The sequence below is a fragment of the Chaetodon trifascialis genome, chromosome 2 (assembly GCF_039877785.1).
Source record: "Chaetodon trifascialis isolate fChaTrf1 chromosome 2, fChaTrf1.hap1, whole genome shotgun sequence".
NCBI classification, from domain to species: Eukaryota; Metazoa; Chordata; class Actinopteri; order Chaetodontiformes; family Chaetodontidae; genus Chaetodon; species Chaetodon trifascialis.
In genome coordinates, this window is record NC_092057.1 from 1,200,673 (window position 1) to 1,266,167 (window position 65,495).

General features: G+C 42.5%; 4 protein-coding genes across 4 annotated transcripts; all 4 read right to left on the reverse strand.

Annotated features, from left to right (window-relative positions):
- Positions 1–3,304: 3,304 nt before the first annotated feature.
- LOC139349169 (beta-1,3-galactosyltransferase 2-like) lies at positions 3,305–6,782 on the reverse strand. The gene is made up of 2 exons (XM_070989732.1): positions 6,758–6,782; positions 3,305–4,182 (listed from the first exon to the last, which is right to left on the reverse strand). Exons 1-2 carry the CDS (start codon positions 6,780–6,782, stop codon positions 3,305–3,307), a joined length of 903 nt encoding a protein of 300 aa, XP_070845833.1.
- Positions 6,783–11,315: 4,533 nt separating this feature from the next.
- Positions 11,316–12,377, reverse strand: LOC139348467 (beta-1,3-galactosyltransferase 5-like). The gene has a single exon (XM_070988630.1). It carries the CDS (start codon positions 12,375–12,377, stop codon positions 11,316–11,318), a length of 1,062 nt encoding a protein of 353 aa, XP_070844731.1.
- An 8,530-nt stretch (positions 12,378–20,907) lies between these two features.
- LOC139348684 (beta-1,3-galactosyltransferase 5-like) lies at positions 20,908–25,099 on the reverse strand. Its single transcript, XM_070988965.1, has 3 exons — positions 25,056–25,099; positions 21,967–22,246; positions 20,908–21,807 (listed from the first exon to the last, which is right to left on the reverse strand). The coding sequence occupies exons 1-3, from the start codon at positions 25,097–25,099 to the stop codon at positions 20,908–20,910; spliced, it is 1,224 nt and encodes a 407-aa protein (XP_070845066.1).
- Positions 25,100–33,167: 8,068 nt separating this feature from the next.
- Positions 33,168–60,382, reverse strand: LOC139349779 (zinc finger protein GLIS2-like). The gene is made up of 7 exons (XM_070990771.1): positions 59,909–60,382; positions 44,303–44,491; positions 43,141–43,334; positions 40,475–40,660; positions 39,651–39,784; positions 38,542–38,660; positions 33,168–36,280 (listed from the first exon to the last, which is right to left on the reverse strand). The coding sequence occupies exons 2-7, from the start codon at positions 44,466–44,468 to the stop codon at positions 35,601–35,603; spliced, it is 1,479 nt and encodes a 492-aa protein (XP_070846872.1). The 5' UTR covers positions 44,469–44,491; positions 59,909–60,382; the 3' UTR covers positions 33,168–35,600.
- Between the last annotated feature and the right edge of the window lie 5,113 nt (positions 60,383–65,495).

A 65,495-nucleotide genomic window follows, 5' to 3' on the forward strand; every position in this document is an offset into this window, starting at 1 on the left:
CTTGATGCAAATTCACCAAATGAAGGATGGAAAACAGGCTCTTTTAGGTTTGATTCAGACAGTTTACAGTATAATCTAGCAGAAATTGATTGTTGTATTCAAAAGTTGTGAACTCCGTCTCTTTTTACCCAACACACGTCTTACAGAGTACATTTCCTTTAACTGTGGAAGGATCCTGCATTGCCTCGCACTTAAACTATTCTAAAAAAATGAAATAAAACATCATTTCATAGACGTAGTGTAAAAACTGTAACACAAATTAAAAACAGCACTTTAAATCATGAACAATGTGCCTTTAGATGAAGTGGTGCGTCACAAACTATGTGTCTGCGATAAAGTCTCTCCACAAAGTTATGACATATCATCCATCCACAAAGATAAGTATGAACGTGACATGTATCACCTGCCCTTCTGCACACAATGAACTGTAATAACTGCTGCTCCTGAAACAGATAAGAACATTATTGATGCCAACAAAAACAAAAAAAGACAAGAAGAAAAGGATGCCTCAAGGACCAAATAGAGACATGTGTAGCCCAGATGGGGAAAAGACAGATTAGATGAGACCGGTGATAAAAGAAGAAAGAGAATACTTATTTTCTTCATTTTATTTGTTTCCATCAGCAAAGTGTTAAATGTCCCATTGCAGTTGAATGCACCGCTCACTTCACCCCCATGTGGGGGTGTACCTAGCCTCAGCAGCCAATCAGAGTCTACGCAGGTCACGCTCAGCCTGCCGGCTCGGAGGTGTGCAGGCGCGTTGTTCCTCCGTTTTTCTAATCTCAGCCAGTGAAGGCAGCTGCTGCTAAGAGAACAGAAACACAGAAAGAGGACGAGAAAAGGGAAAGCCAACACTCTGATGCTATTTTTCTGTTGTTTCTCTGTGCAGTAAAGAAAGCAGTGGTCATGAAAGTGAAGTGAATAATGGCGCAGTATTTCTGAACATGTGTGTATATGGTGTCTGTTATTTCATGCTGATGTACAGTATATGTTAAAGGGGAAGTTGTTTTGTTTCCTGTTGCCAATTTAAAGATGAATAATTTGATAAATCATATGATGAGTCAAATAATATTTTACTTTGTAAAATGCACATTGTTGAAGGAACTTAATTCATTTCAACAGTGAGTTTGATGTAAACTAGAGGGTCATTTTTGGTGCAGTCCCTCTCTCTCATGAATAGGCCTATAGTGTAAGAGCAGAGCACACTTCTTTGATACCTCTAAAACAAACTCAGTATTTACTGCTCTTTTAGTTGCACGTGGTTTTGATATGGTTATATGTGATATTTTGAATGTTAATGGTTACTTATCATGAGTATTACTGAGTTACTGTTAAGATGAACAGAGAAATAAGTGAGCACTTGAATGTTTAGTTCTCATATTGGATGCACTTGAAAATTGAATGTTGTACAACTAAAAACTGAAGATTTGAGATTTGATAAGATTAATATTTGAGGCTTGATGTCTTTTTTTTTTTTTTACATTTAAACCTTGAGGGATGCATCTGAGAGTAGAGAGTAAATTATATGACCTTGTTTATAGGTCAGGTTTTTGAGAGGACGGGAAAATCCGAGGACCAGGGCGAGATTCCGGTCGTGACAGATGGCGAGCCAACCACTTTGAGGAAGAATCACCACAAAGGAGTTACCCACGTACACGCTCACACACATACATTCACACCACGCTTCCCTGGACCTTTAAAATCAGGTGCACCTACAGCAACAACTCTTAGACTACATTCCCACCAAACGCCTCAAATCGCGCCTCAAATGAAATCGCGTCGCGCCAGACGCTCCAGTTTTGACGCTGGTACAAAAACCCCTTGCGGCGTCATCGCGTCGCGCGACAAGCCCGCCCAACAACAACATTTCTTCCGCCATTTCATTCTCTCGTCGACCACGTCCGTACGTCAGCACGTCGATGACGATCTCAACGCTGATAGGCTGTCGCGGCGCGTCTTCACGCGAATCCGCCGCAAAAGTTCAATAATTTCAACTCGAGCGATGAAGCGATGGTGCGACGATGAGAGCGATTTTCGCGGCCAACGCGTCCATCGCGCGATGGCCGCGAACATTAACCTTGTTCATATCCCTGCACTGTCTACAGTCCATGTGCATCTTGATTCCTAACATCTCAGACACTCACTTCTCCACCTGTCAATGTTCAGAAAACTGGATTAGGTTCCACAAGCCTGATCCAAGCTATGGTCTTTACATGTGCAACGCATAATACTTCAGAAATCTGAACATAACCAGGACCCAAGGATATCATCTCCTTTTCATGGGTTCCTAAATATTAAGACTCAGGAAATAAATCTGAATCAGTCCTTCAAAGGAGAATTCAGGCCATCTTCTCCACCTCATGACTCATTACGGGTGATATTTATTCTACTTATCATTGGATCTTGTATGAAAAGATTGGGTGGCCATCTCTAACACTGAGACTTGACAAACATTGGTTTCTATTTACAAAGTGGCAACTTGCCATCGTACACCACTTCCTTATTAAACTGCTCCCATGGTCATTGTTTGGCCTGTTCAAGTCATTGGCTTATGCTTAAGTCCTGAGTGTGAACGCTAAGCCAAAGCCATGAACACAAACTGCTTTGTCGTTGAATTGTTTTCTTATTAATTATTACTCACTCTGTTTAAAATGAGGACATACCCTCAGTGACTCTTCAAGATTTAAACAAAGGCTGAATAATCGATTGAATGATTTCAAGGATTCCTGGATCCCACATTGCACAACTTGACTGTTCTGGTCCTGGAAAAAAAACTTCACTAAAATTCATCAAGTGCAGTAAAACGTGCATTTTCTATGAATATTTAGAGACTTTTTGTTAAATAGTCTGTCTTCTTTAATTGTTTACATTTTGAAAACTTACAATCATCTGACACCTTTCTCCGTGCGTTTGTTGCATTACATTCAAACAGCCTTTCCTCTTTAAGTTGGCCCACTGCAGATTTCGTGCAGCACCCTGCAGTTAGTGTATGAGGGCATCCCAGTGTGTGAGGCATGCATGTCTGCCTTTGTAAACTTACAGTAGCAAAAAACATAAATTACCTGTTTGTCAAAACGTGGCTCTACAACACCATTAGCCAACCCAAAGGTACCTTTAATTCCACTCCTTCACATTTTCATGTCACTTCACATATCAGGACCAATAATCATTCCCTTCACATTTTTTTGCTGACAATCCTGAAGAGCTCATATTTTTTAAAAATGCCATCTTTTTTGACATTTATATAGTGCATTTATTGAGAAACCTAGTATTAGTATTATTGAGCAAACTAGTAATCCCAATCCTAACAGGGTTGTCCAGGCTTTTTCAAGTCTGTCCAGTATTTCACCAGCTCTTCTGCAGACCCAAGAATGTAGGTGATGACCTTGGAGAATTCACAGCGATTGTATTTTGTGATATAGGCCTTGAACTGAGAGGGATTTGGCGGTGATGTGGGTGCAAGTCCCAGCTTTTCCATGCACATTCCAATGTAAGCATCCTCAATGTTAAAGGGTTTGATTGATTTTGAGACCTCCACAAATTTACCTGGAAGATCATTGGAGAAGATATATCCCATGCCCAGGGTGTAGGTCGGGTATGTGTTTCTTGGGTACATCTCCACAGGGACGTACCATTTGGAATTCTTTGAACGCAGCACTGGCGCGTTCCACATAAGCATCCCTGTCAGGTATTCCTTCTTGGGGATGCCTGGCTTCTGTAGCATGATCACTAAGTTGTCAATGTTCAGGAACATGTCCGAGTCAACCTTCATGCCGTAGGCTGCTGTAGGACAGCGTGTGGCCAGCCACTCCATGATCACCATGGTTTTGATGGTCAGATTGAGGTACGTGTCCATGAAGTCACTCTGAATCAGGTCGTGGTGCTGCAGATTCTCCTGTTTGACTTTCTCCTGCACCTGACCAGCATCAGCTCTTCCAGAGTAGCCCAGCATGAAGAGAGTGAAGACCACCTCACCCTGAACCTTGCTGTCTTTGCCCCATGTCTGACGGATGGCGTCCCGGGCTGCTACATCATGTGGTGCCACTGGAACCATCAGGACCAGGAAAGGTTTCGTGGTCTTACATACCTCTTCATTATCCATGATAAAGTGGTAGTTGTGTGCGTAGGCTTGGTGGTATTGAATGCCAGTAGGTGGGACAGTAGGTGGGACAGTAGCTGGTACTGTGGGTCGCACAGTAGGTTGCACAGTAGGTTGTAAAGTAGGTTGTACAGTAGGTTGTACAGTAGGTCGTGCAGTAGGTTGTACAGTAGGTCGTGCAGTAGGTTGTGCAGTGGGTTGTAAAGTAGGTTGTACAGTAGGTTGTGCAGTAGGTCGTGCAGTAGGTTGTACAGTAGGTTGTGCAGTAGGTCGTGCAGTAGGTTGTACAGTAGGTTGTACAGTAGGTCGTGCAGTAGGTTGTGCAGTTGGTTGTACAGTAGGTTGTGCAATAGGTTGGTAGTGCTCTTGGAGTGGAAAGCTCCCCCACCATGGCCGAGACCTGCTGAGCAGAGTGTAACGCAAGATGAAGACCACGATACAAAGCAGGAGCAGGACCTTGAACGAGAAGCGAAACGAAGGCTTCTTCTGACGACACAACCCCTTGATGAGTTGTCTAAAAACAACATAAAAAGGGAAAGTTAAAAGTGGTGAAAACGTATCGAAGGATGTAAACAAACAGTCTAATGTTAGAATGGACTCCGTGAGGTAGAAGTAGGGTGCACTTTGTTTTTATTCTATATTTCTGTACATTTTGGCAAAATGGCACTTTAAGAGACATGTCCATCCATCCATTTTCTATGCCGTTTATCCCTCGGGGTCACGGGGGGGGCTGGAGCCTATCCCAGATGTCAACGAGCGGGAGGCGGGGTAATTGCAGGGCAACATATATACAGATATACAGCCATTCACACTCACACCTAGGGGCAATTTAGAGTCACCAATTAACCTAATGAGCATGTTTTTGGTCTGTGGGAGGAAGCCAGAGCGCCCGGAGAGAACCCAGGCATGCACGGGAAGAACATGCAAACTTCACACAGGGAACCGAACCGGCAACCTTCTTGCTGTGAGGCACGCGCACTACCTGCTGCGCCACCGTGCAGCCCCGAGGGACATGTCATTAAACTGAAATTAAATTAATCAAATCTATTTATTGACATTTTTTTGATTTAATCATTTATTTTTCATTCATGGTACTCATTCATTCAGCCCTTTTTATTCCTGTGTTTGTTTTTCTTTGTACCTGACAGTCATTAAAATACAACAATACACAAGTAGTAGCACACAGGGAAAGAGGGGACAGTGAGTAGACAGTGAGGACATATTCTCTGAATTAGAAATTCAGAAAACATCAACTCTCTCTCTGCAGAATGACTCACCCCACCTTCAAGTACAGTGAAGGGACATCTCCTATTATAAGCCAATCTTCTTGTAGAGGAGCACTGTATAATTTTTTATTTTTATTTTTTATAGTGTGCTCATGTGATGCACATTCCTAAATCAAATTACAAAAACTATCGACATACTGGGTCCAGTTATTCTAGCAAAAATAAGTATCTATAGATTTGTTGCAGAATATAATACCGATGCCATACTTCGCTTCGTGCTCTGTCGTGAGAAGCTGGAGGCCACAGGGCACATACACAATGAACAGACTGGGGGTTGTGGGGGTCAGAAGGGGCCAAAATACATTTTCTTTCTTTCCAGGGCCCTTGACAAGGTAATCTAGCTATGCATATTTCATTTATTCTTTTTTTATGATCATGGAAAGATTCACCTGTTAAGGGCCTCTGGGCAAAAAGTTGTTGTGGACACCCACTGATTCTCACGGGATTCTTTCAGTAAAAGCGTTGATATGTCTGCGTCAGAGCGCACTCGGTAAATTTGGAGGACGGGACAGGGCCTATCAAACTTCTCAGCCCAGGGGCCTAACAGTAGGTTAAGGCGGCCCTGGATATAGCGTCTCTGTAATCTATATTTTTTCACTATAAGGAGACTTATGCAGTGTGCCTGCAGGAAAGGGAAAGTAACAAGCTGGGAGAATCAGGAAGCTGGAGAGAGTGTTTCATGAAAGGTGAAATCATCAAGAGAAAGTCACGTTAAGTCAAACAGCAGACGGGTTGTGTGCGCACTCGCCGGTGAAGCGGGACTTAAATACCTTGTCACAGGCGGAGAGAGACCGTGGGGGTATCAGTTAATGTTTGTGGCTACAGGGGAATCAAGAACGTTTGCTTGGGTGTGGCCTGAAGATCGGACATCATTTATTAGTTATGTTTTCTTCTGAATTCGTCTCCAAAGTGGAATGATCTGGTGTGCGCTTCTGTGCTTAAATACGCACGCGATGAAACGGCTCTTTAAAATGATTCCGTGTTTATTAACGATGGAAAAACTCTTTTTTTCTTTGATGTTAGTGCTGAATAATGACTTATGTGTCTCTTTTTATCTACATTTCAATTCTACGCTGACATTCTGATCTATGTTGTCTCAGACAGTCCGCTCAGCTCAAGTTGATTGTCTTATTATAAGTGGTAAGGGTGTGATACTCATAACACGGGACCTCTCCAATGTCTCATCTCCAATGTTCTTAAGCTCGTCTGAGATATTTTAAAAAAGACAGACAGTGATTTGTGCATCACGCTTATCTTAAGGCCAAAACGTCAACTTTATTCACTCCACACGCTGATGGCCTGCATTCGACCGAAGGTCCATTGAAAGGGGGTCAAATGATTTTAAGTCCTTACCTTTTCAGTCCACTCCCACCTGAGCTGGTCTCTTTAATCCCCATGACTGTCGCGAGCCTTCCTGCCGGATTTCCTTAAGTATTTGCTATGTTGTGGACTTTTCTGTCTTCTGAGTCATGAATTTGATTCTGCCATCTTATTAGGCATCCTAAAAACCCAAACTTTCACACACCATGACTTCACTACTGCCCGCTGGGATGAGCTACGAGCCAGTATGTACTCCCCGAATGACAGAGGGGGGCGGCGAGGGGGCGGAGGAGTTGGGGAGGGAGGGAGAATGTGTCATATAGTTTCTCACCCTTGATCAACTTTACAGACTATCGGGAATGGAAGAGGAAACCCTGCTTTGGAATGGAAAATCTCCAAATTTATTGCATGGAGTAATGCGGTCGTTCTGGTATCACCATTTTGTTTCAACTTAAGAATATGAGTGAAAGGGCTGCCTTAAAATTCTAAGTTAAGCGAAAAAAAAAAGTTATTTTGATTAAATATTCCTTGTTGTGTAAACATCTGCGTTAGTTTGGTTGATTTAGATTTCATCATTGATTTAACTCGGGTTTGATTTAAACGGTAATTGCCTGAACTTGTAAATCTATTTCAGCTTAATTAAAATAGTCAGTTGTGTAAACCTTTTGTTTCAGTTAAGTTGACTTGGATTTATTAATTGTTTGAACTGCTTAGGGTCGTTATTTGAATTTCCAAATTTATTTTAGCTTAATTAAAAGTGTCAGGTCATTTGAATCAAATGAATGAATCTATTGAATTATTCAAGATTTCTTTGAACTTAAACGTCCATTTCCAGTTGTTTAAACTTCCAAATCCATTTCTGATTGGCCATTTAACCAAATAATCAAAATCATGCTTAGCAAAACCTAATCAAAATTATTTAAATAAAAAAAAAAGAATGATTTAACAAAATAAATATTACAGTAACCTGTAATTAATGGCTATAGCATGTTTGTTTCAAAAGAGAAATATGACAAACAACAATTAACATGCAACCAGTTAAACATTTATTGGTGCACACACTTTGTCAATACAAAAAACAAAACAAAAAAAAAAATGAGTGGCTTTAAATGTGTAACATACGCCTGTGACCATAAGACTGAAAATGCTAAAATAGCAACAAATAAACATTGCAAACAACGCACAATTGTCAAAACAAACAAACAAACAAACAAATTCAAAAAGAATGATTGTGGGGATCTTTGAATAACTACAGTATACTGTAAGGACCTCTGTTCCTTTGCAGGAATTTAGCGAGTGTCGTGGCAATAGGTCCATCTTTAGCCTTGAACATAGACTTTATAAACTGTGTGCAGTTACATCTGTATGGAAGCCCATTTCCGCCTGTTAAAGAAAGAAATGCTCCCATGGTAAGTCAGTGGAAATTCTGACCCTCACATAATTTCGACGTTTTTTTTTAACTCACAACCTTGACTTTCAAATCTCATAATTTGGACATTTTATCTCATCAATTCAACTTTTAAACTCACAAGTTTGACTTTTTTTAATCTAATAATTTCGAGTTTCTTTTCACAATTGGTCGAAATTGTTGTCAATCTTGACGCAGTACAACAAACAAACCTATCAAATTTCTTTGCGCAGACAGACAGGTACACACGTGGGCAGGCTACACACGCACGCGCTTAGAAAGACACTGACTGAAATGGAAACGATGAACGATTAACAATGAACGTGTTTTAGAATGTGTGTCTCTTCACTAACTAGTATCTGGGGAAACTGTAGGCTAAAAGTGTGCAAATGCTCAAAATAGGAAAGATTGCAGGACTCATTTTATTCAGTCAGACTTAAAACATTGAAGAGTAGCCTACAGAGTCTCTGGCCCATAGTGGGCGACAGTGCACCGCCCTCCTTAAGCCACACAAGAAAAAGAGAGAGAAAAGAGTTTATTTTGCCGGTCTAAGTCTTAATATTATTGTCCAATCAGCAGCCTGAACATCACTTTCCAACCAGAAGCAAAATCGCCCCAGGCGCTCTCATAGACTTACATGTTGAGATTTTTTTTTTTAAATTTGGACCCTACAATTCATTTCTATGGGCTCCGGGAGGGCTTGCCCCAACGTGATTTCGTCATACGCACTGATGCGTGCTCGGAAGATACACACAGCGCGCGACAAAGAAAGACACTCGCAGCGCGCGAAAAAAAGAAAGAAAAAAATGAAAGAAGACACTCACAGCGCGCGGGACTCAGGAGACTGCCTGATCGACCTGGCCCGCAACTGCATGAGTGATGAGTGAGTGTGTTATGAAATGGTGAGTTGTGTTATGTTGTACTCTCCAAATGTTGAATTGTTAATAGTTGTATTGATTGCATATTGCCAGCAAAATACTGTATGTACTGAACATGTTCTGTTAAGATTTGATTAATTACAGGTTTGACGTCTCACCAGAGCAAATAATATCATCAAGGACAGTTCCCACCCTGGCTCCACCCTGTTTGACCTGCTGCCCTCAGGAAGACGTTACAGGTGCAAAGGTCCAAAACAAACAGACTCAAGAACAGTTTCTTTCCCAAAGCCATCACCACCCTGAACTCACATATGCACTGACATCAATCCCCTGGTCTACCTCTACTGTACCACAAATGTGCAATACTCCCTATTGGAGAAATACAATATGTTATGCTGTGCATTATATTGTACTGTGTACATAACTTGCTTTTTTATTTTGCTTCTACTTTTCTATATTGTTGTGTATTTATTGTATTTATTGTACCTTTTGCACTGAAGGAGCTGCTCTGAATTTCATTATACAGGGTATAATGACAGTAAAGGCATTCTAATTCTATTTCTATTTCTATAGTAGAATTTGATTTGGTTTGATTATTGAGATGGCATCCATGGTACCTATAAATTGTAGATTGTGCTAACAGTGATTTCATGGGCAAACTAGTAGATGACTGTATCTGTTGATGCCACAGTGGAAGTGTTTTATTGTGGAACCTAATTTATTGTATTTGAGACATTTAACTTGATATAGCTTTACAGAAATGCTGTACAATATGTACAATTCATGTCTGGTGTTGCCATCTAGTGACTGAACAGGAAAACCAAATGAAACAATACAATGTAACACTGTAAAGTTAACTATCTGACTTTTATTTATTATTATTGTACTCATTGAAAGGATTCATCTTAGCCATCATCGCAACAGTTGCCCCCCCGAGAAATGGTGTTACTCATCATCTCACCAGTTTGCTTTCAGTCAACCTTTCTTTTCTTCATCTCACTGACCATGGCAGATCTCTCTATCTCAAGGTCACTTTAGGCTTTCCCTTCTGGAAAATCTGGCAGGAAGTTGACTTGTGACTTTCTGGCCCTCTTTAGTCTTTTTGAACTTGTTGATGCAGAGGTACGTGCATTGACTGAGCTCGGAACATCCAGCCACTCGCATCTTCTGCTGGAAGTTGCCCATTTTGAACTTTAAACTGAACTTCCAGCAATACCGCCCACTGGCAGACCCTGGTTCCTTCAGACAAGGATGCTTGTTGATGAGAGCTTGGGCCACATGATCATACTCATCATGTGATGGGTAGGGACTGTGAGCATATGGCAAGAAAAGGAGGCTGCTGGTGCTATAGCACTGCTAACATTAGCCACACTCAGCAAACAACGTTAGTAACGGTTTAAAATGGCCATTAATACACGCGCGCTTAATGGTTTCTTTTTACTTTGAGACTAACAGTTGACTAGACATGTTATATTTTTTTCGACTGCAGGTGTGCAGCGCACACAGGAAATGTGCACCTTTTATTCCTTCATCACTGCTCTGTCAAACAGTTCGTTCTCTGGTTTTGTGTCATCTGGATTATTGCTCAGTTATCTGGTCATCTGCGTCTAAACAGTTAATAAAAAAATTACAAGGGGCACAAAACAAGGCTGCCAGACTTATTCTCAACTTTCCCCCTTTGACGAGTACATTTGATATGCATTGCAATTTGGGCTGGCAGGTAGACAGGTAGAGAGAGAGGGCTCGGGGGATTTTCCATGCATACAAAAGTAAAGTACTCACCAATATTATTAAAAATATTACAGAGTGTACCTCTAAACTCCTTCAGAGTAATGAGTCTCTGAGTGTGAGGTAGTGAGGTGCACAACACTGAAAACCAGTCTTTGCCAGGTAAGTTTTGGCCTCAAAATCATGCAACAATCTGCACTACACGCTGTTAATTCCTCTGTAACATTTAGCCTCTAGCACTTTTTTGAAAGCAGCACTGCTTTCGTAGCCTCAGTCATTATGCTGCTTTGAAGTGAGTCACGTGGAGGTGCGCCTGCAGACCGGCGGACCAGCTGCCTCCTAACAGAATGGGCATGAATGCATAGAATAATAAAGTGGCACAACGAATGTATCCAGAAGTAACTGAGTAAAAGTATTTCTCTCAAAATTTCTCCAAGTCATTAAAAAAAAACAAAACAAGGTGCTTATAAGTTGTTTGCAAACCCATAATAAATATACTCAGTGTTCATTTATTTTAGATTTAAGTCAGATCCAGGTTGAAACAGGTCCCCCCCCTCCACCAAGAAGGCACAAGTCAGTCCCGCTAAGCTTGAAGTTCAGCATTTAGCTTCCGGCTGTCTGCTCCTCTGCCAGTAACTCGTCATCTGTGGGATGCCAGTCGTTGTCACGGCGATCACTCCTGAAAGGCTGCAGCCGCTCAGAGGATGCGAGGGGTCGACAATAAACATAGTGTTTTCCGGAGGGTCGGTGGGAGAGATGCCTAGGCGTTTTAGGCACATGCCCAGGTAGACGTCTTCAATGTACAGAGGTTTAATCTGAGGAGAGACTCCCAGGACCTTCCCAGGCAGGTCCAGGGACATGACGTAGGCCATGCCCAGCGGATATGGAGGGTACTCTGGCTCAGCAATCACCTCTCTCGGCATGTAGAACTTGTTGAAAGGGTTTCTTAAAACCGGGCTGTGCCACCACACCAAACCCGTCATGTAGTTTTGTTTGGCCGTGTTGGGATCCAGCAACAGTTTCACCAAATTCTGGACATGGAGTAACACATCTGAGTCAATCTTTATGGCATAGGAGGCCTTGACACAGTGCGCAGCCAGCCACTCCAGCATCACCATGGTCTTGATGGTCAGATTGAGGTAGCTGTCCTGGAAGTTACTCTGGATCAGGTCACGGTGCTGCAGGCTCTCCTGTTCCAGCTTCTCCTGCTGCTGCTCTGCATCAGCTCCTCCAGGCAGGCCCAGAATGAAGACAGTCTCAACCAGCTGACCCAGAACCAGTTTCTCTTTTCCCCATGTCCTCCGGATGGCGTCCCGAGCTGCCACACCACCGGGTGCAACCGGCACCATCAGGACCAGGAAAGGGGTCGTGCTCTTACATGTCGGCGTCTCATCCATGATGAATCTGTAGTTTCGGGGATAGGCCACATGATATGGCCCAGGATCCTCCCATTGTGGTTCTGCTGCTGCTGCTGCTGCTGCTGCTGCTGCTGCTGCTGCTGATGATGATGATGATGATGATGGTCCTGCTACTCTTCTGAGACCTGGAGCGTCCCAGCTCCCCGACTCCCCGTCAAAGTACAGATATACAAGGAAGACTGTCACTGCTCCCAGGATGCAGGTAAAGCTGTGTTTTAAGAGTCTCCTCCCGTCCTCCATTAAGACTACACAGGACAGAGATTCACATTATCACGTGACAGCAGCACTTTCCCCTGCAAATTCAGATAAACACACAACATAATCAGCTCACGTTTGAGAAAAAGAAGATAATTTCATGCTTTGAAAGTGAAAACAGTGTTCCTCAGTGTCAGTGCAGTGCTTATCTGTGTCATTTGAAATGCCTTCATACTAGTTCCACTACGATTTCTTAGTTTGGATATCAGCTCCAACAATGCCTTTTTCAATATGTTACTCTGAGCAATACATCATGTTTTTTTCCGCTGTACAAGAGCCTTTTTCCCCTCATCGCTGCCTGTTTTAGAACCATGTTCAAGTGTGTGATTTCTGGACTACAAAATTTATCTTCTTCCACTCAAAGAAAGTGCATATTCTCACATGTCTGGCATCATTTCAGCTGTGTAACGTGGACAGTTAATGAGAGTGTGAGCCAATCATGGCAAGCCAAGTGCATGACCGACCAGTACAAATATTCTGTCCCAGCTCAGACAATAAATTCAGCACAAAAATAGATGCAGGCCATCCATTTTCCTCGTGTCTGGTGACAAAACTCAATGTGTTTAGAAGCTTTTAGAAGAAATGCACCACCAGCTGAATAAAAGATGCTTTAAGCTTCTTAAGTGTCTGCAGACAATAAAACAATTTGATGAGGTGTATGAAAGAGACAGTTCACCCCAGAATCAACACTTTTCTGCCTCTTACATGAACTTAATTCATCTACATTGTTCAGGATCGAGTTGTTCAGGAGACTGAGCCCCTGTTTCCACTTTTCTGCTACGCAAGGCTAAGCAGCTCCTGGACATATGTGCAAGTCTTGCAAGCTTTGCCGCAGTGCCTGACTTGGTTTACCGTGAACAACATCAAGTTCTTTAATGATTCACATCCGGTGAAGCTCTGCCAGACAGTATTAGTCACTGGTTTAACAAGACCATTGTTGACAGAGCAGCATCAAATGCTCTCACTAAGCCCTGTGAGTGTCCTTCTCGAGGGCTCATCCGGGATTTGAACGTGAAACAACATGTAATCAGGCTGCGTTTTGCTTTTTGATTGCCTTTCTTTCAAACTAGGAGACAGGAGGGACCTGCTGGAGCTGTCACTCAAGCACATCCCAAACTAGATGTTTAAAAGATGTTTGTCTGCATCGCTCTGCAGTTACACCACCAAAACACTAGTGGGTGATATTGCCATGTTTCAAACAATGACATCTGAAAGTGAGCAGATGATGTTGGCCTCACAGCCAATAAAATTTGGAACAACAGTTACTTTCAATGAAGGACATTGGAGGAGGAGGTCTGTGCAACCACTGAATCCGTTGAGGCAGACGAGGGTCAATTTTCTGTGCTTGTTTGGCCACCGAGGGACAAGATAAGACTTTATGGATGCCACTCCGGGGAATTTTGTCGTTTCAGCCAGCCATAAAGAGGTCAAAAGTAAACAGGGTACAGAACAGAAAAACAGCTATGAATATGTACATCTGTACAGATTCTAAAAAAAAATAGTGAATGCCATAAAAATTGTGAATATTCTAATGAGAAAAGGAACTGATGACGTGTCGTATTGCACCTGAGAAATATAGGACTGTGTACATGCACAGTTTCTAAAAGTACTGTTGCCAATCTGGGTCATAAATAGTGTTATTGCACAGTTGAGAGAAATACACAACTTAGAAATTAAACAAGCGGGCAAGCAGGAAAAGCATTTCAGCAAACAGCTGTTTAAAACTACAACTGTTCAAAAACTACAAGCCCCACATTCCACCAGCTGCAACGTGACGACGTAGCCAGTGTCACGTGAGAGAAAGGTGAACAACACTGGAAAAAGTAGCGTATGAAGGCTTTTAAATCATACACACCCTCCTCTTCCCTCACCTCACTGATTGTTTCATTGATCTCTCCTTCTGTTCAACTGTTCCTGGATCTACAATCAGATAATCACTGCTTTGCTCACTGGAGCCGGTTTCTGATTGGCTGAGAGGCGATCAGAGGGTGGAACTATGGTCAAATAGTTCAAATAGTCAAATCATAATGTTTGGAGGTGGTCCAGCAGACTTTCCAGCTGGCTTTCTGGGCCCCCTTACACCAAAAAATCTTGGTGTAATATTTGATGACAGGCTGAAATTTGATCGCCAGGTTAGTTCGGTCGTGAAAAACATTTTTTTCCGTTTGAGGATCTTATCGAAAGTAAAGGGCCACGTAAAGACTTTGAGACTGTAATCCATGCTTTTATCAACACACGACTGGATTACTGTAACTCTCTGTATTTTGGCCTGGACCACTCTCTCTTGCACCGCCTGCAACTGGTACAAAATGCAGCTGCCCGTCTTCTCACTGGCAAACGCAAGCGTGACCACATATCCCCTGTCCTAGCTTCGCTGCACTGGCTCCCGGTTGCTTTCAGAATTGATTTTAAAATTCTATTGTTTGTTTTTAAAGCTCTCAATGGCCTAGCTCCTGAGTACCTGACTGAGCTGCTCTGTATCCACGCCCCTGCCAGAACTTTGAGATCCTCAAATCAGCTGCTACTGGCCACCCCAAAAATGAGGCTAAAAACGAAAGGTGACCGAGCCTTTGTGGCGGCAGCCCCGAGGCTCTGGAACAACCTGCCCTGGCACATCCGCTCCGCGGGATCGATTGAGGTTTTTAAAGACACAACTCTTCTCCCTGGCTTTTAATCAAGTCTAAGTGGACTCCTGGCAAAATTTTAATTTTAATTTAATTTTAATTCTATTCTATTTTATTTTATCCTCTTTTACTGCATTGTTTTTATGTTTTTACTATTGTTTTATTTATTGTAATTGCTGCATTGTTTGGATCATTTTATAGTTTATCCTTTTACCCTGTACAGCACTTTGGTCAACCCTGGTTGTGCTCTATAAATAAAGTTTGGGCTGAAATATTAGACCGATGCCTCAGCAGTGTACGAGGAATAAATAGCTTATTTTCATTTTGCATGAACAGAAGTTAGAAGAAACTAAACATGAGAACTTTCTATGTGCACTTATGATCTGTTCACTGATTTAAAACACACTATAACATTTTGAATATGTTTATTATCTGACATAATAACAATTTATTTAACACATCTTACCATGTTGTAATATCTAAATTTTGCTTTCAAAACTGTGACAATAGACGAACAAAGAAGCTGCAGTCTACACTCCACCCAGTTAATCCAGGCTCTTGGGTAAGCCGTGACTATCTGTCGTACTTGCAAACCTACATGTCTGAGCACACAGAAAACCATGATTTGATGTCAGCATGAGGACCCCTCCCAGGTATTTGTCTATACTGCCCAGACTGTATTTAAAAAGCTGTTTCAGCATTTCAGTGTTTCAAAATTTGGTTTTCAATGTGTCACTTTTTAAAAAAGGAGTATTTTAAAATATTTTAAGACCTTCAATGGTTTTCACATCAGCGCACGCGCACAGGCGCACTCACAAAGACACACCTTAGGTTTTCATCCCTTTTGGGGACATTATATAGACTTACATTAATTTCCTGGAAACTTACCATAACCAGTATTTGCCCAACCCTAAAATCTATTAATTTCCATCATGGGACCTGCATTTTGTCCCCACAAGTCCGGCGAGTCCCCGCAGTGTGACTGTGTAATCAGACGTATGTCCCCACACACACCATTAGCTGGACCCTGTGTCTCTTCAGAGACATTTGTCCCCCACAATTCTCCTGCCTGTCGGACAGACACAGTTTTTGCGCCGAACTGCAGCCAGCGGATAACCGAGTCCTCAGTCTGAGGACAAGCCGAGTCTCCGGAGACTCAGTCCTTTGATGGACTAATTAAAGTTTGGATTTTTAACCCGCGGAAGGGACGCAATCTGCTGCACTTTCACACACACACACACACACACACACACACACACACACACACACACACACACACACACACACACACACGGGAGCGCAGAGGTAACGACTTTTTCCCCCTCGTTACCTTAACTTACCTTTTACCTGTTCGCGTCCCGTTTCGAAGCGCGTGGTGTCTCCGCCGGTTTTTCTCTTCTGCAGTGAAACTCAGGGACCGTATTGAGGCGGGAAAGACCCTGGACGGACCCTACAGACCACAATCTGCTGCCATGGCAGTCCTCACCTGCAGACTGAACACCTTGATCACCAGCCCCTCACTTCCCTGTTCCCTGCCTGTGTGTGGAACCCAGTCAGCCCCCGACTTCCGGGGAAGCCCACAGAGCCATAATTACCTGAATAAATTATTCAGTTATTCTGATAATCATTTATTTATTTATCTATTTATTTTTAAGAGGAAAATGCCAGCGCTCATTGGTTGCAGCTCTTCGACTGTGAGGATTTGTCAGTTTTCTTTTTGCCGTGTGTGATAATAGACTGAATATTTTTAGGTTTTGTACTGTTAGTCATCAAAACAAGCGCTCCCAAGACGCCACCTTGGGTTTAGGACTGGGAAATAAGGCAATTTTTTATGCTGGTTACTGACATGTTCAAGCTTCCGTATTTATGTGTTTATTGTAAATGTAGCTGCACCAGAGGAATCTGCTCATACACAAACTCCATCCTTCACTCTGAGCTTAAAGCATTTAGTCACACTCAGTTTTAAAAGTCTGTCATTTCCTGAATTGAATTTGGCTCTGATTATAGCGAGATGGACTTATGCTCTTTCAGTTATTTTGTTAGAGTTTATGGGAGTTTATAATTTGCAGAGTGAGGTCCTTGAAAGCACCACTTAAAGTAAATACACATTCATTATGGTCAAGAGTCAAATTGCTGATATGTCAACTTTTTTGACCAATAAAGTTCATTCTAATTGTAATCATACATTTATAATGGGAGCCTTTATTTTTGATATATATTGAATTTGTTTGCATGTTCACTGCTCTGACTAACATACTCTCTATCTTAGTTCTTCTTAGAAAGTGTTTCAGGATGTTGAGGCTCTGAAGGATTATATTTCTTTCAGGCTGATCATTGGAGAAAATTACAATTTAGTGATTTGTCTGCCCATTAATGTAGAAAGCCCCGTTAAATTCACACTAAATCCATCAAATGATCCCAAACACATGAAATGAAACTACAGTCAGTTTTGAGAGCTGATTTTACTCCAGGCTTCAAAACAGACTGTGTTCAGTCTTGACCTCTGTCAAGATATTAGAGATATTATACAAATCCTACATGTCAAATTAAGGAACTCTGAGAAATGAAGGAGTTTAAAAACAAAAACTGAGACTCAATAGATATTTAAAAAAAATGTGTCTCCATACCAATCAATCAATTAATTAATTAATTAATTAATCAGTTTACTTAGACTTTTGCTTGCTAAAACATCATTATTAGTGATCTTAAATTCATGTTCTGACTGGCCATAAATACAACGCGGCTGTCTGTGTTAATCTGTAATCTGTTTAATCCCAAACACATTTACAGATTCGTCCAAAGATACTTGGCAAAAATAAATAGATAAAAATTGCAGCATCTCATGTTCAACAATACCCTTATTGTTTTGTTTTTTCTAAATAATGTACATATTTGGTTGAGTTTTATTTTGTGTTCATTTCTTTTTCTACGTCTCCTTCTCTGTTCTTTATTCTTGCTATTATTGCTGTCTGTACCAACACAGTTTCCCTGACATGGGATCAATAAAGTTTTGTCTTATCTTAAAAACTAAAACAGTTTTTTTTATCTGCATCACACCCAGGTGTTTGCCGAGTGTTTAAGGAATATTTAATTTATGCACTGCAGGCTTCAGAGTCCTTCACACTTGGCATACTTTATGTCCGGAGGCTTTGGGTGTCCCGAGGTTAAAATAAATAAAATAAGATGGAGACCTTGTGGATGTTCCACACTCCTCTGATGATACCACATGAAAAACAACACTGACTGAGGGTTACCCACGCTGTTTCACCTCCTGTCTGTCTGTCCGAGTGCTTGTACAGCAGCTGAGGCTCATCAGCTTATTCTCTTATTCAAAGTGAGGCTGGCCAGAAGTTTCTCCACATCAAACATAACATACATACTGAATACATGAAATCACAGTAAGCACACAAATTCAATATGGATTCCTACAGTTGGATTTTAATGTGATTTAAACAAGCAACTTGATGCAAATTCACCAAATGAAGGATGGAAAACAGGCTCTTTTAGGTTTGATTCAGACAGTTTACAGTATAATCTAGCAGAAATTGATTGTTGTATTCAAAAGTTGTGAACTCCGTCTCTTTTTACTATTATTATAAGTAAAATAATACTATACTTATACTATTTTAAAAGAATGAAATAAAACATCATTTCATAGACGTAGTGTAAAAACTGTAACACAAATTAAAAACAGCACTTTAAATCATGAACAATGTGCCTTTAGATGAAGTGGTGCGTCACAAACTATGCGTCTGCGATAAAGTCTCTCCACAAAGTTATGACATATCATCCATCCACAAAGATAAGTATGAACGTGACATGTATCACCTGCCCTTCTGCACACAATGAACTGTAATAACTGCTGCTCCTGAAACAGATAAGAACATTATTGATGCCAACAAAAACAAAAAAAGACAAGAAGAAAAGGATGCCTCAAGGACCAAATAGAGACATGCCATTGTCATGTTCTCACTCACTGTACATCTACACCGAATCCCTGCACAGTCATCACAAAGCTTCAATAATATCTTTGAAATGGTCCAGTCTGTGATGATCTTATGTTCGCTTTTAGCCTTGCACCAGAGTGAAAAGTTAACTTCCTTGTCGCTCTGCGTATTCTTCCTGAATGAGTCACTGCCGGATGCAGCTTTTAGCAAGACTTTCTTTGTTGCCAGTAATAAAAATGCCGACCCTGCCCACCCTAAATCAAGACCACAGGAAAAGTGCAAGTCCGATAAGCATTTCACCACACCCACGCAGAGCTTCGAAAGAGTGAGGGTGTAGATCGCACACAAGATGAGAGACAACAACACTTAAGGTAATAACAAAAGCACGGGCAGAGAAGCAGACCTCCATGGAGGGAAACGTTCTTCCTTCCTTGTTATTTTGGACTTGTTTTCCTTTCTGTTTGGTCGAGCTTGTAGAAATCCCCCCAAGTGCTTTTTCTTCAGTCAACTGAATTCTCCCAAGAGGGATTAATAAAATACTTCCTCTTCTTTTTCTCCACGAACAACAAGTACTGCATCTATCTCTGTAAAGATCCCGAACCTTCCCTTGAACACTTATCGGACGCCGAGTTGCACATTGATCAAACTGCTGATTTTTAATTATTATTTAATGAATTAAATCCATCTACTGAATTCTAAAGTTCAGCTTAGGCTCATATGGGTCGGCTGATTTAGTAAATCATGTATCTTGAGTGCGTTTGCATACAGATAAGTGTCCACATGGAACAGGAGAAACCTTGTACATATCCCTGCACTGTCTACAGTCCATGTGCATCTTGATTCCTAACATCTCAGACACTCATTTCTCCACCTGTCAATGTTCAGAAAACTGGATTAGGTTCCACAAGCCTGATCCAAGCTATGGTCTTTACATGTGCAACGCATAATACTTCAGAAATCTGAACATAACCAGGACCCAAGGATATCATCTCCTTTTCATGGGTTCCTAAATATTAAGACTCAGGAAATAAATCTGAATCAGTCCTTCAAAGGAGAATTCAGGCCATCTTCTCCACCTCATGACTCATTACTGGTGATATTTATTCTACTTATCATTGGATCTTGTATGAAAAGATTGGGTGGCCATCTCTAACACTGAGACTTGACAAACATTGGTTTCTATTTACAAAGTGGTAACTTGCCATCGTACACCACTTCCTTATTAAACTGCTCCCATGGTCATTGTTTGGCCTGTTCAAGTCATTGGCTTATGCTTAAGTCCTGAGTGTGAACGCTAAACACTGATCTGCTTTTAGTTTTTGTGCCGCACACACTTTGTCGTTAATAATCGATTGAATGATTTCAAGGATTCCTGGATCCCACATTGCACAACTTGACTGTTCTGGTCCTGGAAAAAAAACTTCACTAAAATTCATCAAGTGCAGTAAAACGTGCATTTTCTATGAATATTTAGAGGCTTTTTGTTAAATAGTCTGTCTTCTTTAATTGTTTACATTTTGAAAACTTACAATCATCTGACACCTTTCTCCGTGCGTTTGTTGCATTACATTCAAACAGCCTTTCCTCTTTAAGTTGGCCCACTGCAGATTTCGTGCAGCACCCTGCAGTTAGTGTATGAGGGCATCCCAGTGTGTGAGGCATGCATGTCTGCCTTTGTAAACTTACAGTAGCAAAAAACATAAATTACCTGTTTGTCAAAACGTGGCTCTACAACACCATTAGCCAACCCAAAGGCACCTTTAATTCCACTCCTTCACATTTTCATGTCACTTCACATATCAGGACCAATAATCATTCCCTTCACATTTTTTTGCTGACAATCCTGAAGAGCTCACATTTTTAAAAAATGCCATCTTTTTTGACATTTATATAGTGCATTTATTGAGAAACCTCTGTAAACACTGCAAACTAGTAATCCCAATCCTAACAGGGTTGTCCAGGCTTTTTCAAGTCTGTCCAGTATTTCACCAGCTCTTCTGCAGACCCAAGAATGTAGGTGATGACCTTGGAGAATTCACAGCGATTGTATTTTGTGATATAGGCCTTGAACTGAGAGGGATTTGGCGGTGATGTGGGTGCAAGTCCCAGCTTTTCCATGCACATTCCAATGTAAGCATCCTCAATGTTAAAGGGTTTGATTGATTTTGAGACCTCCACAAATTTACCTGGAAGATCATTGGAGAAGATATATCCCATGCCCAGGGTGTAGGTCGGGTATGTGTTTCTTGGGTACATCTCCACAGGGACGTACCATTTGGAATTCTTTGAACGCAGCACTGGCCTGTTCCACATAAGCATCCCTGTCAGGTATTCCTTCTTGGGGATGCCTGGCTTCTGTAGCATGATCACTAAGTTGTCAATGTTCAGGAACATGTCCGAGTCAACCTTCATGCCGTAGGCTGCTGTAGGACAGCGTGTGGCCAGCCACTCCATGATCACCATGGTTTTGATGGTCAGATTGAGGTACGTGTCCATGAAGTCACTCTGAATCAGGTCGTGGTGCTGCAGATTCTCCTGTTTGACTTTCTCCTGCACCTGACCAGCATCAGCTCTTCCAGAGTAGCCCAGCATGAAGAGAGTGAAGACCACCTCACCCTGAACCTTTCTGTCTTTGCCCCATGTCTGACGGATGGCGTCCCGGGCTGCTACATCATGTGGTGCCACTGGAACCATCAGGACCAGGAAAGGTTTTGTGGTCTTACATACCTCTTCATTATCCATGATAAAGTGGTAGTTGCGTGCGTAGGCTTGGTGGTACTGAATGCCAGTAGGTGGGACAGTAGGTGGGACAGTAGGTGGGACAGTAGGTGGTACTGTGGGTCGCTCAGTGGGTTGCACAGTGGGTCGCTCAGTGGGTTGCTCAGTGGGTCGCTCAGTGGTTCGCACAGTGGGTCGCTCAGTGGTTCGCGCAGTGGGTCGCTCAGTGGTTCGCACAGTGGGTCGCTCAGTGGTTCGCACAGTGGGTCGCTCAGTGGGTCGCACAGTGGGTCGCTCAGTAGGGCTTTCTTTGATTTGAAGGATTTCATTTGTTTTAACTCTGTGTGTTGGATAGGCCCAAAAACGAAGTGTTAGATTATCCTGATTGGGCTGATTGAAAAACTTCTCGTAGTGCTCTTGGAGTGGAAAGCTCTCCCACCATGGCCGAGAGCTGCTGGACAAAATGCAACACAAGATGATGACCACGATACAAAGCAGGAGCAGGACCTTAAACGAGAAGTGAAACGAAGGCTTCTGCTGACGATGCGAGCCCTCGATGAGTTGTCTAAAAACAACATAAAAAGGGAAAGTTAAAAGTGGTGAAAACGTATCGAAGGATGTAAACAAACAGTCTAATGTTAGAATGGACTCCGTGAGGTAGAAGTAGGGTGCACTTTGTTTTTATTCTATATTTCTGTACATTTTGGCAAAATGGCACTTTAAGAGTATGCCGAATTAGCGATTAGCAGTTTGTGTTTGCACTGCACCCACAGATGCACAAACATCACTCTCACTGGATTACACTTTGAGTGAAGACAACTTAAAAGCTTGATGATTGGAGTCTGGCACTCCTGATCTCAGGTAAACATTACAAGCAAAAAGAAGAAACAACCGCTTATTTTCTCGTGATAACGGTTGATTAATTCGATGTCGCAAGGCAAAATAATTCATTTGTGATCTCAAGATAACAGCATTAAAAAGAACAATTGTAAGAATGCTGCTCTAGTAGTTATTTTAAGTAAAAAATGCCCCCCACCCCCCAAAAAACAAAAGAAAAAAGAAAAAATAGGTTATTGGGCTACAAGTACAATAATTTGCCATTTCTCTGGGTCCTGACATCACAGTAAATTTAATATTTTGGGTTTGGAAATGTTGGTAAGACTAAACAAGACACCGAAGAAGCCCCCCTGAACTCTGGGAGACTGTGATGAACATATTTTGCAGTTTTCTGGTGTTTTATTACCAAAATGATTGATTAAGAAAATATTTTAATGATTAATCAGTCTTGAAAATGGCTACTACTCACTGTCTTAAACAGAAACTTTCATGATTCCACACGGAGAAAGAATCAGAATGTAAGTAGAAGCAGTATTATCCTGTAATACTTCACAGCTGTAGTGTTTTGTATTTTTTATGAAGCACTTGAAGAAGGCAGACGCAGCATGACAACAGCAGGTACGGATTACAGCAGCCAGCAGGTCCTAACGCGGCCCACAAACAGACACCTAAACCTCGTGCTCGTCACCTGCTGCCAACACACACCTGCAGCAAACGTTACTAACTGAGAGAGCGGCCAGCGGCCCCAAAGCTTACTGATGTGAGGCAGTGATTCCCTGCACCTCGGCGGAGAGGAACCCCAAGAGTCGCCGTGATCCCAGCGGAGACGCGGACAGCACGGACAGAAGGACGCCGACCTCCGCCTTGAGTGCGCGTCTGAGGGGGACAGTTGGCAGGAGGAAGCGCCCGCGGGTGAGTGCCTTGACACGCGCAGTGGCAGCACCGGGCTCCGCGGGGCGCACGGCACGCTCTGCGCAAACTTCCTGAAGCGCCATGAGGGTGCCTGAACTTTAGTGTGTTTACAGAAGTTTCTGCAGGATTGTTTGGAGGAGTTCAGGGGTGGCACTGATTAATGGAAAGCGCTAATTGGCTTAAATAGACCGCCACGTGAGGCAGGGTGCGTTGGATATAAGTTACAGGGACTGGAGCACGACACCCGCGACCATAGCGGCGGGTGGTTGGGGTCGGAGAATGGCATTAGAGGGACATGTCATTAAACTGAAATTAAATTAATCTAATCTATTTATTGACTTTTTTTTTATTCACAGTACTCATTTATATAATACCGATGCCATACTTCGCTTCGTGCTCTGTAGTGAGAAGCTGGAGGCCACAGGGCACATACACAATGAACAGACTGGGGGTTGTGGGGGTCAGAAGGGGCCAAAATACATTTTCTTTCTTTCCAGGGCCCCTGACAAGGTAATCTAGCTATGCATATTTCATTTATTCTTTTTTTATGATCATGGAAAGATTCACCTGTTAAGGGCCTCTGGGCAAAAAGTTGTAGTTAATAACTACATTGTACTTTAGTGGTGCAAATCACGTCATAGATACCATTGATTGGCCTCTATGACCAATCAAATTGACCAACCAAACCAGTCAAACCAGTGCATGATGCTGTATATACATGTGTCACAGATACACATTTAAGAAATTATGCATACAGTTCAATCCCAGTCTAAAGGCTGTCCAAAATGTCTTTTTGTCATTTTAATAATAATAGCAATGACAAGAAGAGGAGGATATAGCGTCTCTCTAATCTATATTTTTTTCACTAAGGAGACTTATGCAGTGTGACTCTGGCTGCAGGAAAGGGAAAGTAACAAGCTGGGAGAATCAGGAAGCTGGAGAGAGTGTTTCATGAAAGGTGAAATCATCAAGAGAAAGTCACGTTAAGTCAAACAGCAGACGGGTTGTGTGCGCACTCGCCGGTGAAGCGGGACTTAAATACCTTGTCACAGGCGGAGAGAGACCGTGGGGGTATCAGTTAATGTTTGTGGCTACAGGGGAATCAAGAACGTTTGCTTGGGTGTGGCCTGAAGATCGGACATCATTTATTAGTTATGTTTTCTTCTGAATTCGTCTCCAAAGTGGAATGATCTGGTGTGCGCTTCTGTGCGTAAATACGCACGCGATGAAACGGCTCTTTAAAATGATTCCGTGTTTATTAACGATGGAAAAACTCTTTTTTTCTTTGATGTTAGTGCTGAATAATGACTTATGTGTCTCTTTTTATCTACATTTCAATTCTACGCTGACATTCTGATCTATGTTGTCTCAGACAGTCCGCTCAGCTCAAGTTGATTGTCTTATTATAAGTGGTAAGGGTGTGATACTCATAACACGGGACTTCTCCAATGTCTCATCTCCAATGTTCTTAAGCTCGTCTGAGATATTTTAAAAAAGACAGACAGTGATTTGTGCATCACGCTTATCTTAAGGCCAAAACATCAACTTTATTCACTCCACACGCTGATGGCCTGCATTCGACCGAAGGTCCATTGAAAGGGGGTCAAATGATTTTAAGTCCTTACCTTTTCAGTCCACTCCCACCTGAGCTGGTCTCTTTAATCCCCATGACTGTCGCGAGCCTTCCTGCCGGATTTCCTTAAGTATTTGCTATGTTGTGGACTTTTCTATCTTCTGAGTCATGAATTTGATTCTGCCATCTTATTAGGCATCCTAAAAACCCAAACTTTCACACACCATGACTTCACTACTGCCCGCTGGGATGAGCTACGAGCCAGTATGTACTCCCCGAATGACAGAGGGGGGCGGCGAGGGGGCGGAGGAGTTGGGGAGGGAGGGAGAATGTGCCATATAGTTTCTCACCCTTGATCAACTTTACAGACTCTGTGTGTGTGTGTGTGTGTGTGTGTGTGTGTGTGTGTGTGTGTGTGTGTGTGTGTGTGTGTGTGTGTGTGTGTGTGTGGTGGGGGGTGGGGGGGGGTGCGACGACTATGCGATTGACAAAAACAAACAAACAACAGCAAAAAGGAAGAGGAAACTTTGGATTCTTCCACAAATTCAAACCACCTCATCCTTCCTTCCACCACCACAACTAAACTGTAATCTGTGTACCAATGTGTGTGTGTGTGTGTGTGTGTGTGTGTGTGTATGTGTGTGTGCGTGCGTGCGTGCGTGCGTGCGCCCATATATTATTCAAGTTATGGGGTCATAAATCTCTTTACACCATTGACACGTCACATTGTGGGGACAAAATGCAGGTTCCCATAATGTAAATCATTACATTTGAGGGGGAAGTCTCCAGGAAATGAATGTAAGTCTCTGTAATGTCCCCAAAAATGATGGAACCCTAACTAGCCCCCTATAGTTTCCAGCTGGTTTTCAGGAGCAAAGAAAAATTTCAGTGCCAGGTGACAATCGAGGAGGTGGTTTATTTGCAGAAGATACCAGCTGAGGAAATAAATGCACCACAAGGTAAGCAAATGTTCTATAATAATCAGAGGACCAGTGTTCAACCCACCAATGAGTTTAATTAATTGTAATGAGTTTGCAAGATTAACAGAGTCTAAGAGAATTAGCAAGTCAACAATGATATACCCACGACTTTTTTAAAGTGTTAGTCCGCTGTCATGGATTTCCATGCATGTGACGGGTTTGTGCCAACTGAAAGAAACATGTTGGGAATGTTATGTAGATGCCTGCTGCTGAAACATAACCCTTCATTAATTCCTCTTGGGAGCAATGTGGTCAATTTTATCATCATTTAATCAATCAACTCAGAGGGAGTTCATTCATAGATAGCATAAAAATAAAAGCTTTTGTAATACAGCCCCTGTAGATCAGACTGTGAAACCCCGCAGAGTCGGTGTTACCTTCCCTTCCATGAAGCACTCTGACACAAACTTTACAATGAAATTAGCAAAGCGATCTAACTGTGGCTTCCACTGGCAGGCTTTTATTGTGAAATGGCACAGGAAGTCCATTGTATGTTTATACTCCATTTAACAGCAGCACTCCCGCCTTGAGGTCATGAAAACAGCAGAAACAAGTTACGCAAGTGTCCTGTATTTTTGCAAAATATAACGGTCTCGTAACTAAATCCCAGCTTTCATGCCAGTGGAAATAAGATTCTGACTGATTTTGAGAGGAAAAAATGTGAAACAAAAATCGAACTGTACATGTTACGATAATGTGTGCTGCTATCCAGGCTAGCATTGTGAAAGGCTACAATCCGGTGTGGTTACATTTTGCCCCCTTTTAAAGGTAACAGGGTTGTTTCTGCACATCCCTCCAACTTCAATGTGTCCCTTATCTTCCTATGTGATAAATAAACTAAATTCTTTATTAATTTGTATTATTATTTCACAACTACATATAGGCTGGATTAAACCGGTGTCATTCAGCAGCAGACATGGCAACAAGTTTGACGTTGAACAGACAGGGAATGACAGGGAAAAAGAAAAAGTGTCGGCTTTTCAGACAATCTTCTCTGTATTTTTCTTTCTTTTCTTTTTCTTTTTTTTGTGAGGCTACAATAATACTGTTTAACAACACAGAATACCAGGTCATCCTTGTTGTTTGTGTCTCACCTGTCATTTAAAAGAGTTTCCAAAGTGGTAGCATGAGAGATATAAGAAGTTGATATATATAGTGTAAGATAGCTGTCAAAAAGACGTGTCCATAATTAAAGTTTCGTATTTGTAAAGTTAACAATTTGTGTGTCATAAAAGTTGTTTTACACAAAATTCTGCTGTCACATGTGAGTCTGTGAAATTGGGTTCGGGTTACGATTGTTTTTATATGAGTATGAGTCTAAAAGCTGTGAGTGCAAAGTCTTGAGAATACGACTCATTTTTCTACGACTACGAAGTCTTCACTGTGGATACGAATTCAAGTTTACGGCTACGACTCGAAAAGTGCTGAAATGGCGTCACTGAGATCACAGTCAAGTTGCAGGGGAAAGTAATCGATCGGCGATTCCTCATGCATGCGCATGCCCCAGATGCAAACATGCAGGGCAACGCCACCAGCCCCGGAGGGACTTCACAGGTAACGTCAATAATAACGTGTATAGCTATTATTGATTTCATAAAATCAAACCATTTAATACAATATACATTTATTCTTCTTCTCACATACTTATTACTTTAGCTTGCAAGCTAAAGATATTTACATGCCGATGAAGCTAGCTTAGTGCTCTCATTACTGGGAGCTATCGTTCATAATTTTCGACCAGAGCATTAACAATCAAGCCAGATTTAGGATGAATTAACGTGAACCAGTAACTTTGTGTAAAGTTAACACGGAAAGAGGGAGAAGGTTGATATGGAGAAATAAACCCGGACATGATGAATCATCCTGCTTATTGCACGGTTTACGAGTGAAATTATAAATTTGAGACAATAAGTTAGTGGTTCACCTGAACTCATCCCAAATCTGGCTTGATTGTTAATGCTCTGGTCGAAAATTATGAGGACAGTGCATTTCTTGGGGGGTAACGTTACATGTTTCATATTACGCTGTTTAGTGCTAACTAATTAGCACTGGCCCACTTCTAATCCCAGTAACGATAGCGCTAAACTTGCTTCATCGGCATGTAAATATCTTTATTTTGCAAGCTAAAGCAATAAGTATGTGAGTTCAAGAAATGTATATTGTATAAAATGGTTCTATTATTTATGAAATAAATAATGGCTATGCACGTTATTATTGACGTTACCTGTGCAGGACTCTCAAGTTTTGAACTGAGTTCAGAGTGAGATTTGGCGGCGGCAGTGGGGGTTGGGGTGGGGACGGGGGTCTGATCTGATAAATGATACATAAATAAATAATACAAATAAAAATATTTATTCAATTCAGCATTTCTTAGTGGAAGTGTGTGTGTGCGTGCGTGCGCTGTGTCTGTAACCCCGCCCTTCCCCATCCTGCTCAGTGCGTAAAAAAACCAAAGCGGCTGCCTCCGGCCCCCAGGCAGGAGGCTGTTCTGATCGTTCACTTCAAAGAGCGGCTCTACGAGCTGCTTCGTTCGCCACCGACACATCACCGCTTCCTCTACCTGTTCCACTGCTTTATAAAATAGTGGTGCATCTTGGTGGGCATTATCCTGGTAATTTCTTTGTGTGAGAAATACAAGATTTTTTTGTTTGTTTGTTTGTTTTTTAATGTACAGCACTTTGGAAACCTTGAGTTTATTTAAACTGTGCTTTATAAATAAAGATGGATTGGATTGGATTGGAAGATATGGCATGTGAGCACATTTCAGCACTTTTCGAGTCGTAGCCGTAAACTTGAATTCGTATCCACAGTGAAGACTTCGTAGTTGTAGAAAAATGATGTATGTATGTAAATGTATCCTCAAGACTTTGCACTCAAAGCTTTTAGACTCATACTCACATAAAAACAATCGTAACCCAAACCCAATTTCATAGACTCACGTATGTGACAGCAGAATTTTGTGTAAAACAACTTTTATGACACACAAATTGTTAACTTTACAAATACGAAACTTTAATTATGGACACGTCTTTTTGACAGCTATCTTACACCATAGATATAAGGATGTAACCTTCGGCCCATTCAGTCATTATTTTTTTGCATCTACTTATTCTACAAGGAGCAGGTTTGGCTACTTTAACATTTGATCTGGAATTCGTACTGATAAGTATAACTGATAAGCTCAATCAAGCTACCAGCTAATGATGTCAAATTATCAGTCTGCATTGTGTTTTAATACATGTTGTCACAGACTAATGATAACTGTAGAAGATCTGATTTCCTGTTTTGATGGAAAGCTCCCTTACAGGACACAGTGAATGCATCCAAAACACTGAGGACACACTGAGGTCCAATTGTTCTGACATTCGGTGGTGGTTTGAGATGAATGTGGCAACATTCCTCCAGCAGTTTGTGCACAGTATGTCCTGAAAGACAGCCTGCTCAGCTGACCCCCCCCCCCCACCCCCCCGTAAGTACACACGAAACAAGCCGTCTGATTTCCATTTTGTTCACTGACATAAATTACATGTTTGGCCTCTTTTACCTGTCAAAATAAACAGCAGATGTTAGTGAACGCATCGCCTATTCCAAATTACTCAACCATTGAATCACCAGAGAACTTGGGGAGGGCGATGTCAAACACACCTTTGGTCAACTTGACAGATTGTCTTGTGTTCAGGGTGTTCAGCTGATCACCTGGTTTTACAAGCACACACACACACACACACACACACACACACACACACACACACACACACACACACACACACACACACACACACACACACACACACAGGGATACTGTGACATGACAAATAGAGGATCCCACTTTGGTTTCTTCCCTAAATTAAAACCAGCTCATCCATCCTTCCTCCACCACAACTGAACTATAATCTTCAAATTTATTGCATGGGGGAATGCGGTCATTTCGGTATTTTCAGTAAGTGCGTTTGTGTGCGTTTTTGTGTGTGTGTGTGTGTGTGTGTGTGTGTGTGTGTGTGTGTGTGTGTGTGTGTGTGTGTGTGAGAGAGAGACGAGAACGGGACTTCACCACAGTGATTAAGACGAAGGGAGGGGACACATTCCTGTTGGTGTTGAAGCTGGAAATAATACCTCAGTCTTTGATCCTCTGTGGAGCAAACAGTTGTCAGAGCTCGCGTCCTCTCTCTCACCTGTGTGGAACTGCTCTTTCCAGCGTGGGCTGAGGAGCACCATTATGCTCAAGACCCCAGTGTTAATGTGGAGTCCTCCCAGTGTTACATGATCTAGTGACGCTGCCTGGTCTCCTGGGAATGAGAACGGGATGGGAAAGAAGATAGGAATCTAATGGCTTGATGTTTTAATGCTCGTGCTCATGTAATTTTGGTCCAGATTAAAATACCTCAGCAACTTTTGATGGATTAGCATGAACTTTATCCGGGCTTTCATGTTCCTTCTGCGTGCATTTAATAACGTTGGTGATCCTCTAAATTTTCCTTTGGCATCAGAATTTCAGTTTGTCCCATACTTTTGTTTATGGCCAAACACCCACAAAGCATACTTTATGTTTAGTGTTATTTAGCAAATGTTAGCATGCTCACAAGTCAAACTAAAATGATGTCAATGTACATGCTGAACATCAGCTTGTCAGCATACTGTAGCATGCTGATATTAGCTTTTAGGTCAAAGTGTGCCGAACGAGCTGAGAGCCTGGCAGAGCTGCCAGCGTGGCTGCAGATTCATGGCTCTTGTTTGATAGTACGGAGGCATTGTCACGACTACTGTGTAATTACCTTAATCTTTCCTGTTGAAGTGGGGAAGTTCCCATGGCGGCACCGAAACAATCCTAAGACAGGAAAAGGTAACAGGAGACTGTCTCACATTTAAACTGCTCTCTGTTATTATGCTTAACAGCTGCTGATGATAATCAGCTGGAAACTTAGAATATAGTCTCTATTAACAAAAAACTCAATGTCATCGCTTCATTCCATAAATATATTGTGTCCTTCTGGAGTTTTACGCATCAAATCTTTATTTCAATTTGGAAAAGTTCGCTACCTGTTCATGGTAAGAAATGTGTGACAAGTGCCTACATGTTCCTGTTTGTGCAAACCTCGCTGTCACCACACCAACAGCTTTCCTTTAAAGCTTTTAAGGGAATATCTCTCCAGGGTCAGATGACAGTATTATTATCATAATTATTATTATTATTTTACCCTCTGTCACAGAGGTAGAGTTCACTGGAAAGAAACTGCCATTTATGTGATGTTCTGTTTGCTTATTTAAATTGATGAGTAATCACCACCTACACAGGTGTACTGCGAAGGGCTGCACACCTGCTGTTCACCGTCTCTGTGACCTTGTGCAGTACAAACAGTGCTTTTTAAACGGTGCATTTATGGTTAAAATAAAACGTAGGAGCTTTAATAAACAAATGAAAAATGGCTCATTTGTTTAATGAGTAATCATTAACATATGAATGAACTGACGAAGCCCTTAAAAGCAAACCTGGCACTGCAATAGCTCTCAGGACTTTCTGGTCCTTGAAAATCTACATATTACACACTGTTTGCTGTGTGCTTTGTTTTCTGTTTTATGTGCGCTTGTACTAAATGTGTATGTTGTACATGTATTTAAGTCAGGGTGCACTTGAAAAAGAGAGTTTGCTCTCAGTGGCCCTTCCCTATTTCAGCTAAAGGAAAAGGACAACTCATTTATTTAACCCCATTTGATGACCAACAGTGACTGAAGTTTCTGTGGTGTTGTGTTTTCAAAATGTCCATTTGCGTGTAGAAGAGAACTGGTGTCATAATCTATTGGTTAAGTAACAGATCTGTAAAGCATTTGGGATTTTATGACTAAAATGTTTGCATTTTAGGACGATAACCACGCCATGTTACGGTAAACACTGAGTGATAGAAGTCTTATCACAAAGTTAATGAATATTGTTTGTGCAAATAGATGCCTGCAGATGTCTATCTGGGCCTTAGCTGGAAAACACGATGAGACCACAACACGAAGCCTTACTGTAGTCCAAGTTATATTTAGGTTTCACCATAAAGAGGCGATTTACTGTATTAAGACAGGTCTGCATTTAGGTATATTTGTGACATTTATCAGGCATGCTGTATTTATATTTAGGATATCTAGACTTTATTTAGGCTGTGTAGCTTTATGTTGATGCCATTCGGTATATTTTTATCATTTCAAAGCCTGTGTAATAATCCTATCTGCACGAATTCCTTGATTTGAACACTGAAGCAGCATATCCTCACTTTCTGAATTACACTGGTTATGTGAAGCGCCAGCCATCTGCACAACTGGTTGCAACTGGCTCAATGTTTAAGCAAACGAAGAGAACAAGGCCCTTCCCTTCAACGCAGACTCTCATTGGTTGTTGTTGGCTGCAGAGATGAAATGATCAGGTGAGATGTCAATTGAAAGGTCAGAGTGCAGCGACCATTTTCAAACCAGCATATTGTGGTTAAGTTTGGCCGAAAAAACTCTTGGTTAGGTAGGAAATGGTCATGTTTTGGCTTAAATATTGGGTTTGCTACCACAAACTGGCTGGAAAATATCCCAATGTTTTGTTAAAATTACGTTGCTGCCACAAACGCAGCTTGAGCAGTGATCTGCTGCTTTCAGTTGAATCAACTGTTGAGTCAAACTTACAAAACAGACGCGTCTCTGGAGAGATTTAAGTCTGTTAATATGTTCTGTTTCATATTGAATGAGATTAGTGAACTCCCAGCAGTGCATCATTCAACTCATCGTTTCATGTAAAAAGGAGTTGAAGTCAGAGGAGCTCATGTTCAAACTAGATTCTGAAGTGGTCTGAAAATAAAAACTAGAAAACCTAAAGTTGGCTTAAAACATGGAACGAATAAAACTCACTAAAGTTCACAAATTAACATATTTATTTATTGTCTGGCTGACTGGGAGCAATAACTTCCATGACGTTACTGTCAGGTTGCAGGAAAACTGTAGGCAGATTTTCATGCGTTCAGAGACATGAAAAATCGTCTAACTTGCAGGGAAGAAAACAAGAAACTCGGAGTCTCAGGAGATGTGCTGATGCCTTCAGGGTACCATTACTATCACTGGGATTCCATGCATTGCTTTAGGAATCCCGCTATTCTTCTGCACTTTGAACGCAGCGTGGACGCTGCACTGACATAAAACACGACAGAAGAGACCGTTTGTTTCACTGGTTTGTGTTTATTGACATGGAGTCATTGTCATAGTCATCAACACTGGTGACGTCCTTGGAAAGTGTTGCCGTGGCCCTGATGTACACATCACATCTGTTGTCAAGGTATTAAATTTCAGTTTTCTAAAATGTAATGAAAAGTACATTTATACACTTTACATTTGTGTAAATATTTTTCATATATTGTGTGATATATTTCAGTTGAAACACAAGGCACTTGGACACCTTTGAAATACTGATTAGGATAAATCAATGTGCAAACAAGAATACACGATACATCAACACATACTGGCCACATGTGGCCATTGTCAAACATTCACGCTTCAAAAATACTCGAGAGACAGTTTTTTAAACCATCGTTTGGCTTCTTCTTGTGTACCTTTTTGTGTTTTATTGTTCATTTGAAGCAAATGTGTACGCATTATCGCCTAATACACACTTTTGTCTACCTTCTTATTTGAACGTTGTCCTCATCAGTCCAATGTCTCATCTACAAGGCAGGGCTGATCCCGTCTAGATCATTGTCTTGGAATGACAGATGGAGCAAGGAATTAACTGAAAGCAAGCAAGGTGGACCGCAAACAAGGGAGTTGACTTCAAACCTACATTCAGTTGCGTCAGCACAGTTTTCTTTCTTTCTTCTTGCGACTTGAAAAATCACATGGTCAAGCGTGTAGCTCTGTGTGGATTACAATCTTTCATCACACATCGTAGTGTCGTTAATGTCCCGAGCAAAAGAGCTTTGTTGGGTTGAACAGCAGAGCAGCTGACAGCCGCGCTGACATCAGACTAGAAAATCACTGTCAGAAATGATGATGCATGGCATTCAGCCTCAGGAGCCCACCGCCCTCACAGCATACCCTTACTGTAAGGGGTCATACATGACAACTAATGTACCAGATTCAATCCACAGAAACCTTCTTTGAGTAAGTCAGACATGCAAGGGTTTGAATTTGCCTTAAATCCACTTTGTGACCACACGACAAAGTAAAATCAGTTTCAAAAACACAAATTATTTTCTCCCACACATAAATATTTTGTAAGCAGTTGTACTAAATTAACAAAACCAATTATTCAGAACGCCAGCTGTCATTGTATGGGAGTCAAAATTTTCAAATGACTGGTGTCACATTTTGAAATTTAACCCATTAATTGCACAAATTCTTCTGAGGGATAAAAATACAGATGGATGTTACAAAGGTAGATCTTAGTCTAGTCAAGTCTGCAACGCTTATTCTCTAATGATCCCTTAAATAACTGTATGGACTGTACTTGTCATTGCTCCCCGTAATGATGCTTTTCCCATATTTAGCTCAGAGTAAAAATGGGTCAGTGGGGATTGTCAAACATAAAAACTACAAAGTGGTTAGTGTACCTGCTGTTTTCATGACCTGGTTTAGTAAATCTAATACAAGTGATTGTCCACGGAAAAATGTTTTTCAGAGGAAGGAAAATGGGAGGAAACTGGTGAATCAAGAATGAAAAGGTCACTTCACCCAAATTACACATCAAGCCATGCAGAAATCCACCTCATACCGGCATATATGGAGTTTGATTTGCAAGTTTCATAACACTGAAACAGGACTTTGAGCCTACAGACGCGTTAGCAGCTCTGACTGCAGGCACAGAGCTTTGAACGAGAAGCCAATGCCAGCGTGCTAACATGATGTTAAGCAGATATGATGTTCACCTTGATAACAACCTTAATTTAGCATGTTAGCATGCTAACACTTCATTATTATTATAACATCTTTTTTTTCTGCAGGTACCGTACTTGCTCATAAATGATTAGTCCAAGTTTTGGACAAACTCAATTGTTGGCCTGATAATGGTGCTAGAGGAAAATCAGGGAGTCGCTAAAGTCGGTAGCATTCATCCTCTGGAGACCTTGAATGGCTGACAAAAATTTAATAGCAATCCAACCAACCAACCGACAGGCACTGCTATCCCTCCTGTGGCTCATTGCGAAGTAGTTCAAACAAAGAAACCGTGATGTGTGTGGTTGAATTTCAGTATTGAATCAAATGTCCTTTTTTAGTGCTGTTTACAGCAGAAATCTCAGAAGGATATCTCAGAATGTCAGCAGATACAAATGGATCCACATGGCCAAATAGCACTAAGGGGTTTTTCTTGGTAATTTGGGTGATGTGACTCTTTAAAGTTCATGACAGCTGAAATATGCACGGTGCTAAAACATTTCGCAACCCAACGCCTGAAGGTCGTCAAGGTTTTGTACATCAACACAAAAACTGTTGTTTCTGGGCTGGAATGACTGAAGTGCTTGAAATGGCTCCATTGATCCCTAACATGCACACACACAATCATCATAATCATGCACGTATGTCTGTGAGCACACACACACAAACATACATGCAAACACTGACAGAAAAACACACTCCCTGGTTCTAAGCATTGCTGAGTGCACATCCTAGCTGACAACAGCTGGTTTGAGGAGGAGTGCCCTTGGGGGAACAACCACCCAGGACAGAGGGTCGCTTCGTCTGGGTCCCATCCCTGCAGAGAGGTTCAGCACTTCCCCCTCCTCGCCTTCCTCCTCTTCCTCTTCGCCTTCAGTCTCCTTCCCTGCCCTCTGTCCAAGACCTCTCAGCGCTCCCAGGCCTAACATCGATGCAGCTGAAAGTCCGAAGTGCAACAGAGGAGAGTCCGAGAGGCCGAGCGGCCCCACGCCGCTGCCTCCTCTTCCGCCCACGGAGAAGAGCGGTGCCCCGTGGTGGCCCAGGGCTCGGGCATGGCAGAAAGCAGAGAGAGGCAAAGAGGTCCCCAGGCCTCCAAGAAGAGCTGCAGCAGCCCCAGGTATGATGATATGGGCCCCGCCTATCAATGGCGGTTCAGCTGTGCTCTGGTGCCCGGGGAGGCCCAGACCCGTCCCCACCCTGCTTGGAGCGCCTTGCTCTTGGGCAACAAAGTGCCCGTGTGCCTTGATGTGCTTCCGCAGCGAGCTGGGATCTGTGTAGCGCTTCAGGCAGCCTGCCATCTTGCAGTAGTAAGGCTTGTCAACGTAGTGGGTGCGGGTGTGTTTGAAGCGGTCGCTAGAGTTGGAGTAGCGTTTGCTGCAGCCTTCATAAGGGCAGATGTAGGGTTTTTCTCCTAGAGGAGAAAGGAAAAAGAAACAAGGACAAATCAAACGTCAGTCAGGACAGGAGAATGAAAGGAATACTTTATGGAAATTTTAACATCTACAACATTAGCTTTGTTGATTTTTGTAAATATCTCCTTATTCTGAATTTGATGCCAGCAACACCTTTCAAACAAGTTGGAACAGGAGCAAGAAAAGACTGGGGAAGTTGTGGAATGATCCAAAAACACCTGTGTGGAACATCCCACAGGTTCGCTGGTAACAGGTGATAGGCGTGAAAAGGGCATCCTCGAAAGGCTCAGTATAAGCATAAAGCATAGAAAGTCCTCATTTGGAGGCAGGTGGGGTCGATGGATGGGTCAAACGAACACAGGATCTTCAGGAGCTGTTTAGCCATGATATGCCTGAAGTATTAGGAATTCAAGATCCTTGTCCTACCAGTGCACAATGATCTGACTGTCCCCATACGAAACCATGTCTCATGCAGGACAGCAGCTATGAACACAGTGGCTCATGACGCACAGACAGGACGAGCTCACAAAGCAGACAAGCATGTCAAAGCCATAAAGCACAGTTGAAGACCTTATGACTGTGTGTCCTGTGTTATGGCACTTCATCAGTAGGTGTGGAGAGACATATCAGCAGGAGCTTATTAAAGTGGCTGTTGTTTAAGTACAACATTTATGGTGTCAGTAACAACCCGGTGGCCTGCGATAGCTATGAAGCTACTCAGGAGGCACCAAGCTAAGGCTTAACGTAACATACTAAGGACCTGCGTTTCATCCTGTCTGTCCCCCCCCTGTAGATTAGTTTCACTTGTCCCTCATTAGTCTTCCCTCTAGTGTACTTGCTCAGTGAGTTTTCCCTCTTTCAGCTGTCTGGCGCTCTGTGTTTATTCCCTTGTCCTGCAGAGTTTCCTGTCTGGTGTAATGTTAATTTAGTAATCGGTCCTGCCTGTTCCTGCAGTTTTTGCCTGCCTTGTTGGTTTGTTTGGATTTTCCTTCCTGTCTAAGTGTTCTGCATTTGGGTCTTTTCGAAGTGCCAAACATAACATTGAGTGAGGTACGATGCACAGCTTAGGCTGAAATCAAACTCTGGATGTTATATTGATTATATTGTATGTGTAATAACCACTTGTCTCACCAACAACAATTTATAATGAACATAAAAAGCTGATAAGCAGGAGGGAAGAGAGGAAACCGTGAACTGACCCTGGCAGCAACAGAGGGAATTAAACACAACACACATTTCCCACACAGGCTGCAGAAGAGTCAGAATTTTCCACTTCTGTGTTTATGCCACGGTCACATTAGGTGAAAAACGCTTTCTCAGCAACAGAAGGTGAAGCCAGTCTATAATGCAATTGAATGTGTTACTAAGATCTAAAGGCAAGAAGAGATAGGAATAAAAAACAGTGAGGAGAGATGAATTTGAGTCATTGTCAGGGTACATTTAACGGGGCGTCCACCGACTTCACAGATTAATATCAGCTTACTGGTCACGACAAGTACGACTAAAACCTTCACATCACATCTTCTGTGACTCTGGAGGATGTTTTCTAAAATCAGAACCCAGATGATGTCACAGTGATGTCATCAGGGTTAGAAAGCTTGTTTTATTTGAAATTCATTTAAATCAGAAACTGTGCCTTATAAACTCTGGAGGTGTGGAGTTGACAAGACACCTGTAGAGTTGCATTGTGGGAAATGTAGGATCCAGTGTTCTGAGCTTGAGCTAAACTAGGGGCTAAGAGTTAAGATACCTCAGCCTCTTTTCATTTGATTGTGACCATCTTTTCAGTTAGTTACTCAGTTAAGCTATAAGTTCCTGAACTTTTTTTAAATCCAATACGTAGCTACATCTGGTTTCTCCTCTGATACCTCACCCCACCCCGTACACTGATGGGACTGGTTCCTCGGGTATGTGACATATGAAACGCTGCCTGTTTGGGAGAAGGTCACTGCAGTTCCAAGTTGGAAATGCTCAGCTCGGTGTTGACTGCTTATTTTGCTGTTGTAGCACATAAAAACTACCATATGGGCATGTTAACAAGGTTAAAAACTTGATTTCATTGGAGGCTTTTATTGATTTTGAACAACACTGGAGGTCTATGGCAGAGAGGAATAAGACATGTCGCACTTTTAACACGCAGTCGTATCAGTTCATCGTTGGTTTTGGTCTCTTCATGGGATTGTTGGCAGTATGAAAAGTATAAAATAGCCCAGCACTTATCCTTTAAAGCTGTCTGGCTGCTTTCCCTTTGTGAACTCACCTGTGTGCGAGCGGGTGTGTATCTTCAGGTTCTCCAGACGTGAGAAGCTCTTGTTACAGGTGGGACAATGGTGTGGTTTCTCGTTGGTGTGTGTGCGGATATGGATCAGCATTTTATACCTAGAAAACAGGAAACATGAAAAAAATTGGGCTTGTGGAACATGCGCGCGCACCCACCCACCCACCCACCCACCCACACACACACACACACACACACACACACACACACACACACACACACACAAAACATTGCCTTCAAAATGTTCAGTTTCTCTTCTCAGGATGTGGCTGCTGGTACCTGAATTAGCTCACGCTGGTTGTAGAGGTGTGGTTAAAGGTGTGGTTTCAGCTGGTTCTGGTTCATATACTTTGAAATAGTGTTAATCTTTTTTTTTTTTTTTTTACCTCTTTACTGAAAGACAAATGTCCTTATGATTTGAATTTTAATCCTTGACCATCATGCATCTCTTTTATGGTTTTTGTTGCCTGGAAAGCTCTTATAAAACCAGTGATTGTTGGACCCGAGCACGAACTCATGCTGTGCAGCCAAATGTTGCTCAAACCCAGTGACCTTTATTTAAAATGTTCGTGAAGATCCCAGAGAAGCCAGTAATTTCAGGCTACATTTGGGAAGAAAATGATGCACAAGACATTTACAGTTTTTCCATTTGATGGAATGAAGCAGTCATCTTGGTTTGAATATTTCACTCAGTGTGAACATCCAGATATAGAACATACTGTGTATGATATGGTCTGACAGTGACTGATTTCAGGAAGCTTAAAGCTTCTTAAGGGGGAATGCAAGGTGAAAAGTACATGTTAGGACTTAATAAGACACACCTATGGTTAACTAACAAAACATTAATTTTGGGATTAAGTATATGTTTAATTATAGATCAAGGAACAAAGAAATCCGGTTGCCGCTTCTCCAAATTTGAAGATTTATGCCTGTGGTGTGTATTCTATATCAGTGCAAATGAAACACCTTTGTTTGTCAAACAATCGCACCTCATGGCTGACCCCATGATCAACCTGGGATGACCTTAGGATGACTACAATAGATTTGTTGGTAAAGCTGTGGTACATTCAGTGGTAATAGTGTAAATATACCTGGCATTGAAGCCTCTCCCGTTTCGAGCACAGCCCTCCCACTGGCAGCAGTAACCGGAATCCTTCTCAGGCTTGACGTGGAAGTCGTTGATGTGATCCACCAAGTCCTGCAGCGAGTCGAACAGCAGGTGGCACTGCAAGATCGAGGAGGGCGAGATAATACATGACATTACTGCTGGCTTTGGATTTACTTTTTCCTTTAAACATTTCTTCTCCTTAATGTCTCGAACTTTTCTACTTTTCTTGAATTTCACATTAATAATATCATTTTTAATTACTCATACTGTCACTTTCCATGAAGACCTTGGTCAACGCTACAGCAAGTTTTTTGTATGTTTCAGGTTTGAAACTTACTGCAGCTTTCCTTATGAACAGTACATCTTATTGTTTAGTCTTTAAACTGTCAGAGTATACTGTAAAATCACAAGTTTCCAGAGGCCAAGGTGACATTTTTTTTAGATTTTTTAATCCAACCAACGAAACCCAAACCCCAAAACTCTAAAGTGTTCCATTTCAAATGATAATACAGCAGAGAAAAGCAGCACATCCTCACACTTTACACTGAAGAATAAATGTTTTCTGTCTGATGAATGACGACATGATGACCTGAGCGTGAAACTGTTGTTTGTTTGTTTTAGTATTGTGAACTTAAGTCATCTTCATCCTCTAGCTCCTCTTTTTCCAAGGAAAAGTGATAATTATAATTAGTTCTCATTACCACCTAGTGGTCATAGTAGTTGTTGCACTTTTCATCCTGCCCCTCACCATGCATTGATTATTGATTGGATTATTTACTTTTGTTTTTGTGTCATCATTTTATTTACCTTCATCCAACGGCAGGCCAGCTGACCGTCCAATGAGGGCTCTGGTGAAACTTGCTTCTCTCTGTTCTGACTAACGAACACAGAGGAGGGAAAGCTGTACGCCCTCGGTGGACTTCCAATCGGCAGATAAAACGGATATCCCTGTGGTGATGCTGCGCCTTCCACACCTCGATGACGAGCTGGTTCCTGAAAGAGAGGAAGATGAAGAGAGAGGTCACATCAACCGAGCACGCCCATCTCACGTCATATCATTCAGATCCCAAAGCAGAGATATTTGGGACTTCATGGCTCCATTGCTGGCAGATACATCTACGTAAAATCCAACTATAACACTATATGTGATTTTAATTTTTTGCAAATATTTGTGGTATGTGCATGTCCAGGACCATGAAGCATATGTAGCTGCGTTTCCACGCTTCACTGACATGAAATGGATCTCTTGTCTGGAGGAAATGGCCACAGTTTGTAGAATGACACACAGTCACATTGTGTCATGGGTTATACCTTTTAAGCAACGTCTTTGACTGCTTTCTGTGTCTGGCAGTCTATTGGCTATGACCTACGACTTCTTCAAACTGACATTAACCTTTTGTTAAAGATTTTAGTTTCACGCAGTGAAATAATGAAACAACGTGACTGATTTTCCTCAAACTGGTGAGAGTGACCAAAACTAAATTCTGATTTATGCTGCATCATGAACAGAGAAGTCAGACAGCGTTAATAAATCACATCCATCACACTGGCTACTTAGTCAATACCGGACGAGAGAAAAACAAGTTTAGTTCGTTGTGATTTTGTTTTGAATGGATGTCACTATTTTATAAAACTCTGTAGCATATCCAGTACTGGCAGACAAGGCTGTTTATGTCAGTAACCTTCTGACATCAGTAGAAACATCACTTTATATGAATGTCTGAGGCTCCAACCTGAACAGTGAGAAAAGGACTGGGCCTTGTATTGAACCCTGTGGTACCTCACTTTTGACCTCACTGAAAAGAAGAATGTTTATTACTAATATTTTCCTGGAGGATTATCACTGTTGCCAGAGCTTTATGATCTGTTTAATGCTGTCAAAATTTTTGTTTCAGTGCTATGCTGCCGCTGTTTTGGTTAAAAAAACACACACTGGATGATGAAATCAGTATGTTTTTAATGATATTTTAAGGTTTTGCATGTTTAGAATTGGAAGGGAAATTCACACTGGTCAGCTAAATGAATTCTTTGTGAGAAAAAAAAAAAGCTGCTGACAGTTTCAAAGACAAAGACAGCTTTGAAGCATGTCTGGGGGATATAATGAATGCTTCTCAATATCCACTTTTGATGCGTTGGACAATTTAAAACCGGTACTTTCTGAGCTAAAAAACAAATCTGGGCCAACAGGGGAGATTTTATAATCTAACAAAGAAGCTGTGTGTTTCATGTTTTACCACTCAAGCATGGCTCGAATGTGATTTAGACCGTCACTGGACGGCTGTGTGCCAACAAATTAAATTCACTTCCAGGATCCCAATTCAATTCAGTCCTGTTGAAGAAGAGTGGAGCGCATTCAGCCACGATCAGTGGCTGTCTGGATTATTCTGAGAAGTCTGGTTATGGATGAGATTAACTGCTGAGGTGAAGATACACACATAAACAGACCAGTCTTCCTTCACGTGTATCTTTACGAAACAGAAGAGCTTGAATTTAAACGCCTGTGATCTTACTTTTAATTGCAGTTCATCACATGACAATGTGAAAACAGTGTGACATTGTGAAGCTGCAGCTCCTCCCATCTTCAGAGTGAGTTTTCAGCTCATCTGTCCCACTTGGCACTGATGGGATTTTGTTGCCTTTGGACAGAGTCAGGCCAGCTGTTTTCCCCTGTTTCCAGTCTTCATGCTAAGCTAGGCTAAGCTAACTGGCTACTAGCTGCATCATGTTTACAGTACAAACATGACAATGGTATCAATGCTGTAACTCTCTGCAAGAAAGCACATAAGCACGTTTCCCCAAATGTCAAACTATTCCTTTAATCTGCAGTGACAACTTGTCGTATGCCACCAGCGTGTGTTGCCCTGAATGTGTGATTTATTTGAATTTTGTGAGAATTACCTTTTTCTTTGTCTTCGTCCACCTCTGCACAGTGTTTTAATGTTTGTACCTGTCAACCCGACAACATCCATATCTGATATGAAGTCGCTGGCTGAAGTTTTAGTGATTGTTTTGGTTCAGATTTATAATCTGATCATTCAAAGAAACGTAAACTGGCTGAACTCAAATTCAGTTCGGGGGTGTGTTTCACCAAATTTGCAACATACATGCTGTGATGTTCAGAGTGAGATCATTTCGCCCCCAATGAATTCTTTCACTGTTAGAAACAAACGGTCCTCACAGGAGCACTGCCAGAGCCCCGGAGGATTCTTTACTTACAAAATGAAACTTCTGTCTTTGCTATCAGTGTCTAACAATGCCTCCTGAAACAGGTCTCTTTCCTATCAGGTCTTCAAGCCAGGTATGGAGATTATAAGGCTGTATGAGTGCTCAGTATGAGGCCAGTGGTAGGAACTCAATCTTTGAAATCACATCCAAAAATCCACTTAATGCAACTGCAGTTGTCACTGTGAGTTCTGATGGTTTGTGACTGGAAAGCATCAGTGTCGTCTCTCGGTGCGAACGCCCGCTCTCACCCGTGAGAAGAGATGTGGCTGAGGGCTGCTGCTGCTGTGGGGGGACTCCAGGGGAGAGGAAGGGGAGAGGGAGGAGGGGGAGGAAGGAGATGGGGAGAGGGAGGAGGCATGGCGGGAGGAGGGTGACAGGCTGAGGTCCATGGGTGGAGGACTGAAGCAGGACCCGGGTCGTTCTTGAGAGGGAGACTGGGAGTCTGGATTGGAGATAAGAGTTTAAAATGGGATGATGTTACATTTGTCTCAGTGGAGTAAAACTTGATGGATCATAAGCAAGTGTAAACCCACTATGTTGTCCCCATTGGCTTGTGGACTATTGTTTCAGAACCTGGAGTTTGGCATCATGGCCATCGCGATCCTGTTTTGTTTGGTGCCAGGAGTGGATTCACGCTGCTTTACCTCCATCCTGATTGGATCTGACTGAGAACCCAATGACACGCCATGGCAGCGACTTGTCAATCACAAGGTAGCTACGCCCTAAAGCATACCCTGCCTTATCATCTATTTTACCCTAAATGGGACCAGAATTTACAAAATCAACATCCTGCAGTCAAACCTCTAACAGGGTCTGAAATTTAGGGTCAAATTCTCACAATGTGATGCTGCCATGACCCACATCTACAAACCAGCCAACCCAAAAAAACACCAAAACAAAGGAGGTGACATAGAGCGAAGGTTTGCTGACTCATGCTGCCTCTGTGCCTCCATTTGGGAATATGCTGGTATATAGGTGCACAAGTGAGAGGGCAAAATGGTATTATTAAACGCACATTAGATATTCTGTTCATTACTGAACACTGGGGCTATGAAGCACGGAGTCATGCAGTCTATTCAGACTGTCGCAGAGGCCATGGTGGGCTTATCTTTCTGGTCTTCATGTCAGTGTCACGCTCTTCTTGTTATGAGCCGCACCAACAAATATGGTGACAATGTGCGTCTATTGGAGGACAGAAGAGAGCTACCATTCATTGGATTTACAGAATTAAGTTACTGGGAAAGTGAGAACATAGAATCCACTTACTATGCTATTGCATTATCACAGTGATAGTCTTAATCACTGTAACATGGCAGCAGCTGAGGCATGATGTGTGTTAGAGACGGAGGGGAAGTGATGGAGGAGAAGAATTCTGGATGTTGTGCTTCAGTTTTCCAGGTTGCCTCTTACCTGGGGAGGAGGGTGGGGAAGGAAAGGTTGTGCATAGCAGGCGTGGTCGTGTGGCGCTCAGAGGGGCGCAGATAGAGGCGGGACAAGCCCTCTTTCCTGATCTCATTGGACCATCTGTCCGCCCTGAAGGAAGCTTCAAGTCCAGCGGCTCGTCCAACGACAGCATGGCTGCTGGTTACTCCTGCACACCTGAGGACACAGAACCATTATGTAGTATCCATTTCCACGCTTTAAGTAGCTTTAAGTGTGTTTTTGACAGCATCAGCAATTTTTATTCTTAATTTCACATTTGTCCACCAGCAGTGCAACAAGCTGTAAACACAAAAAATTCATGATCGCCTCATAAAGTTGATACGGTGAGTTTGTCAGAAAAGCACTGCCTGCTTTGCTCTGTGCCTTCCTTAACCTTCACATGCTCCCTCTTTCTCTCTGACAGGTATCCTCAGGTCTCTCTTGTGGGTGTTAACCGCTACAGGAAGTCCTTCCCCGCCCTCTCAGTGGAGTGAGATAAGTCTGATCCATCAGACTTATCTCATGGGCTGCCTAGTAATCAAAACAACCTCATGACCAGGCTCTCACAGCGGGACACTGATGAATCAGGTGAGTACAGTTACTTTGCACTCATGTGCCTTCAGTGCAAAGCAGAGTTAGATCTAAAGTGTGACTTTCTGAAGGAAACACAGCCGACTGCTTTGAAATCATCTCTGTATAAATGTCTGCTTCGCTTTCACAGACAGAAATAACTCATAAATAACTTAAAGTCACAGCTACAGTCGGATCCTGTGAGATCAGATCGAACCATTATTCAAACACTGTGGCTTCCAAACAAAATGATCCACATGAGGCCAGCGTGTGGAGGTAATAGTGGTCTATGTGGAGAGTGGTGGTGAAGGATGACCTTCACTGTTACACATTAACAATAATATCGAAAGCGCTTTTATGTTACTCGCTTCTTTATGGTAACATTTGCTAATTCATGACATTTGTGCAAGTATCTTGTGCAATATTTAATTTTTTACTGTTATATATTTTCTACTATGCCATAGTACAAAACCACTGTATTTTATTATCCATATCATGTGCAATCTAAAATTGCACTATCCTTCCCAAGGTAATACTGTTTTATACTCTTTTTGTATATAGTTCATTTATTTCCTATCCTTTTTTATTGTCTGTAACAGTTTTATCTTATCTTATTTTAAAATGATAATGAAAAACCTGTTTGAGTAATAATATGAAAACTTCACTCTATAACTGTGTCAAGTGATACAGCTGAATTATTCCAGCTGAAGCATATTTTTCAAAGTCAAAAAGACCCATGTAAAAAAGGCCTAGTGTGACATATGTAGTAATAGGATAGAGGAGAGTGCACATCTTACACTGAGAAGTCTTTAAAGTGTTTAATTTGAAAAGAGGTTAAGCTTCAAACCAGTTTCCAGCACAGACTTCTTTCTCAGCTGAACATAATTGAAATTATAGGCCCCTTTTCCTTCTGACATCAGATAATACAATGAGCTAGATTCAGCTGGTGTCCTGTCCTGCAGTGCATTTATTCTAAAACCAGGCAGTCAATTTGAAAGTGGTAGCAGGGTCATATCTTGTGCTGTGAAGTTTAGCTGCTGCTCAGTTCCTGAGGGAAAAAGCTCTGAGAAGCATTATGATGCGGGTTTGTTACTGCGATCTCTACATTTCTGTGGTCGGCCTTCACTGACGGGCTTAACGAGATTTTGCAGTAGTTTTCCACCCGTAGCGGTATGATACTCTGAGTGAGGCATGAGACAAAAAGCTACGCTGGTCCGTGACTCAACTCATAAGTTCTTGTTAGACCGAATGACTCAAGACCCAGACATCTGCTTCAAAGGAAAAAAAATCTCGCAGGAGGAAACGGACGGGGGAAAAATCTGACGTGAAGTGGATCAAACCTGCAAACAAATGCCTGACAGCCGCTCTGAACGATGACAAACACACACTCTGTTTTTCAGCAACACTCTGCTTCTCACTCGCACTGCTACACACCATCCACACCGGAGAGCTGCCTGGCTCTTCCTCAGTTTCTGTTTCCATCAAGAGCTCGGCTCGGTTTTCCATCACTCACCAACTTTTGTCAGTCTGGTTTCTTGAAATATACACAGCAAAATCTGCCAATAGTAGAGACTAGAGGCCGGAGCGCCTGCATGGCTGACATTATCATTTACACATAGCACCGATACACATGACTGTACTGCCGCGTTTCGTTGTGTGATGCTCAGGTTGGGGGTGGGGAGGCTGATCATTTTGGATGCATTGTGTATGGGTTTGTTCCTATTGGAGGCAGTTAACATGGCGTAGAAACAGGCGGGACAGTGGAGGAGAATGGTACAACTACAAGAGCAATGTCTCTTTCCAGGAATCATGGCACAGTTACTCAAGATAATCCACAGATTTTGTTGTGAGCAGTTTCATGTGGGAACTATTTTCTTTCTAACAAACTGCACTCACCAACCTTTTCGCAGCGTGCAATTACTCCCCTTACTCTAGTCTGACATTGCTAGCTTGTGGAGATTAGTTAAGAGCTAACCAATGCTAGCGAGCTCACCTGAGGAGCCATGAATGCTTGCATCCCATGCTGTCACGAGCACGAGGCTCTTGTCCACGAGTTGATGGAATGTCGGTGTTCGGTTCAGTTCGAGGCCTGTGGAGATCCGTGCCATGCACCACTGCCATAAACTGGCCAGTTGCCACTTAACTTTCCATTAAAGCTGTCTTTGAGTCTGGCCAGAGCCAATTCTTAGAGCCGGAGTGAGTCAGCTGAGCAAGAGTCAAGCATTTCTCTGATGACATGTAGAATCAGAGTGCATCACACCAGCAGACATTAGCATAAAGCAGTGTTGTTAAAGACTGCAGGTTTTAAATGTTATATGCGATATGAACACACTATTCAAATGCATGCTATCCTACACAGAAACCTTGCTTATGCTCGTGAGAGATCAAACTCCCTGTAAGACTTATTTAGAGTCTGCAGGTCAAAAACAATGACCGATCAATCAGCCAATCACCCATTTACTATTTTGCATTCATCAGAACGAGTGTCTGTATGTGTGAGAAAATATTCAAAATGAAACGAATATCAGTGAATTTGATGTAACACAATATGGCACTACTGGAAAACTACTTTGTGTGTGTGTGTGTGTGTGTGTGTGTGTGTGTGTGTGTGTGTGTGTGTGTGTGTGTGTGTGTGTGTGTGTGAGTGTGTGTGTGTGTGTGATATACATGTAGGTGTATTTTCAAACTCTGGACAGAGCCAAGCTAGCTGTTTCCCTCTGTTTCCAGTCTTTATGCTAAGCTAAGCTAGCCGCCTCCTGGCTCTAGCTCCACACTTCACACTTGAACTCTCACCAATGAAAAAAAGGCATTTCCCAAAATGCCACACTGTTCCTTTAAAATAAGTTTGGAACTTTTCACTTTCACTTGGAACTTTACACCCAGAGCCCAAAAAAAGTTTTCAGATATGTTTTTCTAGCCAGTCGTTACATATTTAACCAGCATTTGCCTCCGCTGGAACTCCTAAATGGCGCCAGACGTGGACTGCAGGGAGATTTCTAACACAACTGCAAAACCTCTATTGGGTGTCTCAGTATATGGCTCTTTAATGACATAGCTGGCAGTGAGAGCGTTCTTAATTTACTTTCGCTGGCAGGATTTCCAAACACAGTCTGGGATTCAAACTGGCAACTCTCCAGCTACATGTACACCTCTTTAACTTCTAAACTTGCTGTCACCACACATTCTTCCACAATCACCGACAGGATCCCCCGACATAATATGAGGCAGAGGCTAAACCACAATGAAGTCAGTGTTTAGGTCCTTCTGCCGGCCGGCCTGCCAGCTACCTCACCACACTGGTTTCACATTCCACAGCAACCTCGCTGACTTCTCTCTCACACACACACACACATGCTGTTATTTGGAGGTATTGTGACGGCACGCACATACAGCACCATATGTATCCAAGCACGCATGCAGTCTGAAGTCACACCAGAAGGCATGCGCAAAACTCACAGCCACACGTGAGCTTCCCCCGCCCCCCCACCCCCCACCCCCCCAGCCCTCCAGCAGCTCCTCCCTTTCTTTTCCCTCAATGACCTGCATTTGGGCAGCGTGCCCGGACCCTCTTATGGATCCCCTACCGCCTAGCAAAACACATACTTTGACTGTTCACACACATGCACGCAGTCATATGTAGTGCATGTTCTGAAGGAGTAGCCCTTACACGCACACACATTTGTCTTTCTGTACTTATGCAAACCCTTGCTGACATAATGCCTTCCCTCGTCCGAACCCTAACCTGAACTGTCACAACCCTTTCCCTGAAACTAATTCTAGACCTCGAAACCAAGTCTTAAGCTTCAAACTGTCCTCTGAAGTAGTGAGGATCGGCCACAGTGTCCCCACGGCGCAAAAACGTCCTCACCGCGACTGCATACGCATGCATACACACTCGTACATACAAATAAACATCAGTTCATACTTAAACAAACAACATAAGCGTGGACTAAACATTTTGCGTGCAGCTGTATGTAAAAGGCTGTCAAACACAGAACGTCGCTGACGTCTTCAGGGAAGCAGCACTGCACACGCTAACGTGCACACGCTAACGTGCACACAGCGTTCATCAGCAACATGCACATACGCACAAAATCACGTTTCTCACAGAGAAACACACCAGAAACAAAACTTTTTCACACAATTATATATAAAACTACACAGACACACGCACAGAGTGCAGCCCCCCCTCGGGTGTAACACACACTCTCCCCCCTCACAGGAAACCTTTGCTTCCACGGCGCCCTGATCTGGCCTCTCCCTCCACGTTTTTTTTACTCCTCTCTCTACTTCCCTCCCTCTCACTCCTTCCTGTGGTTTTCCTCTCCCAGTCCTCCAGCAGAGCATACCTCTCCCGTTCTCCTCCCCTCTCCTCTGCCCCCTGCACCTCCCACTCCTTTTTCTTCTCTCCCATTTTTTACTCTCCAGAGTGTTTTTGAACTCCCTTTTCCATTCTTCTCCAGTTTCTTGCCTTTCTGCTGGAGCAGAAAAACACATCGTATCACTCTTCATAAGTCACTCTTGACCTCATGTATATGTTATATGATTTTTATAAAAATAATTCCCTCCTCTTGTTTACCTCTCTCTTCTAAATAGGGAGGTAAGATTGAGAAGATAGAACCTCGAGTTTCCCAAATCTTGAGCAGGATTGCAGTTTGTATTTTGGGGTTTTTGAAGAAGAGGAATGGATTTCAGTGGGGGGGTGTGACAGTGTATCACGATGGATCGATGTCAGCCCTTGTTTTTGAGGGTTTACAGTACATCCTTTGATCTTTCCATCCGACGTCCTTATAAGGTATTATGCAATGCCCCTGCAACAGCGAGGATGACAGGAGGCTTTGTTTTCATGACTTGGAGGCACACAGAGACGGGACTCTGAAGGCTGAGGTGTATTCATGGGAAAAGGCTGGAATTGGCTGAAACTGAACACCTGTTTGAACAGCAAATAGCAAGGAACATGTGAATGCACAAAACAAAAAGACAGGCTGGTTTGTGTGGAGGAGAAAAGGGAACTCTAAGGATAGAGAGGGTGGAGAAGCATGTCGCAAACAGCAGGGGGTTCGTCTTAGCGCACAGATTGTGGTGAGATGGAGGCAACGAGCAAAACACACTGCAGTCCTTGGAGGCAAGAGTTTGTTTTTGTAAAGGAGGAAGACAAACAAGAGTTCTTCTTATTGACATCCAAGTGTTTCTCAAATTTCACAATGTGTTTTTGACTGTTTTCGAGAGCCCGAGTCTACACGGATCATCCAAAACAGTAATGACCGTATCAGGTCTCAAACACAAGTCACAAAAACAAAACCGCCGCCGCTGCAGTTACGTGGTTTCAGCCGCCACGGCAGCGCAAGGAAATTTACTGTCAGTGTTCGCAGCTTGTGAATGTGTTGAACCACTGTTTTATATTATGTCAGCTCTGATTCACACCATGTTCTCCGTGCCAGCGTTCAGGAGAGTGAATTTCACTCCGGACGAGAAAAACGGCAGCATACGAGGAGACGGCGAGCGAGCAGGCGGTGAAAACGACAAATAGAAAAACTGAGAGAGGAAAGGAGGGAGGGGAGGACAGAAACTGTGGGAGTCAGACGTGTGCTCCCACCCTTTTCTTCCCCTCACACTTTTCCCATTATTTGCCTCAGTATTACCCTCCCTCCCCCTCCCTCCCTCTCCTGTGTCTCAGCAGCGCTAAGTGATGCAACTCTGCAGAGCAAGTCTGCAATAGCCACCAGTCGAGCCTGCAGTGTCTCTCGCACTGACACTGGCGTCTTTACCATTTAGGAGGGGAGTGGTGGCGGCTGTCAGGGGAGGAGGAGCGGGGGAGTAATCTCTCAAGACAGATATTATGGAGTTCTCTGCTGAAAAAAAAGCTCTTTCCAGACGTTCTGTACGTCTCTAAACTTATTTTGAGTCACTTTCAGACTTTTGGGGGCAGATTGATTTGATTAGAATAAAAACACAACTCGCTGCTCTTTACTTGCATGGGTTTCATCAAAACTGCAGAGGCTTGTTTGCAGCAGCCACTTTAGGAGTGCTCCAAGAAGACTTGGGGGGGTCTCAACTTTTAGAAATCATAAATTATTGAGAATAAAGTGGCACTTTGTTGTCTTAGTCAGATTACACTATTTAAATTGCCTTGGACTGGTGGTCCTCCAGTGCAGCAAGCAGGCTAAAACAAATACTTTAAATTATCTATAGCAAAGCTTGACGTCAGTCGACGTCTCATCTCAGTAAAAAGGGAAAAACATTCATTTCTGATGCGTCTTGCACTTACGGATCCATTTTTTATTTGGTGGCGAGTTACTTATTCATTGTGTCTTGGATGACACAGTTTGAAACATGTGAACACAGAAGCGACGGCTTGTTGTCAGTTATTCTGGATCTTTTCTTTCTCTGCGATGCAGCCGTCACACGTTACATTACCTGTAAAAACTAGAAACAGTCTCTGGGTCGTCAAACTGTATTCTGGAAAAATGCAGAAAGCAAAACTAAAGTACATGAAGCAGGTCGGCAGAAATTGGTAAATTTTCATTGCAAAATGACTCCTGTAATTAACTGAGTACACAGAGATAAAGATGTCGGATGCAAACAGGTAGATTGCTACCTGTTGGTAGAGAGTTAATTCTTAGACAAACTGGAGACAGAAGACAAATATTTTGAGGCAGATGGGAAGGAGATCAGTTGGGGAGGATGGAGTGATGCAGCAGGGCTGTAATGAAGGATAAACCCACCTCATCCCACTTTATCCTCCAGCAGCTCAAAGATGAACTTAACCATGTATAGTCATGATATACGCACTTCAAGCTGATACCATTTTGGAGAAAGTGTGTGTGAATCATCAGTGTGTAACTGGAGGTCATATTTACAGAAGCGCTCTGCTCACTTACAAATGAGAGCAAATCACTGATATTAACATATTTCAAAGCTGCACTGATCAATATTTTAACATGAAAAATGGATCGAATTACTGCATGTGATGGTAATTAACTAGTGACCCCCTGCTGAACGTAGCGGAGCAATTAACTTCTAAAGAGACAGATATGTCCTCAGGAGTCAGAGAGCAAAATAAAATGCATTAAGCTTCAGTTCAACAAGTGGTTAGGTCTGTGCCATTAATTACATGGTAACATCAAGTCATTTAATTCACTAGTGCACTGATTTACAGCAGCTGACAGGATCTTTGTTTGAGGTGCTCAAGGACATCATAAACCAGTGGCAGAGATGTAAAAATCTGTAGGTCTTAAATATAAATGAAATATAAAAATAAATCAATACAGCTCTTGTTGTTCAGTGTAAATCATAGCATCACAGTCGACCCCAAACACCTTTTTTCATCCATTGTCATTAAACATTAACTGTGACTACACCAACGTGAGATATTGTTGACAAAAAAAGACTAAAATGTAGTTTAAAAATCTAAACTTTGCTTGATCTCACTGACCTGAAGAGGAGACAGAACATAATAGGCCTTTTTTCCCACTGCAGCGGCTCTGCTTCCTGAATCAGGACTACAGCAGCGGCAGCATCACGGACAGAAAGACGTGACTCCTCAGGCTCTTACCAGCTGTTTCATGGCCACATTGCTTTTTAATGAAAATGCCCCAAACATCACCTCGCTGCTGTCATTCATAACGTCACATCAGACGCTTCCTGCAAAGCTGCGTTGTTAATCATCGCCTGTGTTTTTCATCAGATAATGATGAGATAAAAGAAGTTTCAAATGATCCGATGACTAAAAAAGACTAAAACAGATGCAGTTTTCTCTGACTGAGGATGAAGTTGACTAAATATATTAAAAACTAAAAAGCTTAATCAGGCAGTTACACCACACGGAGGTGACACCTGTTTTTTCCCTGCTGTCGTTTTTCATCTTGTACCTTCAATCTTTTTTTAAAGCACTTTAATCATATCCAGTTTTTGTTTGAGCCTCTGAATTAAGCCTTTCTTTTTACTGCTTTTTTCCTTCCATAGTAATATTTCTTCTTGGCTTCCTCGTTTATTTCTCTCTGCATCCCGTCTCCTCGCTCATAACCCCCGCCTATAATCCCTTGCACCACCACCGCTACCACCATCCAAGCGTTTGGCAGCGGGACAAGGTCAACACAGAAACCTCTCCACTTCTCCTCTCTGCTTTCCCTCCCTGTAATTCTTTGCATCAGTGGAGCAACAGATCCCTCCTCCTCCCTGATCCTCTCGTCCACCGCCGCCCTCAGAGGAGCGAGGGAAAGAGGAAGACTAAAGATGGAGACCAGCGTGAAGAACAAGGTCCCGAGATGTTGAAAAGGCACGAGTGTAGGTTTTCTGGGTTGTGTTGAAAAGACAAGGAGGATGAAAGAGGGAAGGTATATGAGGAAATGGAAGACAGAGAAAGGGAGGAGGGAGGAGGGAGGAGGTGGAGACAGACAGAAAGACTGAGGCAGAAAAGTGTTTTAACCTTTGTTGTCAGGCGAGACAGACGAGGCCAAGAGCCGTCTGCGTCCCAGAAATCAATCTCATTTTCCTTCTCTCTGTCTGTTCTGCCTTTCTTTCTTTTTCTGTCTCCATCCTTCTTTCATTCCCTCAACTCTGTCATCCAGACCTAAAACACACAAACACATGCGCCGCCTCACATTCCTACGTGCAGAGCAGATTCACCCAATTTGTTTCCACTGCGTGCGTGTGTGTGTGTGCGTGTGTGTGTGTGTGTGTGCCAAGCCAGTAAATAATAACCAATCCCAGCTGTACTGCAGGCTATTCCTCTCGTTCTCGGTGGGGAAACAAAGAGGGAGCGAAAGGAAAAAGGCACCATCAATAAGAGAGTAATGAGCTGGAAAAAAGTCAGCAGAGACTTAAGCAGGAAGAGTTAATAATGCTTTAATGCTAACAGACGTTACGAGTCTGCTCGAGCTGGTAGTCAATGCTCTCCACGCACAGGAGCCACATGCCATTTGAATAAAATCCAATTTGTACACATGTCAATGGGAGGTTCAGAGGCAAAACCACCTTAATGCTTTTCCAGCCAGCCAGCAGGCACTTTTTATGGGGAAAAGCTGCCACACAGGTAAGAAAACCCTCTGTTTCCTTCAGAGTTCCTCCAAACAATCATTTGTTCAGTTGGTTTCCTGACACCCGACAAAGAAACCTGATTTCATCCTGATTCTCTGGATTTGTGTAAAGTGCATGAATCTAATTGGGGCTAAATCTAAACAAAACAGAGTCGTGTTTTTCCACCTTAAGGGAGAGGAAGGCGCTGAGGAAAACGAGAGATTAGGAGACAACAAGAGGTGCCGAAAAGGAAACAATATAGATCGATGATGGATGGATATACAGGGAGAAAAGTTAACGTTGACTTGATTTCACACATTATTCCAGATATTTTCCCACTGCAGTCAAAACCAGCCTGTTTTGAAAACAGCTATATTTTAACTGAATTCATTAATTTTTATGAGCAGATTCCCTCACAGGCAAAGCACATCCACCACATCCTCATCCTCATGACTGCAATGGTCGACTGCCAGTGACTCCAAAACAACATACATCAGGTTTTAGGAAAAGCTCTCCAGTTATAACAAGTCCTGGACAGTTAGGTAGGTGACATGTACGTAAGTTACATAACTTAAAATAAGCCAATTCTCTCGTCATGATTACTACAGCCACTAGAGGTCGCCACCTAACAATAAACGTGTCTTAAAAACCTGCTTGCACTCTTGAACTATACGGCCTTTTTTCTGGTACGGACAGGCTCTAAATCTATGGCAAGTTTTTGTGTAGAGTTCAACTTGAGTAAACTTAGACACACACATATGCAACACGACTGCAAATTGTGTGCGTTGACTTGATAGCAGCCACGTTAGCTAAATGGCAAATTCATATTGTGAGTAGCATGTTCGCTGGTTAGCTCTGCAGCCACAGCAGCTCAGTAACTAGCACCTCACAGTTTGGGTTAAATGCTAACAGAAAGTAGGTGGTAATGTCCTTTATGTAGGAGGAAAGTACAGGTATGGATGTTTGTGCAGGACACAGGGCTTCACGCATCATTACAGACTTTCAATTAGCATTTGTCTTTTTAATATTTTTGTTAAGTGTTGCTGCTTGCTAACCATAACCACTCTGTATTCTCCATAATAATGATCTTTGCAGAACCATGCAGATCTCGTAGCAGGCGAGAGATTTAAAAATGTAAACCAATAAAGCGCTGTCCTTTAATCTTTAATGAATCAACTTGAGAGGATTTTATTGGCGTGACTATTTGACAAATCTAAGCAAGACCAGTAACACCCACTGCAGCCCATCACTCAAATATATGCAATCATTTCAGCCAAACGTGGTGTTTGATTCATTAATCAGCAAGTGGAAAAAATATTGATCAACACTAAATCTGATGTTCAGTTCATCATTGAAGTCATTCATCTTGAGCTTCTGTCTGATTTAACCTACAGGCGATGAAACATCTTTAGGTCTGATTGGACAAAATAAGCATTTCATCATCTTTGGATCTGGAAAATTTCAATGTGATTTTTGATTTTCACTATATTCTGATTTATTTAACAGAATAGATGATTAACTGATTCTAATCATCAGATACAAACAGGCTAAGATAAAAGCTTGTGGAGGCAGACACCAAAGCAAAGGGTCAACATCATCAGAGGAGCCATAAGAAAAGAGAGTGATGAAATAAGGAGTAAGCTAACAGTGCGTCCATTGTAGTTGACTTCTTTGAGCCAACGGGACGCAGAAGAAGTCCATTTCTGACTCTACGCCCATCTGCCCTGGCACTTGATCCCTCCTCATGATCATAACTGCCTCCTTTGCCAAGACATCTTTTTTTCTTTATCCATTTTTTCCTCTCCTTCTTCACTCCTCCTCTCTGTCAGGCCTTTTTTATTTTTTGAGGAGGCCAGCATTTCGTTTGCCTCCTTCCTCAAACACAGACCAAAAAGAAAGAGAGCAAGAGGCAGCGAGTGGGAGGGAGGAGAGAGGAGAATAAGAAGGGGGAGAGAGGGAGAAGGGGAGTGATGGAGGGGGGTGTCGGGGTGGGGTTTGCGGAATTTGCTCTATGTTTGGTTTGGAAGTAAAGGCCCCGGCGCTGGGCTCTCAGGAGGATAATGGAAAAGAGAGGGAGAAGAAAGGGAGGTTTATGGATGTGTGTGTACCCTCACAGGTGGTCGGCACACACTGATGGGGGGGGTCTTTTGTGAGTCAAAGTGTGTGTGTGTGTGTGTGTGTGTGTGTGTGTGTGTGTGTGTGTGTGTGTGTGTGTGTGTGTGTGTGTGTGTGTGTGTGTGTGTGTGTGTGTGTGTGTGTGTACTGAACTGTGTTACGTGTACGCAAAGCATGTGTGTGTGTTCATTCCTCTGTTTATTTGCAGATGTTGGCACGGATGCTCATAAGCTTTTAGCATGTAAGAGAGTCAGAGAAGGAAGACAGAGAGAGAGAGAGAGAGAGAGAGAGAGAGAGACAGAGAGAGAGAGAGAGAGAGAGAGAGAGACAGAGAGACAGAGAGAGAGAGAGAGAGACAGAGAGACAGAGAGAGAGAGAGAGAGAGACAGAGAGACAGAGAGACAGAGAGAGACAGACAGAGAGAGAGAGACAGACAGAGAGAGAGACAGAGAGAGAGAGACAGACAGACAGACAGAGAGAGAGAGAGAGAGAGAGAGAGAGACAGACAGACAGAGAGACAGAGAGACAGACAGACAGAGAGAGAGAGAGAGAGAGAGAGAGAGAGAGAGAGAGAGAGAGAGAGAGAGAGAGAGAGAGAGAGGAGGTGAATAAGACATTCCTCAGATGGAGGAGGCGGAGGAGGGGGGAGATGCAGGGAGCCAGTGGTTAGTTAGCGGTTAGAAACTAAGAGGAGAAAAATGAATGTCTGGTCCAGGGCTGGGCCCAAAAACGATACCACAACCAGCCAGCGAGCCAAGCGAGAGGAGAGAATAAAGTCAGAAAGAGTAAAAGAGGAGAAGCGCCTCCTCCTCCTCCTCCTCCTCCTCCTCCTCCTCCTCCTCCTCCTCCTCCTCCTCCTCCTCCCTTACGAGGCCCGCTGACTCCTGCCTCTGCCGCAGGGGAGAAAAGTGCTTTCATAGCTGATCTGAACCTGCTGAACCCATCATGTGCAAACAGCAGGCAAAGGAGAGGGCCGAGGCCAGCAGCCACACGGGGGGCTTCGGTGGGGGGTCTCAGGCTGGGGAGCACAGGAGGTGTGAGGAGGAGGAAGGGGAGCATCATCGCAGGTCCTCCTCTGCTCCCAACACACCATTTTACCAGTTTGGGTTGGGGTCTTTCTTTCTTTCTTTCTTTCTTTGCTTCTTTCACTTTTCTTAACTCACTCCACCTCCTCTCTCCCTCTCTCCCTCCCTCTCTCCCTCCCTCTCTCCCTCCCTCACTTTGTTTCTCTCTCCTTCTTTCTTTTTCCTTCCTTCTCTTTCTTCTTGCTGTCATTGTTTGTTCCTGTCACTTCTTTCTCTCTTTCCGTCTGTCATTCCTTCTCTGTGACATTTTTTCTTCACTTACTCACTTCCTTTCCTTTTTCGTCCATCACGTCTTTCAGATCTTACTCAATGCTTCCTTCAGTCATTATTTTTTACTATTCTTTGCTTCCTTCGTTCGTTTTTTCTTCCTTCACTTTTATTTCCCCTCTGCCGTTCCTAGTTCCTTTCTTTCTTTGCCCTCTTCCCTTTGCTTCCTTCACCTTTTTCTTTCCTTTCATTGCATTTTTCTTTCCTTCTTCCATTTTTTCCCTCACTTTCCATCATCTGTCTTCTACTCCTTCCTGACTTTACGCCATCATTCCTTTTTTCTTCCACTGTTTGCTTCCTCGACTTTTTACTTTACTCCACTTCTTTTTTTTCTGGATCTTTCCTTCTTATGCCACCCTTTCCTTCCCTCAGTCACTCTTTGGCTTCTTTGCTTTCTTCCCTCTTTTTAATGAACTGAGGACACAGGGTTAAAATGTACCAGTGTCAGGTCAATATGGCACTGACACAACGCTGCATTAACACTCATTAAATGAGCTGTTTTGACCCCGTGTTGGTGTTATTTTTACATTTCTGCTGGGTTACTGGATCAAAACCATTCTGCTGGGAGGTTTTCTACACATTAGCACTGGATGAAATTAACCCTGTCCAACACTGGCTCAATTTCATTTCTGCCTTTCTGAGAGTAGACAGTAGAGAGGACAGAAGACAAGGCCAGACTTGGTGCGGGGACACTGCAGTTGGTTTGCACTTACTTCACTTCTTGATGTCTTTTCCTCGCTTTCTTCCTTCTCTAATTTTATTTTTGCCTCCTCCTTTCATCACCCATGTTTTTCTGTCCTCAACAGCTTCCTTTCTCTTTTTTCATTCCTCCACTTTCTTCCTACCTTCACTTTCTAATTGCTCTCTTTATTCCTTTTACTTTACTAACTTCCTTCCTTCCTTTCTACATGCACCTATTTTAACACTCACGCACACACGCTCACATACGCCATATGTGTGAGCAACACTCACACCCTGCAGCAGACAGTGTGGGTGGAAGTGGGCTGTAAGGCAGACGCACCCAACAACAACAGGAAAGGAGTTTGCTTGGCTCCGGGCCTTTTTAAAATCCATCCATGAGCATTTGTCCAACCTTTAGAGAGCAGAATGATGCAACAAGCCTGCAACCTGCACATTGCTGCCGTCAGACAAAAACCTCATCTCCTCAAAAACTTTTTACCCAGACCTCCATGATGCTTCTCAGAAAACTAAGGAAGGGGCTCAAGTGGAGCTGGCACAACTGAGGGTCACTCCCTAAACCTGCCCTACCTCTTGGGATCTCGTTCAGTTGAAACACAAGCATGAAAATCAGTGCAGCTGGAGTGTGGACGTTTTTCTAACAGGGACGCAGACTCATCCTTTTGGGAGGATGAGGAGTAATGATCGGTGGTCTGCAGAGGTGAACTGGGTTACAAACTGGGTTTACTTTGCATTTACAGGTAGACCAGTTAATGCATTCATAGCCTTGTGGTGAGAAAGACTCATCTCCTACACTGAAGTCACACCTTGCATCTCTGCAAGATCAGTGTGCTTAAACCAAGTGTTTGCTGGATTGTTGAGTCCACACACCTTTTCAACATTAGAAAAGAAATATATAATAAATATAATATGACCATGTGTGTAGGTGAGAAAGTAGCCGAGATATTGACATCTGTCACATGACTTCCTGCTTTGGGGCTGAACATAAAGGTTGCTGTCAGTCATGTGAACAAATGAATAATGCTGTCATTTTCCTGCTGAGAACTGAATGAGCTTCATGTGCCCATAATCAACACTAAGACGGCGAAGGCACAGTAAAATGTTCAAATGTCAAAAAAATGCAGTTTTCTAGCATATAAGATGAAGAAAAGCTCAAATCTGGACATTTTGGAAGCTTTTGTTTGCAATTACTTACATGATTGATCAGTTACCAAAATTATTGTGGATCCATTTTCTTTGTATTGACAAATCAAGTTTCTAAGAAGAATTACTGAGGGCCCAGGATGGACCCATGAGGAGCTCCACATCAGTGGACAGCTGTAGACGAGGACGTGAAGGTCACAACTCTCCAGTCCAGAGTCCAAATAACTGTCACTGAAGCTGACGGATGTTTAGAACGACGGGTTTTACATTCATTAACTGAGTGCATGTTCATTTTTATACTGATGGCAGCTTTTTGTAGATTACACACACACACACACACACACACACACACACACACACACACACACACACACACACACACACACACACTGCATACCATTTATCATCAAACAGCTGTTCTCTATTTGGAAATTGTGTTGTGCCTCATATCTCCAAAGCTATTTATACTTCATATATGGTTTTCTGTAGAGATTTAAAGTAATCCCTGTTCGTCATCAGAGAACTATCTAATCAGGAGCATTTGGTCTGGTGATGTCATGCCAGATAAAAAGCCAATAAGCGCGACAACAAATTCATAAGTGAGCAGCACAGACATCTTAACCATCAACAGAAGCATCCTGTTAGATCGATGTTAAAGAAGATGAGCCAGCAGCTGGATTTCGTTGTGAGGATTTACCTCTGAACAGCCTGCAGACAGTCAACAGCCTCCTCTGCTCCCTGTAGCCTGAAGATGCTTTTCGAGCCTCCGACACACGAACCGAGGACGCAGATGAGCAGAATCAAGCGAGTTTGTCCGTCGTTTCCCGCAACATCTTCAATGAAGTTATCAGCTGTCTCTGGCTGGAAATCGGTATTTAGAAAGCAAATCCTCCCACAGGGGATCGTTCAAGGGGATAAAAAAGAAAGCCTGTTGCGAGTGGTCAGTTTTCAGATATGCAGCCGAAAACCTCGTCCTGTATAGGAGGGCGATAGTAGTATAGTTTTCTAGTTTTCTCTCGAAATCGGAGCGGCGTGAGCTGAAGAAATGACCGAAAAACTGAGTGTCATTCAAAGGCGAGGACGCAGGCTGCGATGTGAATGTCAAGTCCGCCGCAAAAAGGTGGAGAGGCTCTCCTGGAGGCGCATCGCCCAGTTGCGACGCTGGTCAACTGAGCCTCCAGCGGCGGTGAGCGGGGAAGAGGCTGAGAGAGAGAGAGAGAGAGAGAGAGAGAGAGAGAGAGAGAGAGAGAGAGAGAGAGAGAGAGAGACAGAAATGCCAGAGGAGAGCTCTAACTTCCTCCGCCAGCTGTTGACTCTCACGACAGTCTGCGCTGTGTTGCGTTATGTGTGACTGCTGTGAGATTGAGACACATTGAAAATACAGAAGAGGAGGAAAAAAGACACCGATGCAACGCACGCGCTCTTCTTACAACACACGTGCCCCCTAAATCAATGAGAAAAGTTATTTCATGAGTACGAGTCCATTTTAATCCAGTGAAATAAAGGGCCGGTGCTAATTGTTAACCGCATCCATCTGCCTTCATTAGAACCTTTTCACCGTCCCCTCCTCTCTGACATCACCGCTGAAGCACAATGGGTGAGCGATGTGTAGATCTTTAAGTAATACATAGATAAAGTGCTGGGTTTATGGGTCCTTCTGTGTTTTCATTTCTGCAGTGCAGTGATTTTCACTTCAGGGGCGGATCTAGGATTTTTTTTATTTATTTATTTATTTTTTTTAATCAGGGGCCATAAAGGGGCCGATGTCCACCATCCGTGCAGGTGTGCTCACTCAGAAAGGTGCACAGTTCACCAGTCATTCCTTGTTTGCTGTTGGCTCTATAACTTTGAGTGAAGATACACACATTGAATATATTTTGTAAACTGAGCCTTGTTCAAGCAAACGGTGCTGTTCAGAAAAAAAGCAAAGAAAATAAAAAGTCTTAACAATTTTCATGTTTAAACTGCAGTGAAAACATAATTCATAATACTTTTTTTCCAAATATGTGATACATAAAGCTGGTCCAGGATGGGACGCTGGAAAACTTCTCTTATTTATCAAATCCCGGTTTTGACCTGAGTTTTAAATATCTTGCTTATCATCACATCAGCAGCAGACTACATTATAAGGAGCCCGATCACAGATAAAGGTGGATAAACTGTAGGACCAACAGGAAAAGCATACAGCCTGACTGTGATGGGCTGAGCATCATGCATGTGGCCCTGCTGCAGTCCAACAGTGTGCATTGTCTCCCTCTGATGGTTTTAAGAGGGAGTTCTTTTAAGTTATCAGACTTGTTTATTTGTAGTATTTTACAGAATCTGTACGGCTCATCTCCACCTGCGCCTGGCCTGATCATCAGTGCTGCTATGCTGCTCATAGCATTTACATCCAGCCACTTGTCACCACTTGAGCTCGTTACCTGTTACCTGCATTTTGACCTGTTGTCTGTTCCGGACCTGCTCCCCTTGTGTCCTCTCACATTTGTTTGACTGTTCGGGAAGCCAACTCGTAGGTCTGCTCCTGACCGCTGCCGTAAGTAATGCTGCCTATAATGTCGACATCACGTGCTCCAGTGTGAATGTTTACGGCCCCTCGGTGTCACTTTCAGATACTGTGGTTCGTGGTGCCTAACACTCAAAAAATGGAACACAGTAAGTCTTGTGTAACACACGTTAACCACATCCATGTGCAGCTTGAAATTTAGCTGGTAGGTTGATCTCTGTGCTGATATGTAGGTGTATGTGAGGGGAGGCTCCGGATATATAGGACATCACACATCAAGTGTTTTCTAATGAGCACTGGCCGTAAGGCTATAAGAGCGTATCAGTCAGGTGCACAGCTTTGGCACAGTATAAAAGTCAGTAACACTTTAAATCTTTATTAACACCAGGTTTTGAATTCACCATCTTGAACATCATGTTCATATTCTTTCATTCTTTAGTTCAGTTTTTTTCACTGAAATTTCAATTCAGATCAAATATGACTTTGATTATTTTCCTCTTTTTTTGAGATTTTGATTCTGTTGTCTACAAAAAAAAAATGGTTAATTTATCTATTAAAAATAACATGGAAAATAACATTGAGACATCACTATATATATATATGAAGCAGTGTCAGATGTCTGGCAGTTCATAAAGTCACTGAGGTTGTGCTGAGGTTGTGTTTTTTTTCAACATAAACCACAGGTATCGCTCAGTGCTGCTGCGTGCTGAACGGAAAGCCAGCACACGATGTAAACATGTCAGAAAACGGAAAGCAAAGATAAAAAATGGCGAGATAAAGAAGAGGGAAGTGAGGCTCTCATGTCAGAGCTGTGTGCTGGACCACCTCCTGCCTGTTCGGTCTTCTTCAGCCTCTGCATTTTAAAAACACACCTGTCTTAGATGGTGACTTATATTTTGGAAGTGTTCAGATTCACATCATTATTCAGTTTTAATATCTTCCATTTCTTTCTGATTATTCATTTAGAGACTACAGCAGCCATGCTGTTGGCTGAAGCTGGGTGTTTGTTTGTGGGTTTCATCCTGTACATATCAGGTAGGAATGATTGTTTTCATAGCATACAAATGCATAAACATGATACTCTCTGTACAATAGGTATGATGATACTCATTACTAGGAGTACTACTCATACTAGTCAGCATGCTAGACTAACATGCTCACCAGGAGTTCAATTGTGAAGAAAAAAAAAACATGTCAAATATAGTAAAATGTTAGTCAGCCACAAAAAAATGTCACAATAATTGTTTGCAATATATCACAGTACACTTTCATTATTTCAAAGGTTGTTTGTTTAAACGTCGATGATTTTTTTAAGTTTAAATGTCCAGATCTTTGCTAATGAGAGCTTCTGTTAAAGAGGTCCGGGGACGAGCAGACAGGATCTGTGCTTTAAAAGGCTCATCAGTGGATCTGCTCTGCTCAGCTGAAAAGCCCAATTCAAGCCTGAACTGGTACACCGTACAACGGAAGAGCTCCAGGTTCGTTCTGAATCACTTCTCTGGAGATGGAAATCGTACAACGTACAACATGTCTGGAGAAAGTGACTTCACTCTAACAATTAACGATCTGAGAGAGAGCGATAGCAACTATTACTGCTGCGGAACCACGAGCGACAACGCAGGACACTGCTGGATCTATAGAACCGAGCTCCACATCACAGGTACAGTGTCTCACTGTCATTAACTTTGGAAATGACATTAAATCTTATCTGACACATGATGGTCCTCTCAGACCTGCAGGTGAAGGTGATTCCCTCCACAGAGGGACACACAGTCACACTGATGTGTAGCACCAGCTGTCCTCTGACTGAAAACCCTGCAGCCTACATCTGGTACAAGAACAGAGAGTTTCTCTATCAGGACTGGTCTCCCTGGTACCAACATCTGGTCAGCAGTGAGGAAGCAGTCAGATACTCCTGTGCTATCAAAGGCTACGAGGATCTCAGAGCCCCTGAGGTCTCAGTGGGTGAGTGACCATTGGTTATATGACAAAACATCTGGACAAATATGCTCTTTAAGTGACAGATTTCAGATAAATCTTCAAGGATGCAGTACATATGACTGTGAGGAGGAATGAAGGTCTAGGGATGAAGGGATGAGGGGATGAAGGGGGAGATCCGGGTCATGGATGGATGGAGGGCAGTGACGTGGGGGGGGGGGGTTGAAGACCGAGTTGAAGGGGAAATGAATGAATGAGGCGAGCTTTAATGGTGCGTAAATGGGATGTGTTTGGGACGTGGTCTTTGTTCCTGAACTTAACTTTCTCATAAAACTTCATTTGTGAAGTTTATGAAACACTTTGACTGACGTCATTATTGAAAATACTGAACGACTTCTTGTCCAGATGCTGTCACGTCAACCTGCTTTAATGTGACCTATGCTGAAGGGAGAATGTGTTCCTACAAGCAGACGTCAGAGGACGAGTCCTGCTCCATTGCATTTCCAACAGGTTGAGTTTCCCAGACACTCCACACACACTCGTCCCACCCCAACACCCTTTAAAGGGTAACTGCACCCTAAAACTCTGCAAGAGGCTAAAATGATGATTCTGCACAGCAGATTTTAGGAGCGTGGCTGGCTAATGTAAACTAATCTAAGGCTTAAACTCTGTCTTAACAATGAACTTGATGGCTGTGTACATGATATAATGGTAAAAGACTGAGGCTAAACACAAAAAGCTGTTCTGTTTTTATTTTTATTTTTATTGGAAAAATGTAGCTTTATTAGCATTATATGCTAATGCGAGTCTGTGATTACGTATAGGACTTAAAAAATAAATTATGTGGAGCTTGTCTTTAAAAAGTTATTTTTTCACGATAGAGATGGGTCAGCTTAATAATATCTGCGCTGTCGTCGTAGGAACAGAAGCTAAAGCTTTACCTTTACCCATTAATGTGTTTGATGAATCAACTTTTCTGATGTCACATGGTACAGTAAAACTGATGTGTGTTTGTCATCTCCTAACAGAAGTGCATGTTCATAAGACTCCTTCAGACTCCTTCAACTTCAGACTGACCTGCACCCCCAGCTGTCCTCTGACTGACCCTCAGACTGCCTATAGGTGGTACTGGAATTCACGCCTTTACAAATACTCTGAGAGTCAACACTTCACAGTTCCCAAACAGCCTGTTGAATACTCCTGTGGTGTAAAAGGCCATGAGGATCTGCACGCTGCTCGTGTCTGTGAGTGTGAACCGGCTATAACGAGTAGTAATAGCTGGTTCATTGTGAATAATAAATGAAAGCTTTATAGATCGATGATCTGTCATTATTAAGAACAAGTCTGGGTTGTGAAAAACCCTCATTATTAAGTTAATAATGATGGTAATGACTGATTAATAACAATTAATAAGACTAATTGTTACTTTTTGTAATGATTTATTAGCATTAATAGACACAGATATCTTTCAAAACTCTGAGGTTTTGACATTATTAACATTTATAACTGCAGGTTTGATGGTTTATGTGAAAGTTACAGCTATTGCCCTTCAATAATGACTAATAAGAGGCCTGACCTGACCTATGAGTCTGATTTAAATGACAAACAAATGACGATGCGAAGGGAGTCGCTCAGTGATGAACCTACAGAGGAACATCATGTCAATCTGCAGCTTTAAAGAGTTTTGTCGTGTTTTTCATCTTCTTTTTTCTTTCAAGTTGAATATTTGTATTTCAGGTAGCACCAGCCAGACATGCAGCATTGTGAACTATGTCAGCAGAAGAATCTGCGCTGTGGAAGGCTCGTCGGTGAACATTTCCAGTGAATACTGGTATCCTGT

What these genes read in the sequence shown, in the direction of transcription:
- LOC139349169 (XM_070989732.1), bottom strand. Translation starts at nt 6,782, where the DNA reads ATGGGGATTAAAGAGACCAGCTCAG. An exon ending in GATTAAAGAGACCAGCTCAG is followed by an intron (nt 4,183 to 6,757) that starts GTGGGAGTGGAC and finishes TGCGACCCACAG; the next exon opens with TACCAGCTACTGTCCCACCT.
- LOC139348467 (XM_070988630.1), bottom strand. Translation starts at nt 12,377, where the DNA reads ATGGAGGACGGGAGGAGACTCTTAAAACACAGCTTTACCTGCATCCTG.
- LOC139348684 (XM_070988965.1), bottom strand. Translation starts at nt 25,099, where the DNA reads ATGGGGATTAAAGAGACCAGCTCAGGTGGGAGTGGACTGAAAAG. An exon ending in GGTGGGAGTGGACTGAAAAG is followed by an intron (nt 22,247 to 25,055) that starts GTAAGGACTTAA and finishes TGTTGTTTTTAG; the next exon opens with ACAACTCATCGAGGGCTCGC. An exon ending in GCCCTACTGAGCGACCCACT is followed by an intron (nt 21,808 to 21,966) that starts GTGCGACCCACT and finishes CAACCCACTGAG; the next exon opens with CGACCCACAGTACCACCTAC.
- LOC139349779 (XM_070990771.1), bottom strand. Translation starts at nt 44,468, where the DNA reads ATGCTGTCGTTGGACGAGCCGCTGGACTTGAAGCTTCCTTCAGGGCGG. An exon ending in TTCCCCACCCTCCTCCCCAG is followed by an intron (nt 43,335 to 44,302) that starts GTAAGAGGCAAC and finishes TCTCCAATCCAG; the next exon opens with ACTCCCAGTCTCCCTCTCAA. An exon ending in TGGCCTGCCGTTGGATGAAG is followed by an intron (nt 39,785 to 40,474) that starts GTAAATAAAATG and finishes TCGATCTTGCAG; the next exon opens with TGCCACCTGCTGTTCGACTC.